General features: G+C 33.7%; 2 protein-coding genes across 4 annotated transcripts in view; one reads left to right on the top strand and one right to left on the bottom strand.

Annotated features, from left to right (window-relative positions):
• Positions 1–3,283, bottom strand: part of LOC127104914 (uncharacterized) — an 8,618-nt gene extending 5,335 nt beyond the window's left edge. The window contains exons 1-2 of the mRNA XM_051042052.1: positions 3,196–3,283; positions 2,881–2,976 (exon numbers count right to left, since the gene is read on the bottom strand). Coding sequence (XP_050898009.1) covers positions 2,881–2,976; positions 3,196–3,283 — 184 coding nt within the window. The remainder of the gene's footprint in view (positions 1–2,880; positions 2,977–3,195) is intronic.
• Positions 3,284–22,413: 19,130 nt separating this feature from the next.
• On the top strand, positions 22,414–49,080 carry LOC127105385 (transcription factor bHLH25). 3 transcript variants are annotated; one of them, XM_051042560.1, is made up of 5 exons: positions 22,414–22,579; positions 22,675–22,824; positions 23,744–23,996; positions 48,667–48,728; positions 48,862–49,080. In XM_051042560.1, exons 1-5 carry the CDS (start codon positions 22,538–22,540, stop codon positions 48,931–48,933), a joined length of 579 nt encoding a protein of 192 aa, XP_050898517.1. In that variant the 5' UTR covers positions 22,414–22,537; the 3' UTR covers positions 48,934–49,080. The 3 variants fall into 3 exon arrangements, with proteins under 3 accessions (XP_050898517.1, XP_050898518.1, XP_050898519.1); XM_051042561.1 differs by lacking the exons at positions 48,667–48,728; positions 48,862–49,080 and adding an exon at positions 24,130–24,362; XM_051042562.1 differs by lacking the exons at positions 48,667–48,728; positions 48,862–49,080 and adding an exon at positions 24,094–24,362.
• Positions 49,081–52,995: the final 3,915 nt, after the last annotated feature.

The raw sequence follows: 52,995 nt of genomic DNA, 5'->3' as shown, positions 1-52,995 counted from the left end.
CTGTTTGTAGGGCGAGATGTTTGAGCTTGTTTCTCTTGCTCTTTTCGCCGCCTATAATTTTCACGTCGTCTCGACAAATTGTTTTCTCTCTGCTCGTTGCTCATATTTTGTCTCCTCTTCCTTTCATTTTCGGACCTTCTTGACCACTGTTGTTGACTTGATATTTGACGGGTATTATTTTCTATTTTATTAATGTAATTGTCAACTGGAAACTATACCGAATCCTCTACAAAAATATAAAATTAAAATAAAAAAATTATGAAAATTAAAAAAATAAGCATGAATAACATATAATCATTATATTATTCTATATACTATTTTATTAAGTTATATCATTATATTATGCTTATAAAAAATTATATAAGCATATAATCAAATTATTAATAAACATAAACATAACTTGATATGGTATTCTATATACTATTTTCATAACTTGATATGGTATTCTATATACTATTTTCATAACTTGATATGGTATTCTATATACTATTAGCGCACTAAAAAATAGTATATAGAATAATATATGCTTATATGAAAATAACTTGATATAATCATTATATTATCCTTATAAAAAATACTTATATGCTTAATAAAATTATGAAAATTAAAAAAATAAGCATGAATAACTTGATATATTATTCACTTGATATATTTTCATACTATATACTAATTTAACTTGATATATTTTCATACTATATACTAATTTAACTTGATAAATAATTTACCTTAAAATTAAAATTAAAAAAAATGGTATTCTATAAGAGAGAACAAAGTCAAAATGCAATGCAAAAAAAACGGGAGTGATACTTTTCTTCTCTCTAACACTTTCTATTTCCTTACATTTTTAAATTTCTTTTTATCTCTTTTGGTTACTTTTCTAGAAACTTTAAATTATTTCAGTAACTTCAATTAAGTCATACATCTTATTCATGTTTTTGCATTAAAATACGTTAATATTGTTTTCTTTTAAGTAATAAAATATTATGTTACCCAAAATTTCTACCAATTTATTAATTAATATTTCGTTCAACTAATTATTTTAGTAATTAATTAATAATTAAATTATTATAGTATGTCAGTCCATTAAATCAATTTAAGTTGTGAACATCACACCCCCGCTAAATCAGTTGTGGATTTTGTCCGTTGCATTTTGTTTAGGCCGTTACCTAAATATATAGGTGGTCTTTTGTCCGAAGGTACTCATATGAAATTTTGTCTCTTTTAATTATTAATTAATTATTAAAATAACTTCTATAATGTTTGTCCCGTCCAAATAATTATGTGAAAGGTATTTTAAATAATTTGTCCGAAGGTACTAATTAGTAAAACGTGGTTATTAAAAATAACCGTACATGAGTACCTAAATATATGAACATAAAAAGTGGTACTAATTTCTTAATGTTTTTTAATTAATATAATATAGAGTTTATAAATTAGGAACCATTAAAAACATCAATAATTATAAACGTGTAAACATCAATAAATAATTGGTTATTTTAAACGTTTTAATTACAGAAAAAGAATTATTAAACACGTTTTATAAACTCTGTGTAAATAATCATAATTATACGTAATTGGTTATTTTAAATGTTTTAATTAAAACGTAATAATTAAAAACATCATAATTATAATTAATTAATATACCACTATATAGAAGTTACTAATTTCTTAATGCTTTTTCTATAATAATTACACGTTTTATAAAGTAACTTCTATAATGTTTGTCCCGTTCATATATTTTTACATATAAGAAGTCATAAAAGGTATAACTTTATAACTCCTATAATGTTTACATGTGATATTTACATGAGTACCTAAATATATGAACATCACAGCTTTTGAAAAAGTGCTAATATGACAAATCTCACACCATAAACTTTGAACCTTCTTTCTTTTTGTTAATGCACTTTTCTTTTCCACTTTCACAATTGCAGAATGAAGGACTATAAATAAGTGAAAAAAGTTGATTATACAAATATGAACGAATCCTAACGAAAATTTCAGTGTTGTTTTCGAAACACATAAAGCAAAGAAGTCATAGATAGAAGTTAGAATTTCACGTACCTTCAAGAAGTTTCTGGCAAGGCAGTTCAATCGCGAAGGTTGGCCGTTGGATGTATCAGCGGTGATGTTGGAAGTTCAACGGTGATGTCGGAAGTTCAGCGGTGCTTTTGGTTGTTGCTATAACCGGAGAAAATGAAAAAAAGGAAAATCGTGAATGTTCGTAGGATCGTTTTTGTAGCAGCCAATAATAAGAACATTGATATTGAGAAGTTAAGGAAATATTTTGGTGATGTCACAGAAACTCCCATTTACACTTGGATTTTATGTGTGTAGCCAATGCATCCATTATTTAAAATTAAACTGTCATTTCCTATATGTTGTAACTGTTATTCCTATTATGTAGCAGTTAAAATTTGATAATAGAAATAAAAATGTGAGAAGTTATAAAGTGAAATATTTTGTTAAATTGTTCCATAAGTGTAGGATGGTATGACTGCCACATATTATTATTATTGGATAAAATAAAAAGAATTAAAAAATCTAAGGGTAAAATCGGAAGAAAAATAGGTCACTCCAAATAGGTGTATCCCCTTTATATATAGGTATACAGGTAAATGGATGAGGCAACCGGGATTTTGCCATCATCATATTATTTTTGAAATTTCGAGCAATATTGTGCTTTACTCGAAAAGCATGTCCTGATTCTACAGGCAGGAGTTTGATATTGATTACTAAATATTATCTAAAATCTAAAATACAAATAAAAAATATATGCAAGATGCTTCAATTATTATATTTTAATATTGCATGATTTTAAATTTGACGTCACATGAGCAAATGCTACATTTATTCGAAGCAAATTTTTTACGAACATACCTTGAGGACGACGTGATAATGCACCATTTTCTCTGGCGTCCATGTTAACATATGATATTGCTGCATCCTCCAAAGCTTCATCAACATCCATATCATCTGATACAAAAATAATTAATATATATACATTTGTAAAAATTAATACTCGCATACTTAGAACTATATCACTTATACCTGTATCGGATTGACTCGTGTTGTTTCGTTGGTTAGGTGATGTGCAATTACGATTTGCGGGTTTAAATACATAAAATAAGATATGACGAAAGCGAACAAAATTATGAAATGTAATATAATATATATATATTGATAATCACAAACCAAGTGCAAAATCATTAACATGTGTAATTCTACTTGGGCCGGCTTCACTGTCATGAGTTCCTTGAAAGTGTGATCTTGAAAAAGTCATATTTGTAAAATTTTGAAATGGAACTATCGACTTACTGTTTATAGGGCGAGATGTTTGAGCTTGTTTCTCTTGCTCTTTTCGCCGCCTATAATTTTCACGTCGTCTCGACAAATTGTTTTCTCTCTGCTCGTTGCTCATATTTTGTCTCCTCTTCCTTTCATTTTCGGACCTTCTTGACCTCTGTTGTTGACTTGATATTTGACGAGTATTATTTTCTATTTTATTCATGTAATTGTCAACTGAAAACTATACCGAATCCTCTACAAAAACATAAAATTAAAATAAAAAAATTATGAAAATTAAAAAAATAAGCATGAATAACATATAATCATTATATTATTCTATATACTATTTTATTAAGTTATATCATTATATTATGCTTATAAAAAATTATATAAGCATATAATCAAATTATTAATAAACATAAACATAACTTGATATGGTATTCTATATACTATTTTCATAACTTGATATGGTATTCTATATACTATTTTCATAACTTGATATGGTATTCTATATACTATTAGCGCAGTACAAAATAGTATATAGAATAATATATGCTTATATGAAAATAACTTGATATAATCATTATATTATGCTTATAAAAAATGCTTATATGCTTAATAAAAATTATGAAAATTAAAAAAATAAACATGAATAACTTGATATATTATTCACTTGATATATTTTCATACTATATACTAATTTAACTTGATATATTTTCATACTATATATTAATTTAACTTGATAAATAATTTACCTTAAAATTAAAATTAAAAAAAATGGTATTCTATAAGAGAGAACAAAGTCAAAATGCAATACAAAAAAAAACGGGAGTGATACTTTTCTTCTCTCTAACACTTTCTATTCTCTTACATTTTTAAATTTCTTTTTATCTCTTTTGGTTACTTTTCTAGAAACTTTAAATTATTTCAGTAACTTCAATTAAGTCATACATCTTTTTCATGTTTTTGCATGAAAATACGTTAATATTGTTTTCTTTTAAGTAATAAAATATTATGTTACCCAAAATTTCTACCAATTTATTAATTAATATTTCGTTCAACTAATTATTTTAGTAATTAATTAATAATTAAATTATTATAGTATGTCAGTCCATTAAATCAATTTAAGTTGTGAACATCACACCCCCGCTAAATCAGTTGTGGATTCTGTCCGTTGCATTTTGTTTAGGCCGTAACCTAAATATATAGGTGGTCTTTTGTCTGAATGTACTCATATGAAATTTTGTCTCTTTTAATTATTAATTAATTATTAAAATAACTTCTATAATATTTGTCTCGTCCAAATAATTATGTGAAAGGTATTTTAAATAATTTGTCCGAAGGTACTAATTAGTAAAACGTGGTTATTAAAAATAACCGTACATGAGTACCTAAATATATGAACATAAAAAGTGGTACTAAGTTCTTAATGTTTTTTAATTAATATAATATAGAGTTTATAAATTAGGAACCATTAAAAACATCATAATTATAAACGTGTAAACATCAATACATAATTGGTTATTTTAAACGTTTTAATTACAGAAAAAGAATTATTAAACACGTTTTATAAACTCTGTGTAAATAATCATAATTATACGTAATTGGTTATTTTAAATGTTTTAATTAAAACGTAATAATTAAAAACATCATAATTATAATTAATTAATATACCACTATATAGAAGTTACTAATTTCTTAATGCTTTTTCTATAATAATTACACGTTTTATAAAGTAACTTCTATAATGTTTGTCCCGTTCATATATTTTTACATATAAGAAGTCATAAAAGGTGTAACTTTATAACTCCTATAATGTTTACATGTGATATTTACATGAGTACCTAAATAAATGAACATCACAGCTTTTGAAAAAGTGCTAATATGACAAATCTCACACCATAAACTTTGAACCTTCTTTCTTTTTGTTAATGCACTTTTCTTTTCCACTTTCACAATTGCAGAATGGAGGACTATAAATAAGTGAAAAAAGTTGATTATACAAATATGAACGAATCCTAACGAAAATTTCAGTGTTGTTTTCGAAACACATAAAGCAAACAAGTCATAGATAGAAGTTAGAATTTCACGTACCTTCAAGAAGTTTCTGGCAAGGCAGTTCAATCGCGAAGGTTGGCCGTTGGATGTATCAGCGGTGATGTCGGAAGTTCAACGGTGATGTTGGAAGTTCAACGGTGCTTTTGGTTGTTGCTGTAACAGGAGGAAATGAAAAAAATGAAAATCGTGAATGTTCGTAGGATCGTTTTTGTAGCAGCCAATAATAAGAACATTGATATTGAGAAGTCATAGATAGAAGTTAGAATTTCACGTACCTTCAAGAAGTTTCTGGCAAGGCAGTTCAATCGCGAAGGTTGGCCGTTGGATGTATCAACGGTGATGTCGGAAGTTCAACGGTGATGTCGGAAGTTCAGCGGTGCTTTTGGTTGTTGCTGTAACCGGAGGAAATGAAAAAAATGAAAATCGTGAATGTTCGTAGGATCATTTTTGTAGCAGCCAATAATAAGAACATTAATATTGAGAAGTTAAGGAAATATTTTGGTGATGTCACAGAAACTCCCATTTACACTTGGATTTTATGTGTGTATGCATCCATTATTTAAAATTAAATTGTCATTTCCTATATGTTGTAACTGTTATTCCTATTATGTAGCAGTTAAAATTTGATAATAGGAATAAAAACGTGAGAAGTTATAAAGTGAAATATTTTGTTAAATTGTTCCATAAGTGTAGGATGGTATGACTGCCACATATTATTATTATTGGATAAAATAAAAGAATTAAAAAATCTAAGGGTAAAATCGGAAGAAAAATAGGCCACTATAAATAGGTGTATCCCCTTTATATATAGGTATAGATAATGGAGAAAGTTCGTTGAATGTCGATCTCAAAGACTGTTCGCAAATATTGAGTTCTAATTGTTGTTCAATTAAACAAAAACTTGTGTTGGGGGTTTTAGATTGAAATTTATAAAAATAATTATAAATAAAATAAATAATATTGTAAAAGGGTTTTCAAGATAAAGTAATATGCTAGGGAAGATGTGTGATTTGTCCCTATAACAACTCCGAGTCGCTATTGAATCAACAAATATCAATTAATTACTACCCGTTCTCAAAGGTATTTTCTTCCAAGGTCTAGGTAAGAAAATATTTAATCATTCAACCTTAATATCTATGTCCATAGAAAATTACCGATGAAATTAAGCCTTAATATATCGAGAACAATTTGGTTCCTACCGGGTATCCTTAGTCCTTGGTAATATCTACTATAGACTAATCTTATGAAAGCATTATCAACGGCAGTCCAGCCTAATTGATAATATACAACAATCTCAATTGTTCAGAAAGAGAAAGCATTAAGCACATCAAAAGATTAAAGTAATTCTGAAAAACAATATTGTCATTGCAAATGTAAACTCAAAGTCATTACATATTCAAATCAGGGACAACCCACTAGCATTGGGGGATTTAACTACTCATAATATTCAAGCAATTTAAAATATAAAATGGAGACATTACAAGTATTCAGATGAACTTCAATCTTTAATTGCTTCCGCTCATGAAAAATCTTGTTTCTCCTAAAACCTTGATATTTCTAATTCTGAATCGTATCAATTCTTGATCTCCGCCAAAAATCCCGCTTTTCTCTGCAAAATTGTCCTCTTATAGAAAAGTCTTTTCTTCCTTCAAACAAATCCACAAAAGTCCATCACATCCGCCTCACAATTGACCAAAATTCCCCTCACTTAGGAATGACAACAAAAAAGTCAAAATTGGACTTTTTCACGCATGACTGCTACGGCTCGTAGCCGGTGCTACGGGTGGCCGTAGTAGGCCACTGTTTGAGTGGTCTTTGTCTAGGTCTCCTGCTACGGCCCGTAACAGGTGCTACAGGTGGTCGTAGCAGTCCACTATTTTGATGGATATTTTCTTATGTGTCATACCCCCTTACTACGGCCCGTAGCCGGTGCTACGGGTTGTCGTACTATGCCAATTTTTGGATTGTGTTCTCTGTGCATTCAGGGCTTCCTGCTACGGCCCGTAGCAGGTGCTACGGGTGGTCGTAGCAGGCCTACTGGACCATGGAAAACTCTTTCTGGTTCTGTTTGCTTCTCCTTGGTTTCTACATTCAATCGTGCTTGAGTAACCTACTTGAACATGAAACACAGAAAAGACACACACCCAAAGTGTAAAATGCAATAAAAAATAGAAATGACACTAACAATGATGAAACGGTAACATTACCTATTGGTGAAAAAATAGACTCAATAGAACGTTAATTAAAACAAAGTAATACAAGTTACATGAATTTTCGACGAATAAGTGACATAATAGATAGCATAAACGGTGACTGATCACAACCCCAAACTTATTTCATTGCTTATCCTCAAGCAATTTTCAAGACAATTTTTTTACCTCATGTCACCCCTAAAAATAGTTGAAGATTCAACTTTTCCCACAATACTGTTGAGAACTTTCACAACTTGCTCATTCTTTTTCTTTCAGGATCCCCTGCTTTCCGGAATTATTTGTTCCGCCACACTTTCACATCAGAGTACTACTTCACTTGTCAGTTTGTTTCACACACTCACCTCAACTCTCGGGGCTATAGTGTTTGCACTCTCAATTTCATAGTATGCAATACCGACTCTTAAATCCTTGATCGTTTGTGCCTGAGGCCTCATATAAGTTTCTTGGCTTTCTTGAACTGTTTCGTTCCTCAATAGTGGCTTTTGAGCCCGAGATTAGGCTTCCTCGCCCGAAGTGCTGTTCGCACCTCCCTGACTCCATATTGGGCCCATTGTTAGCTTATTTTTCTTGGGCCTAATTGTTGGTTAACTAGGACTTATTTGCTTTGTTAATTAGGTTTAGTTAGTAATTTGGGGCATGATTAGTTAGTAATTAGGATTTAGTTGCTAATTATATTTTTATTAGTTAATTAGGTTTAGTAGATGTTAAAATGAGATTAATAATTAGGATCAAATTCTTGGTTAGTAATTGGTTAATTAGGATTTTTAGATAATTAGAATAGTTAGGATTGTTTAGGAATTAATTGACTTTTAATTAGAAAGTTTCATGATTGGGACTTAATTCTTGATTAAGGAATTAGATACTATTAGAAATATTAGAAATTAATTAGGACTATTAAAATTAGTAGATTTTATTTTTTAAAATATTTGTAATAAGGTTAAGAGATTAGAATTTAATTATTTCTTAGAGTTTAATTGTCTTTTGAAATTTAATTGGTGTAGCCTAATTTTTAGCATTTAGAATAATTTTAGAAGTTGTTTACATTTTAGGAATAGCTTAATTTTTTATTAGAATTTAATTTGGTTCCTAATATCAATTTTTTAAGAAATGACCATTTTACCCCTTAGGGGTTATTTTGATATTTTAATCATACAATTGCATGTTCCCTTAAAAATTTTAACATAGAATTTTAATCAAGTTTGAACCACATATTAATATGATCCCTTAGGATAGTTTGATTCGTTTCTAACCATTATATTAGGTTTTAACCCAGTTTCCAAATTGTTTCAAACCCTCCGATTCAAATTGATCAAAAGTAATTTTGATCAATTAAATCCTTTGAACTTGTATAATCCCACAGTCTAATTTTGAGTGACCAAAAGACCCTTGGAGTCTAATTTTGAATGACCAAAACACCCTTGATCGAATTTTTCTTCTAAGTCGTGGATCTCGAAGCCTCAAGTCAGATCCCCAGTCATACTAAGCAGTGGATAATACAAGCACATCAAAGGTGGCTTCTTCAAGAGCTTGTTAAATAAAAGTTAGAATTGTGTGGCACGGGCCTTAAGTAATAGAGAAGGAATGTGACTAAGAGTTTTCTTAACCCCATTCTGAATATCTTTGGGTATTGAACGAATGACCCATTACTCATCGTATTCACCTCTATTCATAGACTTTAGCACAATTCTAAGCATGCAGTTGGCAAGTCTCTCTCGCATCACAAAGCATCATGCAACAAGCAAAGGACTGCGTTAACAACTTATCAATCATAACTCAAGTTGTCCGATACGAGCCTTAAGCAACGGAGAAGGAATGGAACTGGAGAATTCCTACCCCCATTCTGAATATCTTTAGGTACGGGACGAATGACCCAGTTGCTCATTGTATTCACCTTCATTCATAGACTTTAGTACAATTCAAATCGAACGATTGATAAGGTAACCATCATCATTGCAAGAAACAACAACAAAGATTCTCCTCCATCAACTTTAAAGTTAAGATGATAATTACATGCCACGAGCCTTAAGTAGTAAAGAAGGAATGAGACTAGAGCTTTCCTACACTCATTCTGGATATCTTTGGGTGCGAGACGTCTGGCCTGTTGCTTATCGTATCCACCTTTACTCATATACTTTAGTGTGATTCTTATCGAATAACTATCAAGTCTATTCCATCCCTTCAATCAATCATCTCTTTTTGCCTCCTTAATCATCTTGTCTTCAGCCCTAGTGGGTTGAACTACGAAAGCTCTGATTTCCTTATTGCACTATAAGGATACATAGGTAGGAGAATTCATATTCTTCACGAGCTACCCTATTTATTAATCCGTCATTCTTTCATCAATCAATACCATCTTTTGAGATCAAATATCATTGTTCCTTGGATTCCATTCACATCCTTTTAGGACGCCTAATGAACAGTCCGTCTTATGAACCAAGAGTTGTTTGGCTTGTACCCAGACATTTAATTCCTTTATTTTAGGTTATTCCACTATAGTGATACCATGCCTCGGTCCCCTCACTTATTGGTTTACCTTTTCTCTTCGGTTCAGAGTTTATTCCTTCATGGATCCAAGATATCATTCTCTTTGATCTCGAATTGTCTGTTCCCTAACAAGTGATATATCTTATTCTTGTGCTAATCAATACTTCCTTTTGGGTTCCATTTTCATCCTTTTAGGACGCCTAATGAATAGTGCACCTTGTGAATCAAGAGCAGTTTGGCTTATTGCTAGACATTTAATAATCTTTGCTTCCAGTCATTCAACGATAGTGATACCATGCCTCGGGCCCCTCACTTGTTGGTCTGTCTATTTACTTTTGATTCGAAGCCAACTTGCCTTTATGGATTCCCATGTTACCATTCTATTGGTACGACTTATACCTTTCATCACTCTCAATCTCTTTCTTTATTTTCGTAGTTCCACGAACTACGATTGCTTTGATTTTCTCATTACACAATGAGAATACTTAGGCACGAGGATGCAAATCCTTGGCGAGCATACTTCTAATTATTCCTTCCGCCTTAGGGCACCATCCATATCTTTCATGATTCATTACCTACCTTCGATCATAAACCATTCACTCAAGTGACATACTGTTTCTTTGAAATCAAATACACTTCCTTTGGAATTCTATATATACCCTTTTAGGATGCCTAATGAAAAGTTCGCATTTGTGCCTAAATTTGTTTGGATTTTTCCCAGACATTTAATTCTTCTTTTTCGGCCAACCATATAGTGAGGGGTCCTAACAGATATTTGGGATACACTTCCTTTGGTAATATCTACCATGTCTTAGACCCCTCACTTGTGGTTTATCCCACATTCCCTCTATGGTACAAATTTCATTTATCCTATGGATTCCAATATACCTTTACCTTTAGGTTCAAATTATACCTTTTTGGTCACTTGTTACCAAGCCCTTCGATTCTTTGACTTTGGTCATTCATTCCATTCATCTCCATGATACATTCATATTCTACCTTCATTCATTTCACGTGATATACCCGTGTTTTTTAGCCAAATACAATATACTGCTCCATCTTGTACCTCTTTATGAACCGAGAGATGTTTGTGCTGTGAAACCAAACACTTAATTCCCTTCTTTTTCGGTTATTCCAATACAGTGATACCATGTCTTAGACCCCTCACTTATTGGTTCATACCATTTTTACTCTTGTGTTCACACTTTCTCCCCTTGTTGGAGTTCAAACAACACAATCCTTTGGTTCAGACCATATTGTCATCACAATTCTTTTCACCCCCCACCACTAGTTCTTAGAAATACGGAGCTCTGAATTCCTCATTTCACTATGAGGATACGTAGGCATGAGGGCCCCAATCCTCACTGAGCACTTTATTTATTTTTCTCTTCCTTTCCCCTTTCTTTTGCGAGTAATCTTTAGAGATAACACTTATTCGAGCAAGAACAATCAAAATGGTTCCCATGGAGTACCGTGGACGTTAGGGGTGATAATACCTTCCCCTTGCATAATCGACTTCCTTACCAAACATATCTCTTTCCCCGGGTTTTATCGATGTTTTCCCTTTCCTTCGGGAATAAATAAAGTTCGATGACGACTCTGTTGTATGTTCGAGCGTGCGATGCGTTCGGGTATATTTCCGCTAGCTTCACTCCCTAAAGCGGACACACCCGTTGGACTGTATGGAGTGAATTATGGACTTCTGAGCGGGCCTGTGTCACTTTTTGCTTCCATTCAACCTCTGTTTCCAGCCATACACCCTCCCTTGCATTTTCTTTTATTATTCTTTGTTTTATTGTTTTTTTGTTTGTTTTAATTTATCTATATTATTTACACCTTTGATCTCGATTATGTCATCTTGATGATATTTTTATGCCATTTTATTTTTCTACTTTTTTTTTAGCATTATGATTTAATTTTCTTCACTTAATTTCTTACCATTTCAATTCCTTGCAATCCTAACTACTAGTTGCTAACACTTTAATTTGATTTAATCTTTTAATGAAAATTAACATCTAACTACTAACTTATATTTCTTTTTTATTTCAATTTTTATCAATCTTTTGTAATCCTTATTTTTAATTCAATTTTGTGCATCATTTGGTTTTAACTTGAGTGACTGTTTGGTTGATAAATCTTCAACATTTCAAATCATTGATAGATGGTCTCTTGGTTGATTCAATCTTTTCTAATTCAATATGTTGATAGATGATCATTTGATCATATTTTTGACACTTTGAGTTAATGATAAATCATCCTTTGGTGTAACATATGTTTGAGTCCTTTGACTTGTTGATAGATGATCCCAATATGATGACATGAATTTTCCTTCTACCATCTAACACCTAACATCTAACACCTAGCATCTAACTCCTTCTTCCTAACATTTAATTTATGAAATTTAAATTCTTGCAATTTATTTTATGGCTCATTAACATCCACCTTATTTCATCTTCTTTTATCTTTTATTATTATCTTGTCATCTAATCAACAATGAACTAAAACATGATAAGATTGAAAGACCTAAAAGACATAATTCATCTTCTTTATGATCTAAGCTTGGATATATTGGACTTGGACTTTCATTAGACTTAAGGAGTTGGTGTATGAATTATGCTTGAGATACATTGGACATAATGTACCTATATGGACCCATTGGACTTTGTGTATGACTATAGCTTAATCTGGAGATCATCATGGACTCATTGACCTCTTGATAACTTACATCTTGTTCACATGTGAAACTTTCGAACTTGTGATCTTGTCATCTTATTTATTGTCCATTGCCTTATACCTCTGCTTATCACATTCATTTGCTTAGATTAGCATACATTATCACACACATGGCTTACTCTTGGGATACCTAACAATGAGGACTAGGCTTATCACACATTAGCACCCACATGGCTTATTCTTGGGCTACCTAATAATGAGACCATAGGCTAGTCATTGTATAATCATGCACTGTATTTTATCCATCTCTCTCCCTTTGATTTATCTTGATCAAATTCCATTTGATCAACTATATCCTTTTACTTTGCATACATTCCCTCTATCTTTGTCAAGTGACCATAAGTCTCTTGGTCACTTGATGAGACTTGTCTCTGTTACCTTGGAACTCAAGATTACCAACAAGTACAAGACTTCAATCTCAAGTCAAGACATCATCCATCTACCTCATCCCCACAAAGCATCTATGAGAACCTGTTTCAACAACTTGTCAGACCTTGATAAGGATTACATGTCATGAGCCTTAAGCAATAGAGAATGCGTGAGAGAGAGCATTCCTAACCTCATTTTGAATATTTTGGGTACGTGATAAATGACCCAGTTACTCAGAGTATTCATCTCTATTCATAGACTTTAGTTCAATTCTAGTTAATTCAATGTGAAGTTTGCATCTGGCCATGTGGCTCTTATCTCAGTACTTTTTGATTTAAACACCATAATTTGGGTTAATCACCTTTATGGTTGACACCCCTTTCCTTGGTTAATCACCGATTCTTAGTTAAAAGACCATTTGTTTTTCGGTTGAAACCTCCATGGTTATACACCCCTTTCTTGGTTTAAACACCATTTTCCTTTCTTAGTTTTGACACCACTTTCTTTTTATCTTTGGTTTAAACACCAAATTTTGGGTTAATCACCTCCATGATTGGCACCCTTTTCCTTGATTAATCACTGATTCTCAATTAAAATACCATTTGTTTTTGGGTTGACACCTTCATGGTTAAACACCCATTTTTTTTGGTTTAAATACCACTTTCATTTCTTTGTTTTAAACACCACAATTTGGGTTAATACACCTTTTCCTTGGTTAATCACTGATTCTCAGTTAAAAAACAATTTGTTTTGGGGTTGACACTTCATGGTCATACCCCTTTTCTTGGTTTTGACACCACTTTCTTTTTCTCTTTGGTTTAAACACCATAATTTTGGTTAATCACCTCCATGGTTAATACACGATTGCCTTGGTTAATCATTGATTCTTAGTTAAAAGACCATTTGTTTTTGGGTTTACACCTTCATGGTTATACACCCCTTTCTTAGTTTAAACACCAATTTCCTTTCTTGGTTTTGGCACCACCTTTTATCTTTTTGTTCTTGGTTTAAACACCACTTTCCTTTTTGGGTTGACACATTCATCGTTATACACCCCTTTCTTTGTTTAAACACCACAATCTTTTTCTTTTGTTTTAAACACCGCTTCACTTAGTTTCTAGCCTTTTTCGATTTAAATACCACCCGAATACTATCTTTCTTTCAGTCTTAGTCCTCCGAACTACATAGTGTTGAATTCCTTATTTCACTATAAGAATACATGGACACGGGTATGTGAATCCTTGACGACCACTTTTCTTTCTCCACCCCCTTCTTTCTCTGGTTCCACGAACTACGAGGCTCTGACTTTTTCGTTGCACTACGGGAATACGTAGACATGATGGCCTCAATCCTCCTCGAGCACTCTTTTCCTAACTCATTTTCTGTTTTGCAGGTACATGAAGATAAACATATCCATCTAAGCAAGAGCAATCAAAACGGTACCCATTGAGTACAACAGATGTGAGGGGTGCTAATACCTTCCCCTTGCACAACCGACTTCCTTACTCGTTTCTCTTCCCTGGGTTTTATAAATATTTTCCCTTTCCTTTTTTGGAATAAATAAAGTTCGGTGGCGACTCTATTGTATGTTTGATGGTGCGATGTGTTCGGGTATATTTCCATCTAGCTTCAGTAAGGTCTTGGTTTCCTGCAGAAAAACCCAATATCCCCCTCAGAGTTGTGGACTAGTCTTTAAAGGTGGTCCCTAGAAGGTTCCCAAAGTCATCGATCCAAAATGAAAATACCCTGCCGTTGCGAATACTCGTAGGACAAAAGCACTTCCAAGTGAATCTAGTCTGGTGTTGGCCTAGTGCAAACCCAACGCGCAAAATGTAGGTCAACACGCCTATCCACGAATTTATCATGTGTATATACTCAAGATCGAGTATAGAGCTTCTCTCGTACAACATCTTCCCTTACAAATGAATCTAAGCCCAAGAACAATCAACAAATGCAAAAAATATGTAGGGCAACATCAAGACTAGGCAAAGACCGAATTCTACATCATTTCCAAAATCCCTTACAAACAACATTTGAAGCTTTCAGTATAACTCATCAATTGCCACCTGCAAAATGGAATCGAAACCTTCAACCGAATTCGTCAATTTCCGTTAGTTTTTGGAAATGATTGGATTGATGATTACATACTGATTTAATCTGTTAATTCCGTTAGCTTATGTGAATTTCTTTATGTGCAAAGTTGTTGAATGTGATAATAGTGTTAAAAAGTTTGTTAACTGTTAGTTAGGAGTTGATTTGCTAGTTAGTGTAGGATTGACTCTGATTTTTACCAAGCTCTGTTAGTGGCAGGGGAGTTATATTGTGTTCTGTTGGAAATTTTATGCAGGTGGAAATTGGTTTTACTCTTTCAGAAAAATAGCAGGTTGGTTTTATTTTGTTAGAAAATTTGCAGGTTGAGTTTGTTTAACTGAGTTTTTTGTTATGCATTGCTTGGGATTTATGTTAAGGGTTGCGTTGTTGTGAATCATAGGTTGTGTTTGGAAATGTGTTATGGAATTGGGATTTGGTTATGGAATATTTAATTGAAAGATGGCTATTTCTTTGGATGGTTTGGACTGATGTGGAAAGTTTGAATGTTATGTGTATTAAATTGGACTACATGGACATGATTGAATTTGAATTGTATGAATTTGTGTATTTTATGTTGTATCTTTTGAATGGTTGGATTAATGTGTGCAATTGTGTTCTGGAAATTGAATGCTTCTGTTACTAATGCTAACATATTAAAAACCCAATGGCAATTGTTATGCATGAGTAATTGGTAATTATTATGCTAGGTCCATTCATTCATGAAAATGACTTGCCTTGGATTGGTGATGTGAATTGTAAATGAGTTTATGTCCATTATACTTTGGGTTAATCACCTCCATGGTTGACACCCTTTTCCTTGGTTAATCACTAAATCTCAGTTAAAAGACCATTTGTTTTTGGGTTGACACCTTCGTGGTTATACACCCTTTTTTTTTGGTTTAAATACCATTTTCCTTTCTTTTTTTTAAACACCACAATTTGGGTTAATCACCTCCATGGTTAGTACACCATTTCCTTGGTTAATCACTGATTCTCAGTTAAAAGATCATTTGTTTTTGGGTTGACACCTTCATGGTCATACGCCCCTTTCTTCGTTTTGACACCACTTTCTTTTTCTCTTTAGTTTAAACACCATAATTTGGGTTAATCACCTCCATGGTTAATACACCATTTCCTTAGTTAATCATTGATTCTCAGTTAAAAGACCATTTGTTTTTGGGTTTACACCTTCATGGTTATACACCACTTTCTTGGTTTAAACACCAATTTCCTTTCTTGGTTTTGACACCACCTTTTATCTTTCTGTTCTTGGTTTAACACCACTTTCCTTTTTGGGTTGACACCTTCATCGTTATACACCCCTTTCTTTGTTTAAACACCACAATATTTTTCTTTTGGTTTAAACACCACTTCAGTTAGTTTCTAGCCTTTTTGGATTTAAATACCACCCAAATCCTATCTTTCTTTCAGTCTTAGTCCTCCGAACTACAGAGCGTTGAATTCCTTATTTAACTATAAGGATTCATAGGCACGAAGATGTGAATACTTGACGATAAATTTTCTTTCTTTTCCCCCTTTCTTTCTCTGGTTCTACGAACTACGAGGCTCTGACTTTCTCGTTGCACTATGAGAATACGTAGGCATGAGGGCCTCAATCCTCCTCGAGCACTCTTTTCCTAACCCATTTTCTGTTTCGCAGGTACATGAAGATAACAATACCCATATAAGCAAGAGCAATAAAAAAGGTACCCATTGAGTACAACAAATGTGAGGGGTGCTAATACCTTCCCCTTGTACAACCGATTTCCTTACTCGTTTCTCTTCCCTGGGTTTTATAAATATTTTCCATTTCCTTTTTTGGAATAAATAAAGTTGGGTGGAGACTCTATTGTATGTTTGATGATGCCACGTGTTCGGGTATATTTCCATCTAGCTTCAGTAGGGTCTTGGTTTCCTGCAGAAAAACCCAATATCCCCCCTCAAAGGTGTGGACTAGTCTTCAAAAGTGGTCCCTAGAAGGTTCCCAGAGTCATCGATCCAAAACGAAAATACCCTGTCGTAGAGAATTCTCGCAGGACAAAAGTACTTCCAAGTGAATCTAGTATGGTGTGGGCCTAGTGCAAACCCAACACACCAAATGTAGGTCGACACGATTATCCATGAATTTATCCTGTGTATATACTCAAGATCGAGTATAAAGCTTCTCTCATACAACATCATCCCAACCCAACAGAGAGTATAATAGATATATCCAGAGTATGCAGAATATTTAAAGCAATAAAGAATGCAATAAATAACATAAGGATAGAGCGAGTAAGGTGATAAAGATAAACACCCAAATCATGCAAAGAAAGTAATCAAAACTAGGCTCGACTTGCTTAGGCACTCCCCATCAGAGTCGTCAGCTGAAGCTACGCAAAATATACCTGAGCGCATCGCACACTCGAAGATACAATAGAGTTGCCATCAAACTTTATTTTTTCCCGAAGGAAAGGGAAAACATCGATAAAACCCGGGGGAAAAGAAAATAGGGTAAGAAAGTCGGTTATGCAAGGGGAAGGTATTAACATCCCTCACATCCGTTGTACTCAACGGGAACCATTTCATTTTGTGTGTGCAAGAACGAGTGTTAATATCTAAGGATTACTCGCGAAAAGGAAATATGGAAAAAGAATAATAAATAAATGTTCTCGCGGAGGATTTGAATCCTCGTGCCTACGTATCCTTATAGTGCAATAAGGAAGTCAGATCTTTGTAGTTCATGGTAGAAAACACGAATCCGTTAATTGTTTTTAATGAACAGTGTTAAAGTTTTCATTCTACAGTCAACTTGCTTGTATGCTCGAGCCTGGGAGTCTTAAGCATTTGTTTGTTTGCAATAGAACAAATGCGCTTGGATCACACTTTAGTAGTTAAACATTACTTGTAAGCTCACACATTGAGGATTAAGCTTTGTTCATGGTAGAACGAAAGTAACACGTCCTTTCTGAAAAGGGTTGAAAAGAAAATGAAGCCCAAAGGCTAAAATGATTTTGATGAGTTGAGTTTGCTTTTATTCTAAAAGGGAAGTCTTGATTTGAATAGTACTAAAGTCTATGAATGAAGATGAATACTCTGATAAATTGGACCATTCGTCCCGTACCCAAAGTTATTCAGAATGAGGATATGAATGCTTCTTCTCACCACTTCTCCATTGCTTAAGGCTCATGGCGTACAATTCTAATTGTATTACTAATTGTTTTAAGTTTATTCACAAAAATGATTTTAGTTTTACTGAAATAAAGAAAACAAAAGGGAAAGAAAATCCTAAAGGGTTGAAACCTGATCTTCAATCTGCATCCCACGTCTATGTAGAAAGACTTGTCAATTATTCGATTTAAATTACATTAAAGTCTATGAATAGAGGTGAATAAGATGAGTAACTGGGTCATTCGTCCTGTACCTAAAGATATTCAGAATGAGGATAAGAACACTTCCTCTCATCCTTTCTCTACTACTTAAGACTCATGACGTGAAATTTTCATCATGACGGACGAGTATTGAAGTTGAACCTTTGTAGTGCTTGAACTACAATCCAGACTGTCTGCAATATCTGATTTGTATTGAATTTAAAGTGAAGTCTTGAACTTGATGATAACTTGAGATCCAGTGCATCAAATACAAGAAAATGGTCTTATCAAGTGATCAAGTGACTTTTGATCACTTGAATAGACATGGGAAACGAGCACAATTAAAGGATTTAATTGATCAAAGCGAACTTTGATCAACTGAATCAATCGGGGAAAATCAGTTGAAAATTCACGCACAAAGAGATAAGGACTAGAAAAAACGTTATGGATCAAATTCTAAACACCTAAGTCTAAGGGAACATGTCATGGTTGAGGTGCAATTTAATCAGAGAAATAAAAAAGGTTCTAACAAGAAAAAAACAATTGATTAAATGATCAAAACAAACCTAAAAATTATGATCAAGGTTAATTTTAATAAACTAAATCTCTAAATCAAGAATTCTAATTTTAAAGCATGAAAGAATTAAAAATTAAATCTAGCCAAGTAATCAACAAGTATCATGTACAATTGACATTTTTAAACCTAAACAAAAACTAGGTTAAACCACATTTTTCAAATTCATTTTCAATTAATCAAGAATTAATCCACACAATTAATTCTAACTAAATCATGTTACAAAAAATAATTAAATTAACAATTTAATTTATATTAAAAAAACGTGCATTAACAATTATTTAAAAAGGAACAGGAAAAAAATAAATAAAAGAAAACAAGACTTAACATAGAATGTAAAACTCAAACAGAGGGGTGTGTTTGGCACAACCAAAGTTCAATGAGAAGAAAATGGATCTAAGCCCAAGAACAATCAGCAAATGCAAAAAAAATGCAGGGCAACATCAAGACTTGGCAAAGACCGAATTGTGCATCATTTCCAAAATCCCTTACAAACGGCATTTGAAGCTTTCAGTATAACTCATCAATTGCCACCTGCAAAATGGAATCGAAGCCTTCAACCGAATTCATCAATTTCCGTTAGTTTTTCGAAATGATTGGGTTGATGATTACATACTGATTTAATCTGTTAATTCCGTTAGCTTCTGTGAATTTCTTTATGTGCAAAGTTGTTGAATGTGATAACAGTGTTAAAAAGTTTGTTAACTGTTAGTTAGGAGTTGATTTGCTAGTTAGTGTAGGATTGGCTCTGAGTTTTACCAAGCTCTGTTAGTTGCAGGGAGTTATATTGTGTTCTGTTGGAAATTTTATGCAGGTGAATATTGGTTTTACTCTGTCAGAAAAATTGCAGGTTGGTTTTATTCTGTCAGAAAATTTGCAGGTTGAATTTGTTTAATTGAGTTTTCTGTTATGCATTGCTTGGGATTTATGTTAAGGGTTGCGGTGCTGTGAATCATAGGTTGTGTTTGAAAATGTGTTACGGAATTGGGATTGGGTTATGGAATAGTTAATTGAAAGATGGCTATTTCTTTGGATGGTTTGGACTGATGTGGAAAGTTTGAATGTTATGTGTATTAAATTGGACTATATGGACATGATTGAATTTGAATTGTATGAATTTGTGTATTGCATGTTGTATCTTTTGAATGGTTGGATTAATGTGGGCAACTGTGTTCTGGAAATTGAATGCTTACATATTAAGGTTTGGATGCACAAATGAATACCATACCATGTTGTAGACTTCATGGATCGAGGTCCCAAAGGCCAAAGAATTAGGGTTTTACCCCATTGATTCCAAATGATGAGAAATACCACAATCTCCTAGCAAAACCGTGTTTTTTATTAACCATAAATTTTGAGTCTATGATGTTTGTTAAAAAGTGTTAATCATGAATGAATGATACACATGAATAAGACATGAATACGTACAGACGAATCTCAAATCATAAATTAGATGAAAAGTGAGAAGGGGAGGGGAAATTTTGGGGTATGACACCTGGATCCTGCACCTACTATCTCGTCTCACAAATTCTCTCTCTCTCTCTCTTAGATGTATAATGATTCTGATTGGTCTAGCGATCCTGACTAGCGTTGTTCAACCTCTAGTTCATGCATTTATCTTGGGCCAAACCTTTTCTCATAGAGCTCAAAGAAACAACCCTCGGTTACACGCTCCAACACTGAAGCTGAGTATCAAGCCCTTGCTCACACGACATCATAACTTTTAATTAAATCCTACACGCTACAACCAAGTACATTGAATTCGATACCCATCATATGTGGGAGCATTAGGAACTGAAAATTCAAAATGTATTCTAGTAGTGTGCAGGTTGCGAACACCCTTAACAAACCCCTGTGCACTACAACTTTCCATGAATTAAGAACCAAACTCAAAGTCGTCTCTTACAATCCTCTTTAAGCTTGTGTGGAAGCATTAGGAATAGTTATGTGAAGTATGTAGTTGGAGTAAGTCATGTAAAACATATGTGAAGTATATAGTTGGAGTAAGTCATGTAAAGCATGCTATGCAATATACGTTTGCATGAGAATATATGCATGGCTATGGAGGTCATACACACTCATGTGCCATAAGCATCATGTAAACTCTAATATAAGAATGTTGTGCGATGTAAACAATTCAATCATTCAAACAAAAAGAAGGTGAATAAGATTCACTCAAAATCTAATATTTTGATAATTATGATTCAAATTGTTACTATCATTTTAGCACAATTATACATACCTTCTCGACATATTAGCCATTTAGCGTTTCATAATTGCATAAACTAGTATTACTACTTGACAAAATGTCTCTCTAGACGTGAGGTCCATAGTCCACTATAGGTCCATAATTGTAGATGGACATGAACATGAGTACACGTCAACGAGATCTCCACCACAAATAAATTACTACTACTAGACAAATTCAGCCAGGGTCAGTTAGTCACGTCAGCTAAAATAAAACTCCACTCAGAATACCCCAAAATTTAAAATACAAAAGAAAGACTAAAGTTAAATATACGTATCTGCATGGATAAGTAACTCATCTGATCCATTGAACAAAATAATATTGTAAAATAAAATAAAAAAGTACAAGTAAAATCGAATTTTAATAGTTTAGTGTTCTAGCACGATACACGCGAACCACGCTCCTCTCACCATGCTTCCAACATCATCACTACTTGGATCACACGTGTAAATGCGTAGATACAATGCAACTTGTATGAGCAGCATCTCTCACTTTAGAAATACATCTCAATCTCTTCTAATAAAAAAAATAAGTGTTTATATATATCTATATATATATATATATATATATATATATATATATATATATATATATATATGAGAATATTCATCTTGATCTGTTCTTTAAAAGTTTAAAAAAATATATAGGATGGGATATAGCAGATATGTGTTAGGAGCAAACATATAATTTTGCTTTGAAAACGAGTGAGATGGATCACTATATCTTTTTGCACTTAGATTAAAGAATATGATAATATTATTATAAAATATTATTTTTTTATAAAATTAATTTTGTTAATATATTATCGTATATAAATTAATAATTAAAGGATAATGCTAATTTGTGTCCCTTATCTATGATACGATTTAAAAAATAGGAATTATTAGTATATTTAAAATTATTTTAAAATAAATTTTATTTGTTAAAAAATGAAAGTGATTTTAAAAAGAATGAGTATATGATAATAATTGCATCAAAACAATTTAATAATGATAATATACTATATAACCACTAACTTATCCATGAAGTTTGGTTCATTGCTTTTCTTGTATTTGTCTTTTTCATTTCTCTCATTCAGTCTTCTCAAATATATATCCACAATATCCTTTCATTTTTTACCACAAAATTAATGGAGGAGTCCGGAGAAAATTGGCCTTGTGATTCTGATTTGGTAAAATGCTATTTCTACTCATTTATCACCAAATCTATAGTATAGTAGAATATTTGAATAACTTTACTTTGTTTGTTGTGTTAATTTATACATAGGAAATTTGTGATGATGTTATTTTTGAAGACGGAGAATCTGAATCATGTGATGAGGAAATTAGAGATTCCACCGACAAAAATGGGAGATATGAGAGGGACCTTAGAGAGAAAATGTTGACACTTTCAGCCATCATACCTGGCTTGGAGAAGGTTAGTATATAAATAAATTTCATTTAATTAGTTTGATATATAAAGATTCTGTGTGTTCTCTCCAACTAATTACAGTCATAACAATAATAACATTTTCTAGGTTGTTTCTAAAGAATTCAATTTTTGTATGTATGTTCCTCTCAATTTTAGTTCTGTTTGAAGTTTGAGTTGTATAGTTTCAAGTTTTTTAACTTGAAATTATCAATATTATAAAATTTAATCATAAAAAGTTATATTTAATATTAATTTCTTCAATATAATGATGTAAAGATTAAAGTTAAATATTTTGAATATTAAAGAGACTAAATTAAAAATATTTGTAAAGATTAAAATCAAATAAAAAAATGTTGTAGAATTTAAAATCAAAGCATCAAATTAAAAAAACAGTATATTGTTAGGATTACATATTTAAACATAATTTTTATTATTTATTTGATAACTTTAGATTGTACTTTTCACATATAATTTTATCTATATTTTGTTTTCAAAGGAGTATTTATTTTAAAAAATCTTTAAAATTATTTTGTTTAAACTTAAATATAAGATCTTCGTAAATTATTAGAATTTTTTTATTAACTTATTAATTAAATCAATGCAAATATTAATTTGAAAGATCTCTTAAATAGATCAAGTCAATAATAAAATCATAAAAGTTTAACCCTATACATAATTTTATTTTAATGTATAATATGCTATTTGAAAGATATATAAGTATCTATTATTTAAATATATAAACTAAGTAATGTCTAAATTGTTTGATGTTTTATATTAAAGATATCTATATAATATAAAATTAATTAACCGTTTAGTTGATTTAAGTTCTATGAATTTAATAAATTTTAATCATAATATGTTGAAATACATTAAAAAGAGGGTATATGGCTTGAAAAATAAATTTGTCTATAAATTAAATGTGTAGATGGATGACACTTCGATCCTAGACAAAGCTAGACAATATGTGAAACAGCTTCAAGAACGTGTTAATGAGCTAAAAGAAGATGTTGGTCCAACCAATATTTATAGCGACAATTGTGGAACAAGTAATCATAATATTCTTCCTAATGTGAAAGCAAGAGTGTTACAAAAGCAAGTTCTTATCACAATTCACTGCGAGAAACAAAAGAGTGTTATGCTCAAAATACTTACTCATCTTGAAAATCTTCATCTTTTAGGTACATAATGTTTAACTCATATATATAGGATTAGTGATAATCTTGAGACAAAATTGTAGCATATTTTTAATTTCTAAATTATTGACTTATAACATAGGACTCTGACATGCTGAAATCAACATTTATAACGCAGATGAGTGATGGTTACAACATTGAAGTGGATGAACTAGTGAAAACACTCAGAATAGTGATCTCGAATACAGTAGCATGTGATTGTTACGTATGAAACAAGTGTAATACTAGTTGAAATTCTGTTTATAATTGTAGTTGTAGTTGGTGGTAATTTATTTACTATGTTGTTGTAATTGGAGTATACGTGTAGATCCATTTTTAATATTTTTAATGACAAAACTTTAGAGTGCCAAACCAACCGAAATTCATTTATATTATGACTTGCCGGCAAAAACCTATGAAAGGAATTAACCTAAAAGTCAGTGTATCGACTAACAAGTGGTTAAGGTCAAGTTTACAGAAGCTTAGATCTGATCAATTTTTTTTTTAAATAGAAAATGTTTAAGTTTTTCTTTTAAGTCTATTTAGTTAAAAATTGTATGTATCGGATCATAAAAAAATATCTTTTAAGTTTATCAGACAATTTATTTAAATAAATATGAATAATTTTTTATTATCATTATAATATGTTTTATATTTTGAATTAATATATATATATATATATATATATATATATATATATATATATATATATATATATATATATATATATATATATATATATATATATATATATATATATATATATATATATATATATATATATATATAATTTGGTTATCTTGAAGAATTTATGAAAATAAGATAAAAACATTTTATAAACAATATCTTAAGTTATTTTCAAAAGTTCTCTAAAACGAATACTCACAAAATTTATGTTAATAGTTAAGTTAAAATAAGTCAATACAAACAACTAAACTTTTATTCTCATTGGTGTTTTAGTTTATTAGTCTATTTAAACATTATTTGAATTGCTTATTTATATATGTCTAAAATAAATAGACATTTATGTAGGCTAACAGGCTAACCATGCATTTGAAAATGTCAGACTCATGCCTAAAAATAAGCTTATGAAAGACTACATGTTAGACTTAGGTTTCAATTTTTTGACAAATTAGACTTAAACTTCACAAAGGCTAACTTGACCCAACTTATTTTCACCTCTAGTATCCGCAAACAAAATTCTTCTTCCTGTATATCTTGAGAATTACATATTTGAAACCACACAAGTGATTTAAAAAAAAGAGTTTTATTTTGGTTTGTTGGCGGAGGTAAAGAAGGGTGTTATGGAAATCGCATTATTTGGTCACTCGGTTAATATACTAACCAAGAAGAAAATTTTACTGGTTATGGATTTGATTTTCAATAACTGCATTTTTATATTTTCAAAACTTGAATGCACGCGCCACTTTTTCTCTCAGTAAGTTTTAGTATTCAAGATGAAATGTAGGTATTTACCTCGGTTGGGTGTTTCAACCAAAGGAAAAAACATTAGTTTTTTTTTAATATTACGTAATTTTTTTTTGAAATGTATATATAGACATTTTGTGATAGAACCTTATATACACATTGTGAGAGAATATTTACACTTCTACGAAAAACACATTTTATCTCGATTAGAAATGAGGGTTTCTTATGTGAGGTAGCAAAGAGTGTCATGAAAAGTACAATGGTTATTCTTACTATGAGGGGCAAAACTTATTGGTCTGGGTTCGATCCCTAACAAATGTATTTTTTTTTTAAATTTTCAGAAATTGATAGCGCCCCCACTTATATAATTGAGGTAATAGTATTCGTCTTACTACATTGATTTATTAAAATAACCGAGGGGAAAATCCTTGTTATTAATTTTTTTTCTATATTTTTCTATATTTTCGTTTTAACCTATATTATTTTAAATATAACCTATTTTATCCATTTTTGAAACAAAAACATTCTTATGTACCAAAAATATTCATTCTTTACACCAATTACAAAGTCAAAATGGCACACACATTATATTTTCACAACAAAACCAAAATAAATGATTAACCAACAAAAGTAAAAACCAAAATGCAAATTTGTGAACGGTCGTCCAAAAGTTTTCTTCTGTGAATTTTGTAATCAGTCGTTAAGCATCTATAATTTGAATCATATTGAAACCAATTAGATTAATCAACAACAACAACATTAAATCTTTAAACAATTGATGTCAACAACAACAACAACAACAACAACAACAACAACAACAACAACAACAACAACAACATTCAAACTTCAATCTCAGCCACAATAAAAACATTTAAACTTCAATATCAACAACATGAATAAAAAACTACAACTAACATAAATAATTTATAAGCATATATGAATGTCACAAATAATAACATATACTTTAGGCATTTTTATTTTTAGGCTTTTTACTTCTAAAGTGATGCAACATATGTTATCCTTCAATATTTCTACATGTTGGAAAAAATAAATATCAGTAAAAAGTATACAAATATAAAATGAATAAACATATATTCCTAAGTCATATAAAATACTTACTTACTAGTTTTTGCATATCCCTTCTTGATTACCATAATGAATAGAATGCACATCATATGAATTATTTTTCTTCAGATGAGAGACTCACATGTGTTGCAAAAAAGGGGTCTCAAAGTTTAAATCTTGATTTTCATCATTATCAGAAATATATTTTTCTTATAGAATAATTGACCATCTAGTGTTAGAAGGATCAGTGATATAAAAAAATGTTTTACTTGGGATGCCATGATGAATCATTCGTTCATATAATTTGTCTTTTGAAGGTCAACCTGTGTGAATCCTAATTCATCGGTTTCTACATTAATGTTATTGCCAATCCGCTTGCACTTAAATAATGTCACTTTAAAAATAACATGATCAATCTTAAAAATCTCCCCAATGACCCCAAAGTACACTCTAGATGTCATTACATGATTCTTACCTTTGGAACTATAGAAGTACATGGATTCAACGTCAACCATAACCCCACTATTTATATGATACTATTATCATCCTATGCTTTTTTTTAAAGAATGTAAATTTAGTAATGTCGTATGCACTCTAAGTTATTACATTAAACTTAGGCATATATGACAATCATGAGATTTTAAGTCAACTAATTTGAGATATTTCATTGACACAAGTATCTTCATATTTGATGAGCACCCTTGAAGAACTTTGATACCCTGCAAACAATTGCAAAAACTTTTTTCCTTTTTAAACATAGTGTGACATGTTGAAGTCAATATATGTTCTATTTTGTATTTCTTTTGGGGCTAACTCTTGTCGTATATTCATCTCCACCACATATAGATATGAATTCTTACTATCTTTTGTCTTTCCTTTAATGTTAAGAAGTGTTCCAATCAAACTATCATAGACAATTTTCTTCACATGCATCATATCAAGACATTGTCTTACATCGAGGATATACCAATATGAAAGATCAAAGAACACCGACATCTTTTTTCAAAAAAAATATCCGTGGGACCTTTTTGGTTCTTTCCAAAGACAACATTAATGTGTTTTTTTTCATAAACTTCCTCCCCGATTAAGGGTTTTGGAACGATATCAAACTCATGCTCTCAATTAAAAGCATTCTGCAATCTACGATATGGATGATTGGGTCTTTCTTCCTGATTAAGGTAATTAGTCTTTCTTCCATTTCATAGTTAGTAGAAGCATGTATCATCTTCACATATAGGACACACTTTATGTTCCTTAACATTGTATCCAGAAAAATTAGCGTATGCAGGACAATAATTGACTATGCAAAACAACATGGCATGCATATTAAAATTATCACCCATATACGCATCATTAACATGAACTCGTTCCTCCCACAAAACTCTTAAATCTTCAATCAATGGAGTTAAATAAATATTTATGTCGTTTCCCAGTTGTTTTGGAGCCGAAATCATCAATGATAACATAATATATTTGGGTTTCATCCACAAACACGAAGATAGGTTGTAAATTATGAGAAAAACTGACCATAAAGTATGGCTAGTACTCATATTACCAAACAAGTTCATTCTGTTGGTGGCAAGTCCAAGCCTAAGGTTCCTTGGCTCAAGGGTAAAATATGGAAACAACAAATCAATTTTCTTCCATTCCGATGAATCAACTACATGGTGAATTTTCCATCACATAATATTTCATCTGCACGTGATCTGGTATTCTTTGTGTCATTTATATTAACAAACAGTCTATTGAATCTTTGAATTATCAGTAGGTAACATATCACCTTGGAATGAACACCCTTTCTAGTTACACCATCATCATCTTCAGCACCATCGCCCTTCAGCTTGTAGCGTGACTCCTCACATCTCGGGCACTCCTTCAAGTTTTCATACTCTTTCCTGTAGAATATCACATCATTATGACATGCATGTGTTGTGCTACATGGCAATTTGGATATCACTGTGCAACATGGCAATTTGGATATCAAGAAAATCCTGATAGATCATGGAAACTCTGTTGAAATTCTATTTTGGGACACTTTCCAAAAGCTTAATGTCGATCCTAACGATATCAAAATGTTCTAGGGTCTGTTAATAGGATTGTCAGGTGAGGATTGGTACAAGTTATGGGAAATGTGACCTAAGAAAAGACCTTTGGAAAAGAGGACGACACCAAGATGGTTGAAGTCAACTATCTCATAGTAAACGCCTTATCACCCTATAACACCATACTGGGTCGACCCGCTATCAATGCAATAAGGGCATTTATTTCCACCCGATATCTAGTTATGAAATACATGTTTTCTAGAGGATTAGTCAAGACAATTCAAGGAGACCATAAAAGCGCTAAAAAATGTTATCAAACTAGCCTCGCGACGGAATGGGAAGAGCTCGCCCTAGTGGATTCCCCCTCCCTAGGGGCTCTAGACACGGACGTCGGATGCTTGGATCCTAGGCTGAGCGTGGACAATGAGAGACACACGCCCACAAAGAAATTGAAGGAAGTTAGAATAGGACCTTAAGCCCATCAAGTGACAAAGATAAGTGCCTCTCTTACCAAGGAAGAAGAACGTGAGTTAGTCGACCAACTCAATAGAAATGTATGTCTGGCATATACACCAGAGTGATGAGTACCTCTCTGTCAACCCTTCCACCAAGCCACTAGCGTAGAGGAAGTGGAAATTTGGTGAGGAGAAGATAGTTTCCATTGAAGATGAAGTAGAAAAGTTAACGAACGTCGAGTTCATCATAGAAACAAATTATCCAACCTAGTTAGATAACATAATGTTAGTGAGGAAAGCAAAAAACAAGTGGCGCATGTACGTGGACTTCACCGACCTTAATTTCTCCTGTCTTAAGAACCGTTATCCTCTTTCAGATATTAACCTCCTGATTGATAGGTCCTCAAGATAACGAACATTAAGCTTCATGGAAGCCTACTACGAATAAAACCAAATTCAGATGGATCCCCTAGACACTTCCAAGATAGATTTCATGTTAAATCATGGCACCAAATATTACAATGCCATACCCTTCGGCCTCAAGAATGTTGGCGCCACCTACCAGCGACTAAGGGACACATGTTCTCCCACCATATAGGGAAGAACCTAGAGGTCTATGTAAATTACATGATAGTAAAATGGTTGAAGGATATAGCCACACTGTAGATTTGGAGGTGTCTTACAACCCATGAGGAAATAAAACATACGTTTGAATCCTATAATGGGTTCATTTTAACTAAGAAAGGCATTGAAGCCAATCCGAATAAGTATCAAGCAGTCATCAATGTGAAGAGCCCTACCAACATCAAAGATGTGCAATAACTTACAGTTCTCCTTGCCTCCCTATCCTGTTGTTGATTATAATTTTAAGTGTCGGGTTTTTGTTATCGTCTCCACAGAGATTGTGAGATATCACCGCCTTTCGACAATTGTTTTAATTCTTAGCTTAAGGTAACAATGGGGTTTGGTGTTTGTCACGGTATCTTGCGCAAAAGTGTAATAAAATGCGGTAAAAGTTTTGGTTTGAATATTTGAGAAATATTGCCAAAGTTAGGGTTCGACGATCACTTTGCATGTATATGTTCGATCAACAAAAATTATAAACTCCTTTAGATGATAAACTATTTCACAAAGTCCTCCCAATGTGTTTATCTCTAACACACATTGTGAGTTTTCCCATTTTGATCCATTGTTTATCTCTAACACAATTTATCAAAATGACAACTTTTTGGTTCAACCTTATGGTGAACAAAATCATTCATTACTATCTCTAGCTAACAAACAAGATTGGATGAAAACCTAGGTTAAGAGTTGGTAAACATCTCTCGATCATAAACCAACACAAAGAGTTTTCAATAAGAACAAAGTTTTCACCATATATTCACCATTAAAGAGTTTACAAATGAAGATCCTTACATTTACACACAAAGCTAATGATCATCTACATCTAACCTTGACAAAATGAAGGACTTAGCTACTCATTTTCATGGTAGCTTTTTCAACAAGTTTCGGAAGAAGGTTGATCAACATCCGAGTCGAATAATCGAGATTGGATGGGAATCCACCTTCTTTTTGTGAAAGATTGTTAAGAGATGAAGAGAAATGGTTTCTAGGTCACAAAAGATCCTTAGAGCAATGCTGGAAAATATCTAAAAAAAGTACAAAAGTATGGAAAGTAAGGTATGACTCCAAAAAGTAGCCCTTCCTACTTATAGAGCTGCTACTGAGCTGTCATGCTCGCTAGGCGAGCAGAATGGCTCGCCTAGCGAGCCCCTAAATGAGGCACCTGAGGCACCTGCGCTCAGAGAAACAACCATTTCCAGACTGTCATGTTTGCTTAGCGAACAAAACCTTCGCCTAGCGAAGGTCACGCTTCAACATTCGCTCCAGCGAGCTTGAGAGGTTTTGCTACTGGAATGCTCGCTGGGAGCTCGCTAAAGGCTCGCCTAGCGAGTGAGTGCTGGTTGCGCTTTTCACCAAGTCTGGACGTGTTCGCCACACACCTCGCTGGAAGCTCGCCTAGCGAGTGTGGTGATGTTTGCCACTGTAAAAAACTGGAGCTTTTCGCTGGGCTCTCGCTGGACGCTCGCCTAGCGAGTCCTTCGCCACAGCCCTCGCCTAGCGAGCAAGCTGATGAATGCTTGTTTTATTTGATCCCTTTGCCAAATTTCTTGTGTCTTCATTTTCTATTATTTCATGCCTACTTCCTGCACAATAACACACAAATCAAAGGTACCAAGATCGTTTATCATTGTATTGCATTTCATCTAAAACAAAGGTGGTTTCGAACACTTTAGCAAGGAAATGGAGTGAAAGATACCCATATTTGATAGCTCAAATAAGCACTTTTGGGTATCTAACAACTCTCCCCAACTAGATTCTTGCTTGTCCTCAAGCAAAGTATGCCTCTTGAAGGACAAGAGGATTTGCTTTAAGAGAAAGGTTTCTCCGAAGTTGGATAAAACGGCTCAAACACAAGCGAATCAGCAGATACAATTTTCCAACGGTTCGAATAAAATAATACACAAGAACTAAGACTTAGTAGCAATGCGAAATATGTATCTATCTACAACAATATTATCTTGAATGAATCACCCTATCTCTCCTCTTCGAATAAAGATTGAAGAAATTACGCGTTTGCAACCGCGGGAATAATCTCACTCTCTAACAAACAATGAAGAAATCAATTTAATTCATACAATGTCTAACAATTATAAATGGTAATGTGGAAGCACGAAGATCACTAAGGGCTTTTCGGTTGAAGCTTGGTTAGGTTAACAAACAAGGGTCATTTCTAAGGCCATTGAAAACGAAATTGCCGATGCAAAAGAGACATTCACTGTACATTATTCACACATCTCAACTTCGTTCCATTTATTTCTCATTTGAAACCTTCACAACTCTTATTTCACAACTCAATTTTTGTTTTTCACTATTTTTCTTCCAAACAAGCATTCATTTTTATTTTCTCTCTCTCTATATATATATATATATATATATATATATTTTTTTTTTTTTCACATCATATTTACAAAACAGATGTTTCTCTTTTCTATATTATATATATATATATATATATATATATATATATATATATATATATATATATATATATATATATATATATATATATATATATATATATATATATAATATATATATATATATATATATATATATATATATATATATATATATATATATATATAGATATAGATATATTTTATGCTTGCTCGGTTTTTCAAGAGTTGTGGCACTTACCGATTCTCATTTTCGTTCTCCCCAACTTATTTCTTACTCACCCTAAGTGAATGCTCTTGACTTTTTACGGCAAAAGAACAATTATCAAAATTTTCCGGGTTTCAAGAAAAAGATTTTTGCTTCATTTCAAGCAAAGATTCAACTGTTTAAGCTCAAAGGGGTTAACGAATACTCTCTCTGCTCACAGGTAAGTTGTATTTGGAACTGGTTGTGCTCGATAGAAAACAAGTGCCTTGATCATTTCTAATTGCTTCCACATATTCACAATAATAAAAGACAAAGCATGAATCAAATGAATCAACAAAGCTTATTAGAATCCAGCATTTAAGTGTAAAATGGAGGTTTCCTCACAATTTGTGGTTTTAAGTCCTAGATGAAACATTCATTCAATTATGTTGCAAAAAAATAATACTCAATTACAAAAAAGAGTAAAGTTGTTAGTGCATTCTAAAATTCTAGCCGGAGGTAACCATGTACCTTAGCCTTGTTCACTTGTTTATTTTTATCATTGCCATCCAAGCTCGGATGCACCTTCATTGGATACTTCTTTGAGGAGCAACCAATCTAGAAGGTTTGTCACTCAACCAACCAAAAATTTATTAAAACACACAAAATTTAAAACGTAAATAATAATATTAACTTCAAAATTTTAAAATTGTTCATGGGGGACAAAATACCCCAAAAGTACATAGCTAAAATCAAAATACATAATTCTGAAAATACAATAGAAATAAAACATAACATGAAAAATAAAATAACTTAGCCCTCCACGGACTCATAACCCTCATCAGTACCGGCCTCAGAACCGGTAGCCTCATCATCATCATCATCTCCATCAGCAGCACCAGAAGACGCACCAGCACCCGCCCCTTCTCCAAACACAGGCCTGTCCACAGGCCAGTTAGCGTTAAGCAGAAACTGCTCACGCGTCATCAATGAGTGATCACCGGTGGGGTCACGTCCTTGCAGCTGTAACAGCTGCATAGAATCGTGCATATCGAGCATGGCACGCTGAGTTACCGCCATCTAGTCCCAGTTGTAATTGCAGACAGCCTGCTGGTAAGGATCGGGTCCGAGAGTAGAAGTACCAGGACCATCAGAAGCCCGAGTACCCTTAGCAGCTGAACTACCTCTAACATTCTTCGCCCTGCAATACTTGGCCACGTAACGGTCATCAATGGGTGGCGGGATCCTTACTTGACCCCTAGAGGGTAGCCTCACCCTCGCTTGCATGCACAAACTCATGATTAGGCAAGGGAAAGCCAGGGGACAATTCACTCGTGCCCCCGCCTTCAGCCCGCTTTCAATCACGGATTTTAATTCCAAAGCAATAATCCTCGCCACATCGATCTGGACGTTAGTGAGGATACAGTGTACCAAGTGTGCCACTGGGATCGGCACGGTAGAAGTGTGGGACTTAAGTTTGATGTTTGTAAGAACCAACAGCATGATCAGTTGAGCCAAGGGAGTCATGTCCTCCCTATGGTATCTCATGGGAACCCCAGATGGGTTCAGCTCAACTGATTTCCCTCTCAAAAGCAGGGCAGCAGAAATTGCATCCGTATCCCGGTGAATCCTTAATTCTGTGTGGTAGGTGTCTCTCTCCTCGGCTCCCAGTTGGAGCGGTTCACCAAGGACGCGGTTAATAGCATCCCGATCAAAAGCAACCGGACGACCGGACATTCTAGATGTCCATGTAAATGGCTCGTCATCATCCGGAAGTGCGTTCGCATAGAACTCACGCACCGTTGCGATATCGTAATGCTCCAGTGGGGAAATTAACCGATCCCACTTTTTGGTGTCAATCAACCCGGCGAATGTTCGGTTCGTGCCTTCAGGGTTGATGACGAATCTCTTTTCCGGTAGAATTTTTCGCTTCTCCAAAGCAACGTATCTTGCGGCTTGCTTCGGCCCGACAAATTTGTCGGTGTCAAATTGTATTGGTACGGGACGGGAAGTGTTCCCTCCCTTTCTCTTCTTCGAAGCTCCGGATCTGGATTCCATCTACAAAACATAAAGAGGAAGCAACACAAACACAAAACAGATTAGACAGCAAAACCAGAATTCAAAGTACTGTCATGCTCGCTGCTGCTTCGCCTAGCGAAGTAGCAGCGAATGCTCGCCCCAGGTTCGCCTAGCGAGTTGCTAGCGAACCTTACGGGTTTTTGGGTTCTGCAGAATTTACAGTGAAATTTTCCCAAAACCCAAGTTCTCATGGTGTCAATTTCAGAACAAAATGATCTATCAAGAAAAGAATCGTTCTATGCTATATGTACTTACAAACCCACATGCAAAACCTAAAATTTCCCACATGCAAAACCTAAAGTTCCCCACATGCAAAACCTAAAGTTTCCCACACCACAACTTCATCCTAAATGTCTCATGTTCAGAAATTTCACGCAATTTTGGAAACAGAAAGAAACAGAAAGTAATGAAGAAGGGGCAAACCTGATTTAAGATCTGTTGAATTTGAAATTCACAAGAGGTTAGGGATGCAATGTAAGGGTTTAAAGTTTGAGTGAGATGAAAAAGTGATAGAGTGCTTGAGTGTTCGTGAGAGCAGAGTTGTTAAAAAGAAATTTTGTTTGGGCCCAAAATACATGGCATGCTGAGATTTAATTAGTGCTGTCACGCAGCGCTCGCTGCTGCTTCGCCTAGCGAGCAGCTAGCGAATCTGCTCGCTACTGCTTCGCCTAGCGAGCATCAAGCGAGCATGACAGCATTTGCCTTTTCAAAGACAGCATTCCAGGTACATTTCAGCAAGGTCTTAACAATTGGAATCCCACTACAACAGAACAGAAAAACTGTAAATACTTACAATGTTGGGGTGCCTCCCAACAAGCGCTTGTTTAACGTCGGCTAAGCTCGACGGTGTGATGCTCACAGAGGAGCATCCAAAGGAATAGCACAGCTCTCGCGATCCACATGACCGCCAAGATAAACCTTCAAACGTTGGCCATTAACGGTCCAACTGTCCTTCTTTTCCAGGTCCTCAATGACAATAGCTCCGTACTCCTTAACTTCTTTGACCCGAAATGGCCCGGACCATTTTGATTTCAACTTTCCGGGGAATAACTTCAACCTGGAATTGAACAAGAGGACCAACTGTCCCGGCACAAATTCTTTCTTTCAGAGCTTTTTGTCATGGTATTTTTTTACCTTCTCTTTGTACAACCAGCTTGAGTGATATGCGGCATTGCGCATCTCTTCCAACTCAAGCAGTTGCACCTTCCTTTTCTCACCGGCCAAATCATTTTCAAAATTTAAAAATTTCAGAGCCCACAAGGCTTTGTGCTCCAATTCGACCGGCAAATGGCAAGTTTTACCAAACACCAATTGAAAAGGAGTTAGGCCAATTGGAGCTTTAAAGGCGGTACGGTATGCCCATAACGCTTCATCCAATTTTTGTGACCACTCTTTTTTCGAATTTGATACAGTTTTTTCGAGGATTCTCTTAATCTCACGATTAGAGACCTCAGCTTGCCCATTAGCCTGTGGGTGATACGGAGTTGCCACTCTGTGTGATACACCGTAATGTTTTAAAATGCTTTCCAACGGTGCACTACAAAAGTGTGATCCTCCGTCACTTATCAACACTCGGGGGGTTCCGAAACGGGAAAATATGTTTTTCTTCAAAAAATTTATCACCGTTTTCGCATCCGTCCGAGGTGAGGCAATCACCTCAACCCACTTAGAAACGTAATCAACTGCGACAAGCATATACTCGTTACCATAAGAGGGTGGGAATGGTCCTACAAAATCAATGCCCCAACAATCAAATACTTCGACCTCTTGGATGTTTTGGAGAGGCATCTCGTCTCTCTTACCAATCCCACCGCTTCTCTGGCAACTATCACAACTTTGCGCATGGGTATGTGCGTCTTTGAAAATAGTGGGCCAATAAAATCCTGACTGAAGGATTTTAGTGGCCGTTCTCACCCCATTATAGTGTCCGCCGTAAGGCGAGTTGTGACAATGCCAAAGGATGCTCTGCGCTTCATCGCCAGTAACGCATCTCCTTAAAAGGTTATCACTACCCAACTTAAACAAGTACGGGTCATCCCATACGTAATACTTGGCATCCGAAAGAAACTTCCTTTTTTGGTTCGAAGTTAGGTCGGGAGGCACAAAACCACTAGCCTTGTGGTTCGCAAAGTCTGCAAACCACGGCCTAACTTGAACTTTGAACAGTTTTTCATCAGGAAATTCTTCCCGGATTTCCTTCTCTGACGCGGTAACCTCCACATTCACTAAGCGGGATAAATGATCCGCCACCAAATTTTCCAATCCTTTCTTGTCTTTGATTTCAACATCAAATTCTTGCAACAAGAGGATCCAACGGATGAGCCTTTGCTTCGAATCCGGTTTGGTGAGCAAATATTTAATCGCCGCGTGGTCGGTATACACTACGACTTTAGAGCCTATAAGATAAGATCTAAACTTTTCAAGCGCATACACTATCGCAAGTTATTCTTTTTCAGTTGTGGCATAGTTAATTTGAGCCTCATTAAGAACTTTACTTGCGTAATGTATCGCATGAAAATTTTTCTCTTTTCTTTGGCCAAGTACCGCTCCGATTGCATAGTCGCTTGCATCACACATTAGCTCAAAATTTAAATTCCAATTTGGAGCGACTATAATTGGAGCGGTAACCAATTTTTCTTTCAAAGTTTCAAAAGCTTGCAAACATTCATCGGTTAAGAGAAATACCTGGTCCTTAGCTAGCAAATTACTCAAAGGCTTAGCTACCTTTGAGAAGTCTTTGATAAAGCGCCGATAGAACCCAGCGTGCCCCAAAAAGCTTCGGATTCCCTTCACATTCACCGGAGGAGGTAACTTTTCAATCACTTCAACCTTAGCTCGATCAACTTCAAGCCCTCTTGAAGAGACTTTATGGCCAAGCACGATCCCCTCGGTCACCATGAAGTGACACTTCTCCCAATTAAGCACCAGGTTGGTCTTCACACATCTTTCGAGCACCGTTTTCAAATTTGCCAAGCATAGACTAAAGGACCCACCAAATACCGAGAAGTCATCCATGAAGACTTCCATTGTTTTCTCAATAAGGTCGGCAAAAATGGCTTGCACACATCTTTGGAAAGTCACCGGTGCATTGCACAACCCAAAGGGCATTTTTCGGTATGCGAAAACTCCAAACGGACATGTGAAAGCCGTCTTTTCATGATTGGCCGGGTCAACCGCAATTTGGTTATACCCGGAATAGCCATCCAAGAAACAATAGTATTTTTGCTCCGAGAGTCTTTCGAGCATTTGATCCATGAACGAGAGTGGAAAATGATCTTTTCGAGTTGCGTTATTCAACCGCCTATAATCAATACACATTCGCCACCCCGTTGCAACTTTAGTAGGGATCAACTCATCCTTGTCATTTCGGATCACGGTAATTCCACCTTTCTTCGGAACAACATGCACGGGACTAACCCATGGACTATCCGAAATTGGGTAAATCATTCCCGCATCCAACAACTTTACAACTTCTTTTCTTACAACCTCCTTCATGGTAGGATTTAAGCGGCGTTGTGGTTGAGCTACCGGCTTAAAATCCTCTTCCATCAAGATCCTATGCATGCAATAGGAAGGGCTAATTCCTTTTAGATCGGAAAGAGTCCAACCCATGGCTTCTTGATTTTTTTTTAGCACATTGATCAAGCGGGCTTCTTCATCATTTGACAAAAGGTTGCTTATGATGACCGACTTTGCTTCGGTCTCATCTAGGAATACATACTTCAAAGTAGAAGGTAATATTTTCAATTCAATAGGCGCTTTTTCGTCATTAACCTCCTTCTTCAAGTCTTCCTCCTTAACTTCCCACGGTTGTAGTTCGTCTAAACCATCAAGTTCCCTTAAGCATTCCTCCAGAGCTTGCTCTTCTTCAGCTGTGAAAACTTCCAATGAGTCGTCAAGAGCTAACTCCATAGGAGATATCTCATGAATATGCTTAGAAACCTCCAAAATTGCCTCTTCGATCACATCGATGCGAAAGCTATCATTTCTATCTTTTGAATGCTTCATTGCTTCGAATAGATCGAATGTAACTTCCTCATTTTGGACTCTCACCTTCATCAAACCGTCATCAACGTCTATCATCATTCACGCGGTTTTCATGAACGGTCGGTCCAAGATGAGCGGAGCATCATCATCTTCTTCCATATCAATAACAATAAAATCGACCGGGAAAAAGAATTTGTCGACTTTAACCAAAACATCTTGGGCTACGCCATGAGGATGGGTAGTCGACTTATCTGCCAATTGCAACGTCATTCGGATGGACTTAATTTCAATGTTGCCAAGCCTCTTTATAATAGACAAAGGTATAAGATTAATGCTTGACCCCAAGTCAATTAGTCCTTTCCCGACATAGATATCACCAATTTTAACTGGCAAAGTAACTCTTCCCGGATCAACCTCTTTTTTTGGAAGCGTCCTTTGAATAATGGCACTACAGCTCGCATCTAGGACGATGGTCTCCGGTTCCGTATACCTCCGCTTTTTTGTAAGTATGTCCTTCATGAATTTGGCATACTTGGGCATTTGCTCAAAGGCTTCGGCAAACGGAATGTTGATTTGCAATTGTTTAAAAATATCCATGAACCGGGCGTAATGCCGTTCATTCTCCCTTTTGGACGGGGCATGAGGATAAGGAAGGTTTTGGATTGGAGTAGTGCTCACTACCTCCTTTCCCTTTGCAACTCTAGAACTCCTCCATCTAGGTTTTTTCACTTCCTCCCCCCTTATTTCATCACTTTTATTTTTCTCAATTTCCACACTTTTTTTCTTTTCAACTTCACCATTCTTTTCGTTCTTTTCAACTTCTTCCTCCTCACTCCACTCCCCCACTTCTCCATCAATATTTTCCTCCAATATTTCCTCCTCATTTTCTTTCTCATCTCCTTTTTTATTCTCACTGATCAACTCCCTCCCACTTCTCGTCATGATCGCTTTACAATGTTCCTTAGGATTTATTTGCGTGTTTGCCGAAAAGGAAGGACCGGGTTGTTGTTCCGCGAGTTGCTTAGCAAGTTGCCCAACTTGAGTCTCGAGATTTTTTATGGCCGCGTCATTGCTCTTTTGGTTAGCCATTGAAATTTGCATGAATTGTGTCAATGTCTCTTCCAACTTAGAAGTTACGACCGACGGTTGTTGAGGTTGATAAGGACTTTGGGGAGGATTTTGACGGCTAGAAGAACCACCTCCATAACCTTGGTTATAGTAATAGTTACTCCTAGGTTGGAACCCTTGGTTCCCTTGGAAATGTTGTTGTTGATTTTGAGGGTGTGGTTGATAAGGTTGTTGTTGTTGTTGTCTCGGTTGGTAGTCCCTTTGGTTTGCCATGTAGTTTACGTCTTCGAACCCCGGAGGTGGACAGAATCCGGTGTCATGCTCACCTTTGCAAAGCTCACAACAAGCTATTTGTTTAGCTTTAAAAGGTTCTCTCAACTCTTTTATTTGCTGCGTTAAGAGTTCCACTTGCTGTGAGATGAGTTTGTTTTGGGCAAGGATGGCATCGTTCGTCCCAAGTTCAAGCACTCCCGGCGTTTTCAAAGTGTTGCCTCGACTTTGACTCTGAAGATCATTTAGAGCCATTCGATTTATGATATTTGTAGCTTCTTCGGCACTTTTAAACAATAAAGAGCCATCCGAGGTAGCATCCAACAACGTCTTGCAATTTGGTTGAAGTCCATTTTTGAAAATATGGATTTGAGTCAATTCATCAAATCCATGCCCTTTACATTTCTGAAGCATGGATTTGAATCTTTCCCACGCTTCATTTAAGGATTCATTGATTCCTTGTGCAAACACTGAGATGGTCGTCTTGGATTCCATGAACCGGTTATGGGAGAAGAATCTTTCGATGAACTTCTCTTCTAACACGTTCTAGTCAGTCATGACGGCCGGTGTTTGATCTAAGTACCAATCTTTTGCTTTGCCGAGCAAAGCGTGGGGAAATAATCTTCTGAATAACGGTAGCTCCTGAGCCTGATCCACTCCGGCCGCCAATGCTATCTCATAAAATTTTGTGAGGAAAGCAAAGGGATCTTCATGGTCCATTCCGGTGAATGGACTTCCATATAATAAATTGAGAGTTCCCGTTTTCATCTCAGCTTGCCTTCCCGTGTGGTTGGCAAACTGAGCAGTGTTTCATGGACTGTTTATGCATGAAGTGGAAATGGGCGGTGGTGGTGGTTCCATGGTAGGTATGAACGGTGGTGGATGTGTGGTAGAAGAACTTTCTCCTTGTTCTTGACGTTGTCTAGCCTGTTGCCTCCTTCGTCTCGTTTTGCTATTAAGCCTCCTTGCGGTTCTCTCGATCTCAGGATCAAAAAGAAGTTCGTCCACAGGGATTTGCCCTCGCATAAAACGTAAGCTGCACACTAAACCAAACAAATTACAAGCACAAGTCAAAAATTCGAAAGCTAAAACTTAAACAACTATTGCGATGCTCGCAATATCAATTCACAATCCCCGGTAACGGCGCCATTTTGTTGATTGTAATTTTAAGTGTCGGGTTTTTGTTATCGTCTCCACAGGGATTGTGAGATATCACCGCCTTTCGACAGTTGTTTTAATTCTTAGCTTAAGGTAACAATGGGGTTTGGTGTTTGTCACGGTATCTTGCGTAAAAGTGTAATAAAATGCGGTAAAAGTTTTGATTTGAATATTTGAGAAATATTGCCAAAGTTAGGGTTCGACGATCACTTTGCATGTATATGTTCGATCAACAAAAATTATAAACTTCTTTAGATGATAAACTATTTCACAAAGTCCTCCTAATGTGTTTATCTCTAACACACATTGTGAGTTTTCCCATTTTGATCCATTATTTATCTCTAACACAATCTATCAAAATGACAACTTTTTGGTTCAACCTTATGGTGAACAAAATCATTCATTACTATCTCTAGCTAACAAACAAGATTGGATGAAAACCTAGGTTAAGAGTTGGTAAACATCTCTCGATCATAAACCAACACAAAGAGTTTTCAATAAGAACAAAGTTTTCACCATATATTCACCATTAAAGAGTTTACAAATGAAGATCCTTACATTTACACACAAAGCTAATGATCATCTACATCTAACCTTGACAAAATGAAGGACTTAGCTACTAATTTTCATGGTAGCTTGTTCAACAAGTTTCGGAAGAAGGTTGATCAACATCTGAGTCGAATAATCGAGATTGGATGGGAATCCACCTTCTTTTTGTGAAAGATTGTTAAGAGATGAAGAGAAATGGTTTCTAGGTCACAAAAGATCCTTAGAGCAATGCTGGAAAATATCTAAAAAAAGTACAAAAGTATGGAAAGTAAGGTATGACTCCAAAAAGTAGCCCTTGCTACTTATAGAGCTGCTACTGAGCTGTCATGCTCGCTAGGCGAGCAGAATGGCTCGCCTAGCGAGCCCCTAAATGAGGCACCTGAGGCACCTGCGCTCAGAGAAACAACCATTGCCAGACTGTCATGTTCGCTTAGCGAACAAAACCTTCGCCTAGCGAAGGTCACGCTTCAACATTCGCTCCAGCGAGCTTGAGAGGTTTTGCTACTGGAATGCTCGCTGGGAGCTCGCTAAAGGCTCGCCTAGCGAGTGAGTGCTGGCTGCGCTTTTCACCAAGTCTGGACGTGTTCGCCACACACCTCGCTGGAAGCTCGCCTAGCGAGTGTGGTGATGTTTGCCACTGTAAAAAACTGGAGCTTTTCGCTGGGCTCTCGCTGGACGCTCGCCTAGCGAGTCCTTCGCCACAGCCCTCGCCTAGCGAGCAAGCTGATGAATGCTTGTTTTATTTGATCCCTTTGCCAAATTTCTTGTGTCTTCATTTTCTATTATTTCATGCCTACTTCCTGCACAATAACACACAAATCAAAGGTACCAAGATCGTTTATCATTGTATTGCATTTCATCTAAAACAAAGGTGGTTTCGAACACTTTAGCAAGGAAATGGAGTGAAAGATACCCATATTTGATAGCTCAAATAAGCACTTTTGGGTATCTAACAACTCTCCCCAACTAGATTCTTGCTTGTCCTCAAGCAAAGTATGCCTCTTGAAGGACAAGAGGATTTGCTTTAAGAGAAAGGTTTCTCCGAAGTTGGATAAAACGGCTCAAACACAAGCGAATCAGCAGATACAATTTTCCAACGGTTCGAATAAAATAATACACAAGAACTAAGACTTAGTAGCAATGCGAAATATGTATCTATCTACAACAATATTATCTTGAATGAATCACCCTATCTCTCCTCTTCGAATAAGGATTAAAGAAATTACGCGTTTGCAACCGCGGGAATAATCTCACTCTCTAACAAACAATGAAGAAATCAATTCAATTCATACAATGTCTAACAATTATAAATGGTAATGTGGAAGCACGAAGATCACTAAGGGCTTTTCGGTTGAAGCTTGGTTAGGTTAACAAACAAGGGTCATTTCTAAGGCCATTGAAAACGAAATTGCCGATGCAAAAGAGACATTCACTGTACATTATTCACACATCTCAACTTCGTTCCATTTATTTCTCATTTGAAACCTTCACAACTCTTATTTCACAACTCAATTTTTGTTTTTCACTATTTTTCTTCCAAGCAAGCATTCATTTTTATTTTTTCTCTCTCTCTCTCTCTCTCTATATATATATATATATATATATATATATATATATATATATATATATATATATATATATATATATATATATTTCACATCATATTTACAAAACAGATGTTTCTCTTTTCTATATTTTATATATATATATATATATATATATATATATATATATATATATATATATATATATATATATATATATATATATATATATATTTTTTTTTTTTTATGCTTGCTCGGTTTTTCAAGAGTTGTGGCACTTACCGATTCTCATTTTCGTTCTCCCCAACTTATTTCTTACTCACCCTAAGTGAATGCTCTTGACTTTTTACGGCAAAAGAACAATTATCAAAATTTTCCGGGTTTCAAGAAAAAGATTTTTGTTTTATTTCAAGCAAAGATTCAACTGTTTAAGCTCAAAGAGGTTAACGAATACTCTCTCTGCTCACAGGTAAGTTGTATTTGGAACTGGTTGTGCTCGATAGAAAACAAGTGCCTTGATCATTTCTAATTGCTTCCACATATTCACAATAATAAAAGACAAAACATGAATCAAATGAATCAACAAAGCTTATTAGAATCCAGCATTTAAGTGTAAAATGGAGGTTTCCTCACAATTTGTGGTTTTAAGTCCTAGATGAAACATTCATTCAATTATGTTGCAAAAAGACAATACTCAATTACAAAAAAGAGTAAAGTTCTTAGTGCATTCTAAAATTCTAGCCGGAGGTAACCATGTACCTTAGCCTTGTTCACTTGTTTATTTTTATCATTGCCATCCAAGCTCGGATGCACCTTCATTGGATACTTCTTTGAGGAGCAACCAATCTAGAAGGTTTGCCACTCAACCAACCAAAAATTTATTAAAACAAACAAAATTTAAAACGTAAATAATAATATTAACTTCAAAATTTTAAAATTGTTCATGGGGGACAAAACACCCCAAATGGGTGCCTCCATATTGAGGACCCGACGACATACTTATTGAGAAAACACTTAAGTTTGAATTTAAGTTCATAAAAATCATGCAGAGTATGAAACTCTCATTGCCAGCATGGTTCTCGCCCTTGAAATGGGTGCCTCCATATTGAAAGCTAAAAGTGAGTCTCATTTAGTCTCTAACTAAGTTTTCAGACAGTGTCAGGCCAAAGAAACTTAGCTGATAAAATGTTTACTCGCCAGTTCCCCCTGGCATCGTGACAACTAAAATTCTTGATCGTAGGAGTAGATTATTTTGGCAGAAGTTGTTTCCAAAATCACAACGGAAAAAGTATGTCGCTTATATTAGCATAAGATTACATGCAGGTTCGGGCTACCTGGAATCATCATCCCTAACAGCGGAACCTAGTTCACCAGCACCACAGTCACAAACTTTTGCCCAAATTTAGAAGTTCAAATGAAGTTCTTATATGTTGTCCACCCGCAAGCTAATGGACACGTTGAATCAACCAACAAGATAATCCTGAAGGGGCTCAAAAAGAATCTCGATGATGCCAAAGGCTTATGGGAAGAACTTCTCCATGAAAAATTATGGTTATATCATACCATTCCCCTCTCTTCTACCAAGGAAGGTCCATTTACCATAGTTTATGGGGAAGACCATGAATACTAAGAGTATCTCAAGGATTAACATGATTTAGTCTAGAGTTCTAAATGATCATATTATTGGTAATTGAATTTGCATTAAAAGAACTATGAACAAAAATAATGTTATTTACAATATAATGCACATTTGGAGACTTGTTGTCTATGAACATGCTTGAAGGTTCTAAAGTTAGATTGTTAAAGAAGTACAATCCATTGGCAACAAAGAATCCTTTAAGGAGCACCAAGTTATAAGCACGTGAACTAAGTTGTTTAGATTCAACATAGAATTCGACATAAGTTTGGATCTAAACTTTGAGAAATCAATTGAATTGACTGTCAAGCTATGGCCATTACCAACTAAGTTGTTCAGATTCAACATAGAATTCAACACAAATTTGGATATAAACATTAAGAAACCAATTGACTTGACTGCCAAGCTATGACCATTACAAACTAGGACTATATATGAACCTTCACAAGAGTGTTTATTTTATAAATTAGATATGCTAGAAGTATGTGATGGGAAGGACCTGAGTCTACAAACTAGGCTTGAGATTTAAGGCATTAGGTACTTATAGTTCATCTTGATGAGTTAAAAGAAGAGTTACTTATGCAGAAGCGGAGGTTTGATTTTCTTCTGGATTATATTAGCATTATAAGGACCATTTGAAGATGAGGGATATGTCTCAGGCTTTAATGGTGAAGGCTCAAAGAAATCATCATATATGTACAACAATCTATCACTAAGTGACCATATTTGGTGCGGAATTGACATGTTGGTCGATTATATGTGTTGTAGACTTGTCTTCCACGCCCTCTATCACGAGATTATTGATAAGAGGTAGATGTACCACCATTTCTACAAGAGTTATAACAGGTTATGGCATGAGCAACATTATCAATTGCACTAGGAGTTGATAGTTCTCGACAAAACTTGTATAACTGGGCTTCTTGCACATACAAAAGGGCTTCAACATCACCATATAAGAGTTGGTTCTCTCTCTCTCTTACCATAGATCATCATTATGAAAGGATTATATTATTTAGTTATACCTTTAATAATGGCATCTATTTGGTCTCTTTCAATGATAGGATCCCTAATTGCTAACAATGATTTGGTTATGCCTCTAATTCTAATAACATACTCAGAGATGGAATAATTACCATTCTTGCTGACTTTTAATTCTGACTTTAACTGATGAACACAAGCTTTTATTTTTGAACGAAAATACTTATGCATTTTGTCCCAAACTTCATAAGCATGCTTACGAGAGTGAACATGGGAAGGAATAGTTTTAGAAATCGTGGACAAAAGTCAAATGAAGAGTGTTTGATCTTGAACAATCTAAGTTTCATAATCTTCCGAAACAATATTAACAATTCTATCATTATCATTTTTTAACATGGGAAGGATATGAGGATAAACTATCACTCAAGAGTTTGTGAGTGAGGATAAAATCTTCTACTTGTTGATTCTAAAGTAATTTAAGTTGTTTTCTTTAAGTTTGATGGACAACTTTTGTGCAAACGTGAAGTACTTGAATATGTAAGTTGCGATGAAGGAGCTTGAAATAATCGAATCACATTTTTGTGAATTTTGAGGAGAAGTTTTTAAATCTTCCATAGGAACTTCTCTAAAGCTTCGTGCATCATTCAAGTTTCTGATGACTTGAAAATGCGTAGCTTTGAACTTCAATCAAGGATGATGAAGACGAAGATAAAGCGGAAGAAACACTTCTTAAACTTAATATCATATTAAATGAATTAGATATGAGAGAGAATACCAAAACAAGATCTTCTTATGCTGCATTGAATGAGTTCATTACATGAAAATGACTATTAATTAGTTATCCAAACTAGAGTTGACTATTCCTTAACTAACTTTTTCACCTAACTTAACCAATCTCACGTATTGAAAAAATAGTTATACTATTTTTGATTATGAAAGATACATTTTTAATAATAAAAAAAGATAGATAAAAAGGAAGTGATAAAGTACATATTCTAGGAGGTCACTAGTCCACTAAAGGTTCATAATTGTAGATGGAGATGAAAATTTGTACACATCTACAAGACTTCCACCACAACGAAATTAGACAAATTTAGCTCCACTCAGAATACTCCAAAAATTTAAAAAAATAATAAAATAAAGACTAAAGTTAAATGTTATTGTACATATCTGCATGGATATCTAAATCCATTGAGTAAAATCAAATTTTAATACCATACACGCGAACCACGATGCTCTCCCATGCTTCCAACATCACCACTCAGTGGATGACACGTGTAAATAACTATATATAAAATAATAACTCTCCCAAAATATTTTAATAATGATAATAATAGTAATAGTTATTATTAATAATAAACTCTATAACCGTGGTTGCTTATCAATGAAGATTGGTTCATTGCTTTTCTTCTATTTTATTTTTCATTTCTCTCATTCTCTCTTCTCACTTGATTCACAATCATATCAGCTATATATATCCTTAATATCCTTTCATTTTTTCACACAATTACTCCACATATAAACTCTTCGCATAAATATTTAACTTTATATAATATATATCATTTTACCACAAAATTAATGGAGGAGTCAGGAGAAAATTGGCCTTCTAATTCTGATCTGGTAAAATGCAATTTCAACTCATCACCAGTTACAGTAGTATAGTAGAATATGTGAAAAACTTTATTTTGTTTATTGTTTACGTAGGAAATTTGTGATGACGTTATTTTTGAAGATGGAGAATTTGAATCATATAATGATGAGATTGGAGATTCCACCGACAGATATGAAGGGGACCTCAGAGAGAAAATGCTGGCACTTTCAGCCACCATACCTGGTTTGGAGAAGGTTGGTATATATAAATAAATTTCACTTAGTTAATTTCATATATAAAGATTTTATGCGTTCAACTCTCCAACTAATTACAGTCATTACAACAATATTAACATTTTTTTATGTACTTTCTAAAATAATTCAATTTTTTTGTGAATGTTCCTCTTAGTTTTAATTATGTTTAAAGTTTAAGTTGTATATTTCAAGTTTTTTCTCTTGAGATTATAAATATAAATAAAATTATATGTATTTGATTAAAATCTTTCTTCAGTTTTAGCTTGATAAATTAATTTTACATTTCAATCAATGACAAAAATTTATTCGACTAAATCTAGTTAACAATTTTAAACTACATATATAATAAAATAAAATTATATTTTTTTTGAAGGACAGTAAAAGTGCATCATCAAATTCTAAATGAAGTATGTAAAATATTTAATTCTAATTTTCTAATATTTTCTTAAAGTATATATATATATATATATATATATATATATATATATATATATATATATATATTATATATATATATATATATATATATATATATATATATATATATATATATATATATTGTGAGTCCAACCATTAATTTATTTGAAAAATCCATAGAATTTTATCTTTGTGAATAATTTTATTTTAATGTGTGTAATATGTAAGTATGAATTATTTAAATTTATACTAAGAAATGTCTAAATTGTTTGATGTTTTATATAAATGATAATTAATATTATATATAAAATATTAAATAATTTAGAATTCGTGATAGGATCAAAATGCTTTTGTGAAATTGATATAACTCTTTCTTTTGTAGTACTTGAAAGAATTAAAGTGTGATATGTCTCGAATATTAATATGTAAATTTTTGTAAATTTTGCTTTTGAGATCTATATTTTTCTTTCGACTTCTTTCTTTTTATGTTAAGATTGTGTGCCGCTAGTGTTTTGTCCAATTCAAATTATTACTTATAAAAAAATAATATATGATTATTTAACTGTTGCATTGATTTAATTCAAAATTTATAATTAAATATAATTTACTAAAACACACTTAAAAAATGAGTGGATATATATAACTTGAAAAATTATTGTGTCTATATGATAAATTAATCCTTCTATATAATAAATGTGTAGATGGACGATATTTTGATTCTAGACAGAGCTAGACAGTACGTGAAACAACTTCAAGAACGTGTGAAAGAGTTGGAAGGAGTTGGATCCAACAATATTTATAGCGACAATTGTGGAACAAGTAATAATATTCTTCCTAATGTGAAAGCAAGAGTGTTACAAAAGCAAGTTCTTATCACAATCCACTGCGAGAAACAAAAGACTGTTATGCTCAAAATACTTTCCCATCTTGAAAATCTTCATCTTTTAGTACTGAGTAGTAGTGTCTTGCAATTTGGAAAAGTCAATTTTGATATCACCATCGTTGCTCAGGTACATAATGCTTAACTCAATTTAGAGACAAAATTCTAGCATGCTTTTTATTTCTATATATTTTATTTATGAATACTAATAAATGAAGTTAACATAAGATTCTGACATTGTGTGATTAATATATATCATGCAGATGGGAGATGGATACAATATTACAATGGATGAACTAGTGAAAACACTCAGAATAGTGACCTCAACAAAGTAGCATGTGATTGTTACGTAAGAAACAGTTGTAATACTAGTTGTAACTCTCTTTATAATCATGGTTGTAGCTGTGGTATTTTATTTACTATATGTGTAATTAGAGCCATCTCAAATTTTTGAAGATCACGTAAATTAATTATTGTTTAACTAGGTTTTTTGAGTGCATCTCCAAGGATACACCTCCCTTAATGTGCGCAATAGAATCCATGCATTATCATACGTGAATGTGAAAATCTAAATCCAAGGATACACCATTTCTTGAGTGCATCTCCATTTCCATTTGGATAAGAGAGATATGTTGAATGCTTCTAGGTTTTTTTACTCCCAACCCATCTTCTTTTTTAACATTGCATATATACTCACAACTTACCCAACTAACCTTTTTCTCCTCTGATACTCCTTCCCACAAAAATTTTCAAAAAAATATATTTAGATTTTAATTTTTTTTAAGTTATTATAAAAAGTAGGATGGCATTTCATGAATAAACGGCGGATAAATACCCAACCAATTTATATGAGTATACCGAAGTGTTCATCTAATTATAATCTATATGATACGGTCAAAATATAGTATAATTTGAGGCGAAAGAAATAGTACATTAATTAGATATAATTAGGTGAGAAAAAAGTGTAGAAATATTTCTTGAAAATCTTGGAATTTGAATTGAATGCAAAAGTTTGATTTGCTGTTGTATCTCGGTATTCTACGGATGTGTCATTAGCACGATTAACGGTTAGAAAAAGATACCTCATTGATGTTCTACCTAGCCACTTATCCATCCAAAACAAAATTTTGTCAATGTCCATTCCAGCCCTCAAATTGTTGTTGAATTGATTTGAGTCAACATTGTTGAGAATGTATCAAATATGAGTGATATGGATAATAGTCTCATATTGATTGAAAATGTAGAGATTTGAGTATTTATAAGCGAGAGAACTCATTCATCTATCACCTTAAGATTTTGGGTGAATATGTGGTGTGTCTCTCACAAAGATGTTGCTCTAAAATAAAAATCCCACAATGTTCAATACTCCCTAGTAAAAAACTAATCACGATTTTGAAGTTCTATGTCAATTCCTTGGCTTTTGACTCACGTGCTTCTTTATTAAACCAATCACGATTTTGTTGGCCGCTTCAACCTGACCATTAACTTGAGTATAATAAGGTGTTGAAGTTAGTAACTTGAACTCTACTTCTAAGGCAAACTCCACCATTTTTTCGCCCCGTGAAAACTGAGCCTTGGTTAGTGGTAATAGTCTCAGCTATTCAACATCAATATATACTATAATTTTGGATGAAACTAATCACTTCTTCTAAGTCGACATTAGGCCAAGGGATGACTTCTGTCCACTTAGTGTAATAATATATCCCCATCATGATATATCTATGTACTTTCGATGATGAGGTCTTAATCTCGCCAATTAAGTTTAAGCCTCATCCTCTAAAAGGTCATGACTTGACTATTGAATAATAATAATAAATATTTGTATATTAATTAAAAAAACAAAAACAATGATAAAAATATTTTATGCTCAAAAATCTATAATAAGAATATAAATGGATATAATAGTTCTTAAAATACAACAAATATATTTATTCTTAAAATATAATGTGAATTAAATATTTATTGTTTAGATCATTTTAATTTTAAATAAAAATACAAAAGATATTTGAATTATATTTTATAATAATATCCTAACTAAATATAATTATGTTTATAAAGAATGATTTACCTATATTTTTATAATGATTTAATAGTCACAATAAAAATATTTTTGAAAAAAAATCTTTTTATGGAAGTTTTAAATATTAAGTGCAACAGAAAAAAAATTCAATGAGGTGCATTTTATATAGAATTTTTAAATCTGAAACGTTAATTAAACTTTATAGTTGATAAATAGTTCTCGTTTCTTAATATATATATATATATATATATATATATATATATATATATATATATATATATATATATATATATATATATATATATATATATATATATATATATATATATATATATATATATATATATATATATATATATATATATATATATATATAGTCATGATCAAATGACACAAATGTGTAAAATTTAGTAACATGACATCTTCGATAATTCTTCACCATATGTCTGTATAATAAAATTCGTTATTGGATTGAAAGCTATTATCATATAGATCATGCCAATAAAATTTCACATCAATAAAAAAATCATTTAATATATTAAAGAGAATAATAAAAATTAACGATTTTCACGAAGTTTTGTAAGACATTCGTTTTTATGTATCTTATTGACATGTAAATGATTTCCGATTGATATTAAATTTTATATACATGATTTATATCATAATAACTTTCAATCCAACAATGGCTTAACACATATATATGAGTTGTTGGGAATCGAACACCTTACGTGTTACACCTTTTCTCTTGCTTGAAGATAGCTCGAAGGGAAAAGTGGAGACTTTTAACAACACCATTCTTTACGTTGCCCAGAAAACTGAGGCAATAACTCTTTCCCAACAGAAGTAAAATAGGTTATTCGTAGTAGTGGAATAATTAATTTAAATTATAAAAGGTCAAGAGTAAGTCTTGAAGTACTCAGGGAATCACAATTTTTTTTCAAACTTTTTATATTTCCATTAAATGTATTAAAATCTATCAACGCGTGTATGAAATTGATTAAAAAGTGTTTCTTGTAAGTTGAGTATGCGCATAAGAGGGGGTGAATTAGGTTCTTTGAAAACTTTTCCGGTTTTATGAAAACCTGTTCTTTCTTTTCTAGTTTGGTTATGCAATGAAACAGTAAAGTGCAGAAAGTAAAGAGCACCAAGACGTATACTGGTTCCCCTCACATTCCGAGAATAGTCCAGTCCCCTTACCACACGTAAGAGACTTTATTATAGTTAGATCTTATGGACAAGATAGTCTAGTCTTTCTATACAGACTCTAACAAGAATACCAAGAACAATCCTCTTGGATTTTTCACTAAGTCCACTAAGAGAACAATCCTCTCTTAATGACTCTCTTGTTTCCAACAATCCTGGACGGTGGAATAACAGATGGAATAATCTTTCAATCTATTGATTGATCTTCTCCTTTAAAGTAATCAATCTTCTTTACGACATACAAGTGCTCTAATGATGATATGGATGAAACTATATGAATGTATATGAAAATTTTGTGTAAAAAATTTCACCAGAAAATTTAATCAAGAACACTTGAGAGAATTTGAAAAGATGAAGAAGAATATTGTTTGAAAATGTTTGTGTAAAAGAGGTGTCTTCAAATTCTGCAGAAATGTGTTATATATAACTCTTAGACACCTTTCTAAATGATAATGATACATGAAAGGATGTCATGCTTCAAGAACATATTTCAGAAAGAGTTTCCATGGAAGAATGCATTTCTTTCTGTTACTGGTTCAGTGGTAATCAATTATCCAATGTGGTGCAATCGGTTACACCTGAGTCAGCGTTTAAAAATTTAGAAAAATTGAATTGTGTAATCGATTACCATAATGATGTAATCAATTACCTGCTATAAAACTGGTCACAGTAGGCAACACGCATATCTGGTAATCGATTACCTTAAGTCTGGTAACCGATTACCATAAAAATAGAAGAACATAATGTATTGAAAGTGAATTATAAGGCCAAAAGGAAAATGTTTAAGAGGCCTTAAATACACATGATATGTATGTATGAAAACCTAGAGCACTTGAATGAACATAGAGAGGTTGAGAACTTAATACCTTAACACTTTGATCAAATCAACAGTAATCTTCAAGATTTTGAAATGCTTTTAAAAGTGAAGCTTGTACTTGAGGTTGAGTCTTGATCCATTCTTTTATAATGCATATTTTCTTGTAAGCATGTCTTCATCAAAACACTTTGAGAAACTTGTCTTCACATTCTCCCCCTTTTTAATGATGACAACTCTTTATTGAAAGTTTGATCTAATCTTTCATTCTCTAACAATTGAAAACTCCCCCTCGATCTAAGCTCCCTCTTGATCCAAGATTGAGGAAATTTTTAAAGTGATTTGCTAGCTGCATTGTTA

The sequence above is a fragment of the Lathyrus oleraceus genome, chromosome 7 (assembly GCF_024323335.1).
Source record: "Lathyrus oleraceus cultivar Zhongwan6 chromosome 7, CAAS_Psat_ZW6_1.0, whole genome shotgun sequence".
NCBI classification, from domain to species: Eukaryota; Viridiplantae; Streptophyta; class Magnoliopsida; order Fabales; family Fabaceae; genus Lathyrus; species Lathyrus oleraceus.
The sequence above is the reverse complement of the archived record's forward strand: the minus strand, read 5'-3'. Positions and strand labels throughout refer to the sequence as shown.

Coding starts and splice junctions, on each gene's coding strand:
- LOC127105385 (XM_051042560.1), top strand. CDS start 22,538: ATGGAGGAGTCCGGAGAAAATTGGCCTTGTGATTCTGATTTG. Junction 22,825..23,743: donor TCATACCTGGCTTGGAGAAG/GTTAGTATATAA, acceptor TTAAATGTGTAG/ATGGATGACACTTCGATCCT. Junction 23,997..48,666: donor TGAAAATCTTCATCTTTTAG/GTACATAATGTT, acceptor TTCATCTTTTAG/TACTGAGTAGTAGTGTCTTG.